The sequence below is a fragment of the Lycium barbarum genome, chromosome 9, assembly GCF_019175385.1.
Source record: "Lycium barbarum isolate Lr01 chromosome 9, ASM1917538v2, whole genome shotgun sequence".
Lineage (NCBI taxonomy): Eukaryota > Viridiplantae > Streptophyta > Magnoliopsida > Solanales > Solanaceae > Lycium > Lycium barbarum.
Window position 1 is genome coordinate 59,252,043 of NC_083345.1, and position 72,089 is coordinate 59,324,131.

The following is a 72,089-nucleotide window of genomic DNA, read 5'->3' on the forward strand; positions in this document are numbered from 1 at the left end:
AGTTGGGCACGGGCCCTAGTAACTCTCCGAGCCTAGCTGGTAGCTCCTGCTACCGATTTGCCCTTCTGGGCAGCTATCGCTTTCTTTGGAGGCATAGCTATAAACATAATAATCTGTTAGGAAGGGATCATCCTGATAATATAGCTCTATCGCACGATCTAGGATAAAAAGTAAAGATAACATCCTAAATGTCCTGTAGCTTCCTGTTTATAGATGTGGTGCACAACACACCGATAAACAAGACTCTACTAGACACGGTCTGTAGACACTCCGAGGATGAACTGCTCTGATACCACTTTTGTCACGACCCAGCCCCGTAGGCCATGACTAGTGCCCGAGCTGGACACCCATATGTGTACCTATTAGACATAGTCAGACTGACACTATAGACAACATGGGAATCGACATAGATTCAAAGGATCACAACGTCACATATCATGATAATCCGTATCCTGAGGAGTCACAACCAATCACAACGTAATAAAATACGCAAGCCGACAAGGCTGTCACTATATATCATTATATTACGCAAGCCGACAAGGCTGCCACTATATGTTAATATGCTACGCAAGCCGACGAGGCTGCCACTACAAATCGATAACATATGCAAGCCAGCAAGGCTGCCACAACAACCGGAAACGTTCACAACAAACTATACAGACACAGCTGATCATAACCTATATACAACCCACACACACATGTCTACAGACCTCTAAGAGTATCAACAGTGAAATATGACGGGACAGGGCCCCGCCATAACCCTGGACAAACATATATATATATATATATATATATATACATCAGAAGATCTGTACCACAATTCTGAGCTCCGGGACAATAGAGCTCTCCCAGATGGCTGACTGGAAATCCTAAGCTGGGGAATCACCGAATCGAGTGTCTGTACCTGCGGGCATGAAACGCAGCCCCCCGAAGAAAGAGGGTCCAGTACGAGATATGTACTGAGTATGTAAAACATGAAATACAGTAAAGAGGATCATAACTGAAATAGGGAGTACAGGAGACAAGTATAACGTCTAGAATATCAAAACACTTGCCTTTTGAAACATAAATCATGCATGTAAATATCATATATCATACCCGGCCCATTATGGGACTCGGTGAATAAAGTCATCATATACCATCCTGGCCGCCATAAACATATCATCATATCATATATATATATATATATATATATACCGTACCCGGCCCTCTTATGAGGGACTCGGTGAACAATGCAGTGAAACTGTGCACGATAACATACCCGGCCCGGGACTCGGTGAAAGATATATTGAGGCATGCACGAGCAGAGTAGTGAGCAACCATATGAAAACTAAATCAAAACTAGGACTCGATGGAATAATCAAGATGAACTATCATTTGAAAATTAAGACAATAATCATATCAAGTATCCTTCGAATGTCATAATGGATTATATCAAATAGCACTTCATAAATCATAGACACGTGCCAAGACATAATAAAATAAGTTCTGGGAATCAAGAACGTTAGCCATCCTAGTGGCTCTAAGAATAGGAGCTTCTTTGGAATCATATATACGTCGTCTGTTTGTTTCATAACTATCATGCCAACAAGAAGGAAGGGTTAGCTTTACATACCTGTTATAGGTTAACCGTAATCAAGTTCGCTTCGTCGCCCCCTTTAGCCTATTTGATATGACAGTAACGCTATCGTTAGTAAGCTATACTTTCTAGCTTATAAATCTACAACCAATCACTTATAGGAATCATTCTTTAATTCATAATTTCTTGATTAGGATTTTTATTAGTTAAGAACTAGTCGAAACAAGATCCGAGGATGTTCCAAAACAGCCCACATACGTTTCACATACGATATCTTATGCATTCCTTTCTTATCAATTTAGTGATTCACATTAGCGAAGACACAACAACGATTTCAGCCCTTATATGCAAGGAAATTATCTTAACCTTACAACAAGTCCTAAAGCAACCCGTCAATTACAATCAACACAACACAAGTCTTAACGACACTTAGTCCTCCAATCTCACAACATCAACAACACAATACATAATCTTAACCCTTAATCCCTCAATTCAACAAGAACAACCCATTAATTAAATACAACTCCATTCTTAATCATGAAATCCCTTTACCTTCATCATTTATTCCATGACAACAACAACAACACCAATTTAAAATTAACTTATCATTGCTAGTCTAAAATAGCCCCACATACGGCCCAAGCAAAGTTTCAACACCAACACACACAATTTTGGCATTCAATACCACATCCACCAATTCATACACAGATCAATCATTCCTAAACCATGAAAAAGGGAATGAAATCTTACCTTAAAAACAAAGCTCTTATCATCAATATATAACTTCTTCAAGAACAGCCATGGCTGTGAGTTGCCATAGCTGTTATGATCTCCATATTTTTCCTCCAATTGATCTTGAAATCCCTCAACTTAATTGTGTAGAAGGGGGAGGAAAGGAGCTGGCCGGGAGCTCCCTAGGTGGCTGCCATGGCCGTGACTTCTTTCTCTCTCAAAATCTTAGGAATTCCTCTCTCTAAATTCTCTTTTACAAAGTTGAAAATGCATTTTAGTTGCTAACTTAGTCATCAAATCTTAGTATTATATGGTGCCTACAAAGTGGACACGTGTCCACCCTTATGGCATGTGTCCACTTTTCATTCAAGACCAATCAAATTCCGCCATGTGTCGTGGGGCCCACTTAGTGGTCTAATTAGCTTAATTAATCATTAATCCCCACTTAATAATATAATCATGGCTAATTAATCCCTAATCTCCACTAATATTTCTACACCAATTAAATTTACAAGCAACCGTGCACTCATTAAAAATTGGGGATTAAAAGCCCTTGTCTCATATCCCAAAAATTAACCTCGTCCTTAAACTTATGTCGATTAGCTTACGAATAATTTGACGTATAAAAATACGGGGCATAACAACATTGTTCCCTTACCGCCCTTTGTTTCCAGGGTAAGTTACCACAGTACCACTAGATAATAATTTTGGTAAATATTGTTGCACTGGTTTTTTCCACCCCCTATTTCTTCTATGTCTTCCTTGTTGGATTTTCCCTTGTTTACTAGTTCCAGGCTCATTAACTACAACTGCAGCCTTTCCTTTGTTCTGTGACCCTGCCCCATTATCTGCCACCTCATTTTCCAACAGTTCTGGATGTAGCACCCAACATTCATCATTGGAATGACTTTGCAACAGGCCCTTTGTGCAATACTTTGGTAAGTAGTCATATTGAATATTAACTTTAATCGACCTAATATCCTTTGTAACATCATCTTCAATCTCCATCCACACATACTTAGGCAAGTCTGCAAGAAAATCTACATGCACTTTCACTCTTGCACAGTTTGGCCTGGTCTTATTGATAGTAGCAGCATCCAACTGGATTGGCTTACCCACAGCAGAAGCCAACGTAAACAAGGATTCCTTGACAGAAAAGGTAGGAAGAAGGTTTGGAAACGAAATCCAAGCCATAGCAATTGATGTTTGCTTGTCCACACTGAATCTAGAATCATATATTAATGACCATCTTTTGAATTCAACCAAAAGAAATGTTTTGATGATAGGTTAATAAAATCTTCCCTTAGATCACATCTTATCAAAACATGCCTATCTCTCAAAAAACCTACACAAACATTACCCTTTATTCCACACTGATGAGGAATAATAGATCGCAACTCTTCTAGTTCAGGCCATCCATACGAAAACTTACCAACAATGGCATAATGTAGGTTTTCAATCCTTTCCATTTGTAATACTTCTAAAGAGGACCATCTAACAATGTGTTTACCATCTATGATCTCAACCATCTTCATAGGAATGGATTCACACGTTTGCATGGAATTTTTACCAGTTTCATGCATTAGGGTTTGACGATAATTCTGTGTTGTGGACGGAGGGATTATTGTTTGTGGCTATTGAGCATTGTTGGACGAGGAGAGAGGAGGGAGGAGGGAGAGGGGAGGGAAATCTTGAGGAGGTAATGACTGATCAACCACCAAATGCGGCGACTGGCCAGTGGCCAGAGTGGCCATAGCACTATTAGGGTTTCAAACTAGGGTTTGCATGGGAGGAGAGAGAGAAGAGAGCGTCTTAAGTTCTAATACCACAATCTTATCACCCCTAGAGTTGATAGCTGTTACACCTCAGATAGTTGATAGGGTTTTCACGTCGTTTGTATCGTAATCTATCAAATGTGAGGCCAGAGGAGTGATGAAACCCCAACAATGCTATGGATCGTATTAAATAAATGCTAAGCATGTACCATAACATTTGGCGGTTAAAAGAATAAAAAATGTTATAACCTGTACTTTTGGGCTAAACTAGGAGTGCTTAATATACTAAGGAGGTCTTTGTTTAAGGTATTTGAATCATATAATATTCGTATGCTAAATTTTGAAGTCAAGAATGTTGTAAAACAAAAGTCGGCAAAAGATATTTCAAGTTACGTTCATATATTTGCTAAACTTTGGGTCTAATGTGACTGAGCTTTTATCCCAATGTACTTGGATTTATGAGGTGTTCCACCAACCAAATTGAAGTTCTATGAGAGTAGTTTTCAGTGCATTAAATCGTTCTTTGATGCGACGTCGGAGTAGAGAGATATTTGTGTTTTTATGAAACTGCACAGGCAGCCCCTTTTTGGACCCACTTAGGGGGGTGGCCGACCTACTTCATTTTAAAAAGGATTTGGCTGACCATTCTCGATCATGTTTTGACCCAATTGCATCCCCACACTACTCCTAACCCTTCTAAACATATTCCAAAGGTTCAAGGGTGATTCCAAAGTGATTACACTATATTACTACATCAAAATTTAGGTATAGTGAAGAACAACACTTCTATGATGTTTTGATGATGTTGAGGGTTGTTGTGAGCTAAGAGCATTCTTTATTAAATATTTTGGTGCAGTATAAGGTAAGTTAATCACTCCCATGGTTGCGCTTAAGCTTTTATGAGTGTTGGCTAGATTGTTTGGATGATAAGAGGTGCAAGGTAGCATGTGGAAGTTGACTGATGCATTACATGTGTTGTTGGGCTGAAATGGGCCAAGATAATGTTAAAAATTGTTAGTTCAAGTTATATATGTATTTCATGTATTGTTATGATTATGCTGAGGTAAGGAATTCGGGGGAGGTGCTGCCGAATTTTCCAAAAAGAAGCTAGTTGGTTGATATGTTACTAGTTGCCATAGAGTTAAACTTGATATTGGAATTCATGTTGTTGTCCTTTTGTTGTACTATTTTGTTGTTATGTATAAGGCTTCTTATGGCTGGAAATTAAACTAAATAACTTGGTTGTGATGATGTTGTTGCTATTATGCTCTTCTATGTGTTCGTTGTGAAGATGAGGGTACAAACTGAAAGAAAGAATAGCGACATGAATGCCTAAGAGTTTTTTGTAATATGGTAGATCTTTTTGGGTGACTATTGTTGTTGTTAGAGATTAATAAAAGATGTGAAAATTGTATGAATATGTTTCTTAAATTGCTGGCTATGTTGTCAAGTTGAAGTTGAGGAAAAGAAAGGGGTAGAATGTCTTGAACGAAATTCAATCCGAGCTTGCCGCTCGTTGTGATGATTAGTAGATTCATTGGTAAAACTTGTGTACTTAATTGTTGTGTAGAATAAGGTGTATAATGGATTGTTTTGATTGGAATTATTGAAGCAAGAAGGCAAAGGTATGTTAAGGCATATAATTTCTTTCTTTTGTCATGACTCAAACGAATGATATTCATAAAAAGACTCCATTCTCACTAGTTGCAGAAGCGTATATTCCTTGCCCTAGATGGATAACGAATTGAATATGATATTTTTCATGAACTCTCCATGAATAATTGTTGTTGGTATTTTCTGATTCTTATAAACATTGTATGAAGTACAAAGTATGTCACTTAATGTATTCATAGGTATACAGACCTTACATCACTCTGATGACCTTGTGGTATCTTTCGTGGTTCCGATAAGTTAAAGAAGTATTTATATGACTTATTTACATGCATGCATACAATATTATATTATGACGAGTCTGTGTGTGGCTCTAATATTATGACGAGTCTGTGTGTGGCTCTAATGACACTAATGAGTCTGTGTGTGGCTTCGATAATACCTACAAGTCTATATGTAGCTGTCATAACACTTATTAGTCCGTGTGTGGCTCCAATGATATTATGAGTCCACGTGTGGCACTGGTGATATATATATATATATATATATATATATATATATATATATATATATATATATATAGATACATATACATATTGCATTCATGCATATCAGGGTCCTCAGAGGCAATTCCGAGACGAGGTTGATTTTCTTACTGATTCTTTACATTGATCCCTTTACTTCTGTCGTTGTTCTTGCCTTACATACTTGGTGCTTTATTTGTTTTCTGATGTCCCTTTGCCTGGGGATGCTGTGTTTCATGCCTACAGGTCTTAATAGACAGGTTGACGATCCTTCCAGTAGGCTACTAGCTCAGCAGAAAGTGTTGTTGCACTCCACTTGCTTCGGAGTTGCCGTTTTGGGCCAGTATGAATATGTATACATGTTTATAGGTATGGCGGGATCCTGTCCTGACCTTATGTTTATGTACTCCTTAATGGCTTATAGGTAGAAGTCATGTATACATAGATGTTCATGTCAGCCTTGTAAGCCCATATATCTCATGCGTAGCATTCTGGGGTAGTGCTTGTAGAGTACTCCCTATATTTTATTCAGAGTGTCTCATCACAGCCCTCCCGTAGACATACACTGTGTACCCCGTACTAAGGAATACAATTATTATTTTTGATGGTATTTTAGGTAACGTGGATGAGAAGGTTCCTGGACTATTGGTACACCCATATGCTTGTTCATGGGTCCCCATCTATCTTAGATTTCGTTACTTTTTGTTTTCGAGTTGTCTCCCATATATAGATGTTATTATTGTAGGTAGCTGCTGAAGTCATCATTTGACTCATGGTGGTGTTTGCTAGATTTTACCACTAGTTATTTATATTAGACTTCGGCTAGTTACTCTATAAGTATGAGCATGTTTTTATGTAGTGCTAAATAACTTAATGAGATTTTCAATTATTTAAGGTTATGAGGTGCTTCCGATTTGGTTCCTTAGCATCAGATGCTTGTTGCGCTAGGGTAACTTTCGAGGCATGACAAAATCTAAGGTAGTTGAATGAACTGTTGAAAGATCTTCTAAAGAAGGCTTCATCAAGGCTAGAATCTATCTTCAGGGGGTGACGGTATTATTTGTTTAGAAGAAAGATAGCTCTCTGAGGATGTTTTTATTGATTATCGGTAGCTGAATAAGGTAACTATAAAGAATAAGCATTCACTTTCCAGGATCAATGATCTATTTGATAAGCTACAAGGTGCCAAATATTTCTCCAAGATTGATCTGAGATCAGTTTACCATTAGGTGTGAGCCATACATAAAGATATTTGGAAGACAACCTTCAGAACTTGATATGGCCACTTTGAGTTCCTCGTTATGTCATTCAGATTTAGTAACGTGCCATCGGTTTTTATGGATCTGATAGTCTCTTCCGGCAGTTTCTGGATATATCAATGATTGAATTTATTGATTATATTATGGGGTATTCGCGATCAGAAGATCAAGGTTGTGAAGGTTAGCTTAGAACCACGACTCCTAAAGAGGTTTAGATTTTCTTGGGATTAGTAGGCTATTACAGAAGATTTATGGAGGGCTTTAGCTTTATTTTAGCACCGTTAACGAAATTAACATAGAAGCAACAAAGTTTCATTGGTTGGATGCTTGTGAGCAAAGTTTTCAGAAGATAAAGAACAGATTGACATCAGCACCTTTCCTGACACTTCCAGAAGGTACAGAGGGTAATTTTGTCTACTATGACGCTTCAGGTAACTGTTTGGGCTATGTTCTAAGGCAGCACGGTCAGATGATCACATATGCTTCAAGGCATTTGATGAAGCATGAGAACAATCACCACACAATCTATAATTGGCAGCGATTGTATACGCGTTAAAGATTTGATGACACTTTTTGTATGGGATCTATGAGGATATATTTATAGATCATAAGAGACTCCAGTACATCTTCATGCCGAAGGAATTGAATCTGAGATAAAGAAGGTGGATCGAGTTGCTAAAGGATTATGATGTTGACATTTTAAATCATTCGGACAAGGCTAATATTGTAGCTAATGCTCTCGATCACCAATTCATAGGTTGTTTGATACATAGAGATGCAGATAACAGAGAGATGGACAGAGAAGTTTATCAATTAACATGTTCGGGGGTCCGACATCTGAAATCAGTGATGGGGATTTTGTGTTACGATCCAAATTGGAGGACCATGACGGGCACCTGACCAAACTAGTCAGGCACTACCTGACATGCATCTGTAACATCAACATAAACATAGGGGCCGATAGGGCCATCTTATGAATCCCGGTAAACTCATAATGAACATGCGTGCATCAACTAATCTGAAAGACTCATATGTATGAATATGGTGAACCTACTGTTTAAGCCGATAAGGCTATCATAACCCACAAGTCTGGACATAATATAACAATACATAACTGTCTACAAGCCTTTATTAGAAAAGATAACACAACGTGGCCAGGACAGCATAAGACCATGTTGACTCCTGGCATCTCCAAAACAAATTGAGTGTATCAACCTCATCCGCCTAGCTGACATCCTAATAGATGGATCACCAACCTGTATCTCAGAACATGCGGGCATGAAACGCATCCCCCCCCCCCCCCCCCAAACAATAGAGGAGTCAGTACGAATAATGTACAGAGTATGTATGGCATGAAACAGTATATACGTAAGAATCATGAAAGGAATCTGAGACGTGAGAGATTATCTATACATATCTGAATGTATCTATGTGACTATATAACTCTTTATAACTGAAAGTGCCTCTGAGGGTGTATGTCTTACACCTCGGAAAATCTTCCGTTGGTACGCAAGTGAATGATCTAGTGAAGAGTACGAGTAGCAGGTTAATGACGACTTAATGATGCTCTGGGAAAGGGTTATAACGTCCCTTAGATTGATAGTGAAGTGTTAAACAAGTTATAAGAAGGTTCCATAAGGATTGGAGACCAAACGAAGTGACGAGAACAAGTTCAGTGGACTGATGGGTTATACGGCTCATTATACAGACCGTATAATGTTTTACGGACCGTATAATGGACCGTAGAACCATCACAGTAAAGATTTCTCACTCCAAGTCAAGAAATCCAAATGGAGGAAAACTAGGGTTTTGCTCAAAGTGGAGTATTATCAACTAAGGATCGTTCCTACAACATCTAAGGTAAGATTCATGATATTTATATGTTGTTTAAGGTATTTGAGAGTTGAAATGCTTGGTCATTAGAACAGTATAGCAAACTGGGTCATGAATGATGAATAGTGACGTTTTGAGAAATAGTTTGAATTGAATCATGATTGTTGTTGTGTTGCGATATGAATGTGTTATAAACATCGTTAAGATCATGAAATATACATTGTATATGAATGGACGAGGTCGGGGGTTATGAACATGAATAGGAGTGAATTAGGATCAAATTGAGAAATCTAGATAATGTGGATAATGTGGATGATTAATGGCTATTGTATGATATTGTGAGAGTATTGTTGACGTTTGGGAGTTGAATTACGATATGAGAAAATGTTGTATAAATAAAGGAGATGCTGCCCGATTTTCTCTAGCTTTAGTTATGTGTGCTAGTTATCGATTCTAATGATAGTATGACCTTAATGAAGGTACCAACGTGAGCTTTGGAGGAGTACGTGCAAGTGTAGAATAGTTCAACGAAAAGGTATGTAAGGCTAACCCTTCTTTCATAAGTCATGGTTCTTTGGCCAATCATTTATCCTTCTATGAGCTCATGATGTGCTCCATATGATTCTATTATCAAAAGCTACTGAGCCTATGATCCTTGTGGTGTACTACGATTGTACTACGTTCCTCATATGACGTGTAAGCCTATAATATAGACGTAACAATAATGATGATGACAGAGAGGAAGATGAGAGTAAAATGATGCTAGAGATTCTTATGAGCTATTATATGTATGTGTGCCTATGAAGGGCTATGATGAAACCCTGAGCGTATAATGCCGGGTAGAATATATGTATATGAATATGTATAGAATATGTATATGATTACGTAACGCGTGCACACATCTGCAGATGGTACGGATAACCATGATGTCTTGGTAGGGCCAGGTAGATATAACCTTGAGCCTTGGTTGGCCAAGTATGTATGAAACACCGAACCCTCATGGTCGGGTACGCTATGTATATATGTATATATGTGTATATGATATGTATATGACATCATTAAGAGTACGAATATGTTATGTATATGAGATGTAAATGGTTGTGAGGAAAATTAAGTACGGATATGGACGTATGTATGCGGATACGTAATAGAACGGAATGTCCCTATGGAAAGCAAGTAAGTGCCATGATGATGATATTATTGTCTTCGCTCCTATACTACTTCATATGTTGTCTATTTTGTTTCTATATCGATGTTTATTATGCTTTACATACTCGGTACATTCTTCGTACTGATGTCCTTTTGTTTGTGGAAGCTGCGTCATGCCCGCAGGTGCGCAGGGAGATAGGCTTGATCCATAGCAGCTTTCTCAGAGATTACATAGCAGAGCTCCATTTCATTCGGAGCCATAGCTTTTGGGTACTTATTCTTTTGTGTACATAATTACGGGCACAGTGGGGTCCTGTCCCGCTCATGTGATATGTTATACTCATCTTAGAGGCTCGTAGACATGTGTATGTGGTTAGACATAGTTGGCCTTGTCGGCCTATATTTTTGTATGTCATTTTGTCAGCCTTGTCGGCCCATGTACATTGATGTGGCATAGCTGCCTATGATGATATAAAGATGTTGTTGTCCAAATGGGACTAGTTTGATGGATTAAAGGTAATGTGTGTCTAATGGTGTGGCTCACCTAAATGTAAGCACATGTGTAAGCTAAGGGGGTGCCCGGGTGGGCTAGCACCGGGTGCTCGTCGCGGCCCCCTAATCAGGTCGTGACAAAAGTGGTATCAGAGCAGTTCAGTCCTAGGGTGTGTCTACGAGGCGTGTCTAGTAGAGTCTTGGTTATGGGTGTGTTGCGCGCCACACTTATAAACAGGAAGCTGCGGACATTTTAGGAATGAATGACCTTCTTTCTTCATAAGAATCGTGCGATAGAGCTATGATGTAAGAAATTCTTGTTCCTTAACTGTGTGTTGTGTGTTTCAGAAATGCCTATAAAGAGAAAGGCTACAGCAGCCCAAAAGGGCAAGACGGTGGCAGAAAAGCGGGCTGAAAGAGCACCGCCACCGGTAGTAGAGGAAAGTGAGTCCCAGAGTGCGGCTCAGTCTCAGTCCTCCCAGACAGTGCCTATTACTGAGGAGCGTGAGGGAGCCTCAGCCCCAGCTCCAGCTCCCCCACCAAATGCTTCGGGCCAAGATGTGAAAGAGGCCATTAATTTGTTGCGGCCCAGACTCAGAGGCAAAGCTCAGGACAAGGTGATAGGGCTGTTAGTGCAAGGGCCCGTGATTTCATTACCTTAAACCCTCCGGAATTCTTTGGGTCAAAGCCGGAGGAGGATCCTCAGGATTTTATTGATGGTATGTTGAGGACGCATCGATTGATACATGCTTCGGACACCGAGTCGGTGGAGCTAGCGTCATATAGATTGAGGGATGTCTCGATCCAATGGTACACGGTTTGGATGGCTTCACGGGGAGCCAATGGACCTCCCCCGGTATGGCAAGAGTTTGTTATGCTTTTCTCCGTCATTATATGCCTCCAGAGGTTCGGCGAGCTAGGGCCGATAAATTCTTAAATTTGAGGCAGGGTAGCATGAGTGCTCTAGAGTACTGTTATATCCCGCATTTTGCGCATTTGGATAATTTAAGATAATTGCGGGGAGATGACAAGCAAGGCCTTATTTTTTTATTTTGTTTGGCATATAAGTTGTTATGAAAATTTTGAAGTGGGAATATTAAGAAAGGTCAAGGGCATAAAGGGAAATTCACAATATGACTCGTGGAATTATGGAGGAAGACGAAGGGCAAATTTGGAAATTGAAAAAATTAAAATTTGTCATGAAGTACAAAAAAAAAATGGGCTTATGTTTTGGGCCATGTTGGCCTTCCCACTTGGAGTGGGCTTAGCCCACTTTGGATCTTAATGGATAAATAAAAAGATGACTTAGTCATCTTATTTGCAACACCTTCTAGACATTTCAAGAAAACAAAAGAACAAGAGAAAGCTCCAAGGCCATTTCGGCCAAGTGCAAAAACCAACAAGAAAATTGACAAAAATTCCTTCAAAAATCATTTTCTACCAAGTGGAGGGTCCTTAACAAAGTAGAGTTGTTATTGAAGCAATAAAAACACAAATTCATAAGTTGGAAATTCAAGCAAGTTGGAGAATCAAAGAAGAAGGTAAGGGTTCATCCTTTTCTTATATGTTATGGATGTTGTGCATGTTGTAGTGTGTAAAAATGAGTGAAATTCATGAAGAACAAGAATATAGGTGTGTGGCCGTGCATGCCTATGTGTGTGTATGAATCATGTTTTAATTATTCTATCTAGTGTTTGGTTGTTATTGTTGTGGATGCTATGTTGATAATGGAAGTTGAATGATTTTGGAGAGGTTGTAGTTGTGTGTGCATGATGTTAGCCGTGTAGTTGTGGTGTGGTGTGGAGGAAGATGAGTTAATTTTATTTAGTATATTGATTGTTGTTGTGTGGATTCTATATTGCTAACAAAAGCCTAATGAGCTTAGTGAAGTATTAGTAGTTGGAGGCTTGTCTTGGAAGATTATGTAAATTGAATATTATGTTCTTACATGTATGGAAGGTAATGATATTACTATGGTGTTGTTGGAATGTATATTATAAGGTTGTTATTGTTTTATTTAAGTTGGAAGGTTTTGAAGGAAGTAGTAAATTGATTAAGTTGTTATAATGTATCTTGGATTGAATATGGAAATTGTTAGTATGGTTGTTGATATTATGTTGATAGTTTGGCCGGGTTGAATTCCTGGATTGTGGTTGATTAAAAATTGACTGAGTTGAACTTTGGGGATGGTGTATTTACAGGGGAAGTGCTGCCGAAATTTCGGTAGCCAAGTATTATCTTAAGATTTCAATTCTAAATGCTCTAATCAAGTTTGGTAAATGTGACCAATTTGTAGATTTTGGCAGATTTGCAACTTGAATTTGGAATAGCATAAGGAGCGGAAAGAGGTATGTAAGGCTTCACCCTTCCTTCTACGGCATGTCTTAGATGTAATAGGTCGGATACGAGCCTCGGGGACAACTCTATTCTCCGGAATCCGCACCTAAAGTTTCCCCTTTTTCATTCAGTAGAATTGAATTAAAATTCGTGTGAAATGTTGGAAAAACTTCCTAAACCTCTAGAACTTGCATAAATAAGACCCGACTACCTTGAAACCCTCACAAGTAACGCCATGACATGTAACATATGCAAATGGTGTACGCTACCTCATTCGGCCCGAGGTGGGCCCATTGTTCCCAGATTTTCCCTATTGCTCTGTTTGACTCATTTTGGAGTAGAATCCAAAAGAAGCTTTTGATCCTTGTTCCAATTATCAAACGATAAGTACTGTACTATTTTTAATGGAAATGTGTCTATGATGACCATGATAACGATGATGCTAAGGAAGAGAATACGTCTATGATAAGTATGACAAGAATGATTCCATGACTAAGAGTCTTAAGCTAAGGACCCAATATGAATATGAAGGTATCAAACTAGTTCTTGATTTCAATTCTATTCATTGGTTATGACACCATCCTCTAAAGATTCCAAAGCCGATGAATTGATTTCTATGACGTCCATGATTTCATTCAATGTTTCTTTCAACACTATTCTTCGTTGATAGTCTCGCCTTAAAATACTCGTTCCTTTAAGGTGAGACAAGGCGATCACGATTGTTCCATAATGTAATCGGAGGTCACCGACCTTATGTCACTTTGATGGTTACATGATTTTCTTTGGGCTCTCCTGCATGCTTATATGACATATGTATGTGAGATATGAATATGTACATGGGGGATGGGAAGGGAAACATGTTTCATTGCCACCTGGTCAGCTGGCTTATCATCCCGGACGCGGGATATATGGTCGAGCCGATGTATTTCGGTGCTATGTGGGCGAGCCGACATTATTCGGTGCTATGCTATGTCCTGCTATGCTATGACACGATATGATATGACATGATCTCATATGATTTGATACGATATGATATGCTATGATAAAACATGACATAATATAAGTTCTATTTTCTATGTCTATGAAAAAGAAATGTTTTCCAAAGACAGACAAGCATGCATGGTATCTGGCCTGAAAGGGCATTCCTATGTACAGGTTACTTTCTTATTTCATGGTATGTCCTATGATTCCATGATATTGTTATTCAAGCTCTATGGTTCGGCTTGCATTATTTTTCCATGCCTTACGTACTCGGTACACTATTCGTACTGACGTCCCTTCTTGTGGACGCTGCGTTTCATGCCGCGCAGGTCAGCAGGTAGACAGGCTTGACTCCTAGGAGCTTCATTAGCATTACTATAGCGGCGCTCCAGTTGTCTCGGAGCCTCAATTCCTTGGTACTATTTTGTGTATATATTGGGGCACGGCAGTACTCGGCCCTTCTTATGTATATGTGTACTATGTTTAGAGGCTCGTAGACAGATATGTACAGTTAGATGTTTTGTACTCTTGAGGGTCCTCGTCATTGTATAATGTACTAGCAAAGTTTATTAGTCTGTGTTTATAATTATGCTATTAATGTTGATGATAAGCAAAAAAAAAAAGGATATGGTATAGTGCATACGGCCCACTTAGTGATAAGAATACGATACGAGATAGGGGGTGCTCGGTACAAGTATTGGGTACCCGTCGCGGCCCTAGTTGAGTCGTGACAAGTACAGTCTCCGCTTCAATTCTGTTATATCCCGTATTTTGTGCATTCGGATAGTTCAAGATAATCGCGGTAAGTTAAGGGCAAGGATATACTTTTGATTTTGTTTAACGCACAAGTCGCTTATGAATATTATTGGTATGGAATATTAAGGAAAAAATCGGAATTAGGAATTTATTTGTTCATGAACTGCGAGATTATTTCAGGGCACGGGGTAGAGGCTCTTAACCCCATTCTTATTTTAATATGCAAGTTGTTTATTACTGGTATGGAATTGTTGAGGAAGGCTAGGGGTAAAAAGGGAAAATTTAAAAAAAGGGGTTCATGATAAGGCACATGGCCGTGTGGTCCCCACCCATGGCTTGGCCAATTGCCTTAAGCCATGAGGTGGGGCATGTGTCCACCTTTTATGGGCTATGTGTTTATATATATAGAGAGAGAAGTGATGACAACTAAGACTTATTCATCTTCACAAACTTAAGAAAGTTGGAGAAATTTGGAGAAGCTATATTCGGCCATGGCCTAGCCGAACAAGAACCTTGAAAACTGATCAAAGAAAATAATTTTCTTCTAGCATTTCAGCCAATTGGAGGATCCTCATTAACGTGGAGTAGTTGTTGGAGCAATCAAACCATTCCTTTTTGCAATTTACAAACCCTAGCCAAGTTGAGGAGTTAAAAGATAAAGGTAAGGATTAATCTTCTCTTACACGTGTTATGGATGGTTTGTACATGTTGTAGTGTATAAAAATGAATGAAATCCATGAAATCATGCATAGTGATGTTGGGCCGTGTGTGGATGGATTTTGTAGGACACGGTGAACTAAATTTTATTTAGTATTTAGGTTGTTATTGCTGTGCATCCTATGATGAAAATGAAGATTTAATGGTTCAAGGGGAAGCGGCAATCATTGTGGGCTGTTGTAGAAGCTAATGTGATTTTAATATAGTTTCTTGTATTGAGGAGAATGAAATTGTTAATGTGTAGATTGTTGGTATAGTTTATGAATTTGGAAGCAAGGAATATGTTGTTGTCGTTCTTATTGAGTTTGGAGGATTGCAAATTACATTGTATGTGGTTGATTTGCATATAAACGGAATGTCGTCGAATTATGTAGAAAGGGTTACTAACGTTGGAATACATTTCGAATTAATTGTTGAAGCTTTTAATATGTTTGTCGGTATTATTATTGATGATTTGGCCGAGTTAAATTCTCGGGGGTGGTTGAATTTATAGGGGAAATGCTGTCGAAATTTCTGTAAATAAAGTGCTATTTTAGGATTGGACTCTTAAGTACATATAGCTAATGTTTGGTATCTACTAACGTTGTTGTAGATTTTGGGAAGCCCGAGACTTAAGTTCGGATTAGCTTAGGAAACGGACAAGGTATATAAGGCTTACCCTTTCTTTCTTTTGGCATGTCCTAGAGCTAAGTAAGGTATGACACACATCTTGGGGTAACTCTATTCTTTAGTTCCGAGCTTGTTTACGATTCTTATTCGCTTCTTGACGCTAGCATACTTAGTATAGTCGAGCCTATGGTATGATTGAATAACGAGCAAAGAATAAAGAGTCCCAGTTCTTAAAAGGGTTATATAAGGATTAATGTCCCTAACTTTCATAGGCGGTCTTGAATTGCTTTGAAATGTTCATAGAGGTTTCTGTCATGAATAACGTCCATAACTTTCTTATGCTAACTCGGATTGAGTCGAAACGTGTTTATGTTCCTTCAAGTGTCGATTAGTGTACTTACCTATCGAGTCTTAAAAATTTATTTCTATGCATATAGTTTCTCACTACTCTGCTCGTGCATGCCTCAATATGTTATATCCCGCATTTTTGTGTGATCAGATAATTCAACATAATCGCGGGAAGATAACAAGCGGGGCCTTATTTTTATTTTGTTTGGCATACGAGTTGCTTATGAAAATCTTGAAGTGGAAATATTAAGAAAGGCGAAGCGTAAATTTGGGATTTGGAAAAAATTTTAATTTTTCATGAAGTGCAAAATAAAACAAAAAAAAATGGGCTTAAGTTGATTTGGGCCATGTTGGCCGTCCCCTCCCCTTGATGGGCCAAGCCTATGTAGGAATTAAATGAATGGTTTAAAAGATGACTTAATAGTCATCTTATTCACATAACTCTCTAGAAATTTCAAGAGAACAAAGAACAAGAGAAAAGGGATAAAAACTCCATAGGCCTTTCGGCCAAGACCAATCCAACAAGAACCTTGAGGAAAATTTTCTTCAAAAATTATTTTCTACTAATTAGAGGGTCCTTAGCAAACAGGAGTAGTCATTGGCGCAAGAAACCACATATTCTTGTGAGTTGCAAGTCCTAGCCAAGAAGGAAGATAAGAGGAGAAGGTAAGAATTCATCCTCTTTTACATGTTATGAATGTTTATGCATGTTGTAGTGTATAAAAATGGGTGAAATTCATGAAGAATATGGATATAGGTGTCACGACCCAACTAGGGGCCGCGACGAGTACCCGATACTTATACCGAGCACCCCTTATCTATCATTTTACCTCTAGTACTGAGTGGGCCGCATGAACTATACCATATTTTTTTTTTGTCACTGAACATTAACATTAGCAGCATAATCATAGACATAGGCTAATAAACTTTGCTAGCACACTATACAGCGACAAGAACCACAAAAGTACAAAACATCTGACTATACATATCTGTCTACAAACCTCTAGACATAGTACACATATACATAGGAAGGGCCGAGTGCTGCCGTACCCGAATATATACACAAAATAGTACCAACGAACTGAGGCTCCGGGACAACTGGAGCGCTACCAATTACTGCTGATAGAACTTCTAGGAATCAGGTCCGTCTACCTGCTGACCTGCGCGGCATAAAGCGCAGCGTCCACAAGAAGGGACGTCAGTACGAATAGTGTACCGAGTATGTAAGGCATGGAAGATAATACAAGCAAAAGCATAAGGTATGATTAACAATATCATAGGATCATAGGACATATAGTGATACAAGAAAGTAACTTGTACATAGGAATACCCTTTCAGGCCGGATACCATGCATGCTTGTCTTTAACTTTAAAAAAAACATTTCTTTTTCATAGACATAGAAAATAGAACTTATATCATGTCATGTCTTATCATATCATATCATATCGTATCGTATCATATCATGTCAGGTCATAGCATTTCAGGTCATAGCGTATCAGGTCATAGCGTATCAGGTTATAGCATAGCACCGAACAATGTCGGCTCGCCCACATAGCACCGAAGTACATCGGCTCGCCCATATATCCCGCGTCCGGGCATCCCGCGTCCGGGATGATAAGCCAGCTGACCAGGTGGCAATGAAACATGTTTCCCTTCCCATTTCCCCATGTATCCCTTCCCCCACCCCATGTTCATATACGTATCTTATATACTTATGTCATATAAGCATGCAGGAGAGCCCAAGGAAAAATCATGTAGCCATCGGAGTGACGTAAGGTCGGTGACCTCCGATTACATTATGGAACAATCGTGATCGCTTTGTCTCACCTTGAAGGAACGAGTATTTTAAGGCGAGACTACCAACGGGGAATAGTGTTGAAAGAAACATAGAATGAAATCATGGATGTCATAGAAATCAATTCATCTGCTTTGGAACCTTTGGAGGATGGTGTCATAACCAAGGAATAGAATTAAAAATCAAGAACTAGTTTAATACTTTCATATTCATATTGGGTCCTTAGCTTAAGACTCTTAGTCATGGAATCGTTCTAGTCATACTTACCATAGACGTATTCTCTTCCTTAGCCTAATTGTTATCATGGTCATCATAGACATATTTCCATTAGAATGGTACTGTACTTATCGTTTGATAATCGGAACAAGGATCAAAAGTTTCCTTTGGATTCTACTCCAAAATAAGTCAAACAGAGCAATAGGGAAAATCCGGGGACAATGGGCTCACCTCGGGCCGAATGAGGTAGCGTACACAATTTGCATATATTACATGTCATGGCGTTACTTGTGAGGGTTTCAAGGTAGCCGGGTCTTATTTTTGCAAGTTCTAGAGGTTTAGGAAGTTTTTCCAAGATTTCACACGATTTCTAGTTCAATTCTACTGAATGAAAAAGGGGAAACTTTAGGTGCGGATTCCGGAGAATAGGGTTGTCCCCGAGGTTCATGTCCAACCTAGTATGTTTGAGACATGCCAAGAAAGAAAGAGTGAAGCCTTACATACCTCTTTCCGCTCCTTATGCTATTCCAAATTCAAGTTGCAAATCCGTCAAAATCTACAAATTGGTCACAATTACCAAACTTTGATTACAACATTTAGAATTGAATTCTTAAAGTGACACTTGGCTACCGAAATTTCGGCAGCACTTCCCCTGTAAATACATCACTCCCAAAAATCACCTTGGACAATTATCATCAACAACAATCCGGGAATTCAACCCGGCCAAACTATCAATCATAATGTCAACAACCATACCAACAATTCCCATATTCAATCCAAGATACATTATAACAACTTAATCAATTTATCACTTCCTTCAAAACCTTCCAACTCCAATAAAAACAATAACAACCTTATAATATATATATTCCAACAACACCATACTAATATCATTATCCTCCATACATGTAAGAACATAATTTTCAATTTACATAATCTTCCAAGACAAGCCTCCAACTACTAATACTTCTCTAAGCTCATTAGGCTTTTATTTGCGACATAAAGTTCACAACACAACAACCAACATACTAAATAAAACTTGCTCACCATTCCTTCATAATTCAACACATATACACGGCTATACATACAATATACACCACACGGCCACCATCATGCATACACAACTACAACCTCTCCAAAATCATTCAACTTCCATTATCAACATAACATTCACAACAATAACAACTAAACACTAAATAAAATAATTAGCTCATAATTTCTACACACACATATACACATACACGGCCACCACCCCCACTTCCATATTCCTCATGAATTTCACTCATTTTTGTATACAACAACATGCAAAAATATCCATAACATGTAAAGAGAATGAATTCTTACCTCCTTCTTTGATTCTCCAACTTGCTTGAATTTCCAACTTATGAATATATGTTTTTCTTGTTCCAATGAATACTACACCTTGCTAATGGCCCTTCATGGGATTGTTTGGCTAGAAGAGAATGATTTTTGATGGAAAATCTTCCAAGGTTTTGGTGGAATTTCTTGTGGCCGAATGGCCCTTAATGTTTCTCCTTGTTTTTCTTGTTCTTCCACTTCTTGAGATTTCTAGAAGATTACATGATAAAGATGACTTAGTCATCTTTTATTCTTGTAAATTAAACCCCCTCATGGGCTTAGCCCATGCCATGGCCGGTTGGGCCCTCTTTTGCCTTTTAAAATTCCAAGCCCAATTATTTTTCATGACAAGTAGTAATTCATAAAACTATTTTCCAAAATTCCGATTTTACCCCTAGACTCTTTTAATAATTCCGCTTCTAAATTCTTCATAAGCAACTCATATGCCAACCAAAACAAAAATAAAGCCTTGCCTGTTGTCTTCCCGCGATTGCCTTGAATTTTCCGATTGCACAAAAATGCGGGATATAACATCCTCCCCCCCTTTAGAACATTCGTCCTCGAATGTTAAACTGGCCTCATAGTGTATTATAATACTTCGGGGAGGTCTCCTTCGTAGATATCTCACATGTCGCTTAACATATCCATTTTAGGAGCTTAGGTTGCCTTTATGTCGTAGGTCAACTGAGTTAGCTCCGAACGTTGGCCCTGCGTTAATGTTACATCCCGTAATTTTCATACATTGGACGTTTTAAAATAAACGCGACAAGTTAAGACAAGATTAGTTTAGGGTACAAAGTGGAGATTTTAACTTCCAATTTTGTTTCAAGTTACAAATCATATACAAATTTCGTTTGGCATGGAAGAATTAATAGAAAAGTGGGATTAAACTAATGATAAATGGAGTACTAAGTGGGATTGGGAACAAAAATCTGCCCATCTTTTCTTAGCCATGTTCAGCCGTGCATATTGTGAAATGGTCAAAGATTATTGACCCAAAAACTTGAGTGGGACACATGTCCAAATCATGGAAGGAATATATATGGCAAAATTCTGATTCATACACCACTAAGCAACTCATTCCTTCATTTTACAAAGTTAGAAAACTTAGTCATAGAAAGAGAGGGTCTCGGCTACAAGTTGGCCGAGAATGAGCTGCTCCAAATTGCTCCAAAAATCAATTTTCCAAGCAATTAAACTCCATTATAGGTGCATAATAACGTGTAGCATTCATTGGGGTAGCAAGAACAAGTGTTAAATTTCAAGAACAGAGTTTGAGGGGCTAGCCGATTGAAGGAATTAGTTACAAGGTAAGAATGATTATTGTTCTTGTGTTCCATAACGATTTGAATGTATAGTTCATGCATGTTGTTGTTGGATTGTTGTTGTGGTTGAAGTAGTGAGTGAGCCGTGAGTGTTGATGAAGCCATGGTTGGTTTCATTTTGTATGTATTGTTGGTGAATTGAATGGGTGTCAACATATGTAAAGGAACAAAGATTGTAGAAGTTGGTTTATGATGTTGTATGTTGGTATTGGACTGTTTTGTGAGGGAGTTAGTGAACTGTTTTTACTTGATATTTTGATTGTTATTATCATGAATTTCATGATGGAAATGAAGGTGTTTAATGGTTGGAGTTGAAACTAAAATCGTTTGTGAGTTGTTGTATGGATTATAGAAATGACGATGTAGTTTAGTTGTGTATGAATTGATGTTGTATTTGTCATGTGGATAGCTGGTCATAACCTACTGAAAATATATGAAAAGAAGGCATGAAATAATGTGTAAGAATCATAGGTGGTTTGCTTAGTATGTTCGTAAATGTTTGCAAGAATTCTGAACATTGTTTAGGGACTGTTTTGGACATGTTATTGGACTGTTTTGGACATGTTGTGGTAATGGACTGTTTTCTAAAAAGTTTAAATGAGCCATGTGTTGTAGGCTTTAATGGAATCATGTTTAATCTCCTTGTACATGTATTGAAAATGGATTGAATGTGTTGTGGTTTGGATGAATGGATGAAAATCATGAAGTTGTTATAGTTGTGTTGAAGCCGTGTAAAGGGGCTGTTTTAGGGGAAATTATGGACTGTTTTGTGCCATGTTTTGATTGTTGTTGTTATGAACATTGTGGTATATTGTATGTATGTTGAATATGTGAATTTAGGTGTTAAAGAAACAAATCAAATTGAAGTACGCAAGCAGTCCAAAACAGTGGACTGTTTTAAGGTTAGAAGCAAATTAGTGAATGTTGAATATTGATTGTTGCTATGAACGTGTAGTGAAAGTGAAGCTTAATGATTCAAGTTGAAATTGAAATGGTTTGTGGGCTGTTATAAGAATAAATATGATGCTGAAACAGTTCCGATAATCGCATAAGTAATGTTGTAAACGTGTTGTTGTCGTTGTAATTGAAGTTGGAAAATTGCGAAATAGAAATTGTAGTGTTGTGTGTGCTGTTTGGCCGTGAGTATGGGACAGTTTTGAATGATGTATGGACTGTCCAAAGTCCCTTAAATCATGTTTATACAAGTTTGGATTGATACATGAAAGAATGACTAGCAATATTAGCTTGTAGCACTAGTTGGTTTGAATGCGAACGAAACGTCGTCTAAATGTTAGAAAGGGATTGTGAGTGTCAAAATACGTATCGAATTCCCTCGTAAACTAATCATAGCTTGTGATATCTTGATATAGGATAAGTACCATTGGGCAGCAAGTACAAGTTATTATACGACTAAACGCTAAAGGTATGTAAGGCCTATTCCTTTCTTTTCTTGGCATGTCCTAGACGTAAGTATGAAATGATATGAACCTTGGGGTAAATTCTACTCTCTAGTTCCAAGCATGATTTGTGATCCTTTTCATTCTGTAATGTTATTGTCATGAGTTTATTATATGATTGACTAATGAATGATGCATAGAAGTTCCTACTCCTGAATATTTGCACAACTAGAGACATACTTGATCTCAAAGTTACACCATGATTAAAGTACGCATGTACATAAAATCTGAGATGTTCCTTGCTATAGTTAGTAATGAGATTTCAAAAAAAAAAAAAAAGAACCGAAGATGAATTGCATATGTGTGGTATCGCCGCTGGATTCTTGGCCGCGGTATTTGTATGTGTGATGTTCCCGCTGGATACTTGACCGCGGTATGTGTGATATTGACCGCTGGATACTTGGCCGCGGTAGGTGTATATGTGTGATATTGACCGCTGGATACTTGGCCGCGGTAGTGTATATGTGTATATGTTTATGTTTATGAGGCTATGATTTTACTTACCGAGTCCCTTACAAAAGGGGCGGGACACGATACATATGTACTTACATATGATATGACTACCTTGTTATGATTACTAGAACTTATGATGAATTATGTGACAAGTAAGTCTTGGGATTTTTGGTCTTTGTACTGAATCTTATGCTACTCACTTCAGATATGTTTCTATTTACTATATTTCATGCTTTACATACTCAGTACATACTCCATACTGACCCCCTTTCTTCGGGGGGCTGCGTTCATGCCCGCAAGTACAGACGCTTATTTTGGAGATCCGTCAGCTTAGGGTACCTATTCAGCTATTTTGGACCGCTCCTTTGTTCCGGAGCTAGCTTGTGGTATAACTCCCTTGTGTTGTATTCATATGTGTTAAATTGGGTACGGCGGGGCCCTGTTCCGCCATATGATATAGTCATTACTCTTAGAGGTTTGTGGACATTTTTGTGGGTATGTATGTAGTTGTTGATGCGTTGTATGACTATGACTTATGTTTGGGGCGTACCCATTCGTAATGGCAGGCTTGTCGGCTTGCATATATATGTATGTTTGGTATGTTGCATATCGTGGCAGCCTTGTCGGCTTGCGTAGAAAGATATATGTTGTTGTTTAAAAATTGTAACTCCTCAGGAGACAGGTGCCAATGACATAAAAAAAAATGACAGCTGTAAAACAACACCATACCATTTTATACAAATAGGTTCATGACATACTAGTTATAAATGATTACAGTTAACCGGCAATATGAGTGTCCAAGTCGGGCACTAGTCACGGCCTACGGGGTTGGGTCGTGACAGTTAATAAGTCCCCTTTATTGGATCATGAATCGTCATAGTCCATTTTAGGTCTAACATGTCCTCCCTCCCTTCATTAAGAGGGTCTGCACACGCCTATGCCTTTTAAATAATCATCGCCTTCCGCGATCTTTTACAATTGTAATTCCTTCTTCGCGGAGTTTGTCGCGTCTATTCCCTTGCCAGATATATTCCCGTCTATCACCGCATTAGGGCTTTCTAGCCTTAACTAGCATGGGTTCGGCATCGGTCTCACCCTGCGACATCCGTACTTATATGCTTTATCACGTCTTTTGAATTTTATTCAACTAGCAAATTCCATGTATCGCGACGCTGTTTGTTAGGGTTCTATAGTCACAGATAAGATGTCATGTACTTATATACATTTCCACCACTATTTTACGTACAACCACTTCCAAACACTAATCAAACTTTCTTTAGTCCTGAAGCTCTGTCATGCTTTCTCCCCTTCTGCTAGTCTAGCATGTCTCAGCCTACACGACTTCTATAGGGTTTCTAACCACTTCACACACTCTAATTTACTTTAGGCTACCTGATTTCACGTTCGTCTCTTGTTCCCACATTTATGAAATTTTCAGCATATTTCCCAGGGGGTCACCCATCTTGATATTGCTCTCACCCTAGCACACTTAACCTTGAAACTTTGGTGCATTTTAATACGTGAATGCTGGTATAATTATATCGACTGCCCCGCACGACCTTTGTCACATCATTTAAGATAAATCGGGGTTCTAACAACTCCCAAAACGTCCTCACGGCGGGTCCCGCTCCTATCTTCACTTTCCTGACCATACAATTTCCATATTGCCTCTGTTTAAATCTTCGCTATTTACTCCCATCCATACATATGACTATCTTTTATCCGGGGTTTCTAATTTCGCACTGGTGGCGGAGACATCTCAGTCGCCATTACTCATAACCGCTAAGTCTTTGGCCCCTTTTGAGTTTCTGTCTGCTGTCATTAATTAGTATTTTTGTAGAGATTACATATACATAGAAAGTTTCAAAGAAAATCTCATATACCTGTAGCCGATCAATCTCGAGCCTGGTCCGGGGAGCTGCCACGTGAAGTATGCTCCTCATCCTCGTCTGTCTGTTCCCCGCTCGTTTGACTCTCGTCATTTCACGCATCCGAATCGGAAGAGTATAGATAACCAGGCGATTCCTGGTTCACTGATGACAAGGACAAAGGACAGGAGTAATCCATAGCACTCTCCGAGGTGGCCTGACTGACATAGTGCTCCATCACAGGATCAGCTGGCATATCCCCGGAAGTCTCCTACTCCGGTGTCCCAGAAGAAAGCTCCGATGGGTCTGTGTCATAACTATCCTCCTCCCTGGAGGTAAGAAGCTCTGGAGGAGTCATCGTCGGATCCTTCGAGGGATCTGTATCATAGCCACCATCCATGGAATCCCCTGCTCTAAGGGTCAGAAACTCTGGAGGAATTGTTGCTGGGTCCTCTGATGGATCTGTATCATAGCTGTCCTCCGCCGGATCCTCTGCTCTGGGAGTCAGGAACTCTGGAGGAATTGTGGCTGGGTCCTCCGACGGATCTGTCTCAATCGAGTAGCCGAGGCTCCCCTTACTCGGCTCTGGAGATACTCTAGGGGCCTTCTTGGTGCCCCCACTATCCGAAGCTGCTCTCTTCATCGACATTACTGAAACCATAACATAGGATCAGGAAAAGAATAAAGAAGCCTAGTACCATAGCTCTATCGCACGATCTAGAATACAAAGAAGGTCATATTTCCTAAATGCCCTGCAGCCTCCTGTTTATAAGTGTGGCGCGCTACACACCCATAAACAGGACTCTACTGGACACGGCTCGTAGACAAACCCCTAGGACCGAACGACTCTGATACCACTTCTATCATGACCCAACTAGGGGCCGCGACGAGTACCCGATACTTATACCGAGCACCCCTTATCTATCATTTTACCTCTAGTACTGAGTGGGCCGCATGAACTATACCATATATTTTTTTTTTGTCACTGAACATTAACATTAGCAGCATAATCATAGACATAGGCTAATAAAATTTGCTAGCACACTATACAGCGACAAGAACCACAAAAGTACAAAACATCTGACTATACATATCTGTCTACGAGCCTCTAGACATAGTACACATATACATAGGAAGGGCCGAGTGCTGCCGTGCCCGAATATATACACAAAACAGTACCAAGGAACTGAGGCTCCGGGACAACTGGAGCGCTGCCAATTACTGCTGATAGAACGTCTAGGAATCAGGTCCGTCTACCTGCTGACCTGCGCGACATAAAACGCAGCGTCCACAAGAAGGGACGCCAGTACGAATAGTGTACCGAGTATGTAAGGCATGGAAGATAATACAAGCAAAAACATAAGGTATGATTAACAATATCATAGGATCATATGACATATAGTGATACAAGAAAGTAACCTGTACATAGGAATACCCTTTCAGGCCGGATACCATGCATGCTTGTCTTTCCTTTTAAAAAAAACATTTCTTTTTCATAGTCATAGAAAATAGAACTTATATCATGTCATGTCTTATCATATCATATCATATCGTATCGTATCATATCATGTCAGGTCATAGCATTTCAGGTCATAGCATATTAGGTCATAGCGTATCAGGTCATAGCGTATCAGGTCATAGCATAGCACCGAACAATGGCGGCTCGCCCACATAGCACCGAAATACATCGGCTAGCCCATATATCACGCGTCCGGGATGATAAGCCAGCTGACCAGGTGGCAATGAAACATGTTTCCCTTCCCATTTCCCCATGTATCCCTTCCCCCACCCCATGTTCATATACGTATCTTATATACTTATGTCATATAAGCATGCAGGAGAGCCCAAGGAAAAATCATGTAGCCATCGGAGTGATGTAAGGTCGGTGACCTCCGATTACATTATGGAACAATCGTGATCTCTTTGACTCACCTTGAAGGAACGAGTATTTTAACGCGAGACTACCAACGGGGAATAATGTTGAAAGAAACATAGAATGAAATCATGGATGTCATAGAAATCAATTCATCTGCTTTGGAACCTTTGGAGGATGGTGTCATAACCAAGGAATAGAATTAAAAATCAAGAACTAGTTTAATACTTTCATATTCATATTGGGTCCTTAGCTTAAGACTCTTAGTCATGGAATCGTTCTTGTCATACTTACCATAGACGTATTCTCTTCCTTAGCATCATTGTTATCATGGTCATCATAGAAATATTTCCATTAGAATGGTACAGTACTTATCGTTTGATAATCGGAACAAGGATCAAAAGTTTCCTTTGGATTCTACTCCAAAATAAGTTAAACGGATCAATAGGGAAAATCCGGGGACAATGGGCTCACCTTGGGCCGAATGAGGTAGCGTACATAATTTGCATATATTACATGTCATGGCGTTACTTGTGAGGGTTTCAAGGTAGTCGGGTCTTATTTCTGTAAGTTCTAGAGGTTTAGGAAGTTTTTCCAAGATTTCACACGATTTCTAGTTCAATTCTACTGAATGAAAAAGGGGAAACATTAGGTGCGGATTCGGGAGAATAGGGTTGTCCCCGAGGTTCATATCCAACCTAGTATGTTTGAGACATGCCAAGAAAGAAAGAGTGAAGCCTTACATACCTCTTTCCGCTCCTTATGCTATTCCAAATTCAAGTTGCAAATCCGCCAAAATCTACAAATTGGTCACAATTACCAAACTTTGATTAGAGCATTTAGAATTGAATTCTTAAAGTGACACTTGGCTACCGAAATTTTGGCAGCACTTCCCCTGTAAATACATCACTCCCAAAAATCACCTTGGACAATTATCATCAACAACAATCCGGGAATTCAACCCGGCCAAACTATCAATCATAATGTCAACAACCATACCAACAATTCCCATATTCAATCCAAGATACATTATAACAACTTAATCAATTTATCACTTCCTTCAAAACCTTTCAACTCCAATAAAAACAATAACAACCTTATAATATATATATTCCAACAACACCATACTAATATCATTATCCTCCATACATGTAAGAACATAATTTTCAATTTACATAATCTTCCAAGACAAGCCTCCAACTACTAATACTTCTCTAAGCTCATTAGGCTTTTATTTGCGACATAAAGTTCACAACACAACAACCAACATACTAAATAAAACTTGCTCACCATTCCTTCATAATTCAACACATATACACGGCTATACATACAATATACACCACACGGCCACCATCATGCATACACAACTACAACCTCTCCAAAATCATTCAACTTCCATTATCAACATAACATTCACAACAATAACAACTAAACACTAAATAAAATAATTAGCTCATAATTTCTACACACACATATACACATACACGACCACCACCCCCACTTCCATATTCCTCATGAATTTCACTCATTTTTGTATACAACAACATGCAAAAATATCCATAACATGTAAAGAGAATGAATTCTTACCTCCTTCTTTGATTCTCCAACTTGCTTGAATTTCCAACTTATGAATATATGTTTTTCTTGCTCCAATGAATACTCCACCTTGCTAAGGGCCCTTCAAGGGATTGTTTGGCTAGAAGAGAATGATGTTTGATGGAAAATCTTCCAAAGTTTTGGTGGAATTTGTTGTGGCCGAATGGCCCTAAATGTTTCTCCTTGTTTTTCTTGTTCTTCCACTTCTTGAGATTTCTAGAAGATTACATGATAAAGATGACTTAGTCATCTTTTATTCTTGTAAATTAAACCCCCTCATGGGCTTAGCCCATGCCATGGCCGGTTGGGCCCTCTTTAGCCTTTTAAAATTCCAAGCCCAATTATTTTTCATGACAAGTAGTAATTCATAAAACTATTTTCCAAAATTCCGATTTTACCCCTAGACTCTTTTAATAATTCCGCTTCTAAATTCTTCATAAGCAACTCATATGCTAACCAAAACAAAAATAAAGCCTTGCCTGTTGTCTTCCCGCGATTGCCTTGAATTTTCCGATTGCACAAAAATGCGGGATATAACAATAGGGGTGGTGGCCGAGAGTTGTATAGCATGTGTATAGCTGTGTATATTTGTTGTATTGTGAAGGGATGGTGAGCAATTTTTATTATTAATTTGGTTGTTAGTGTGTGGATTTTATGTTGCAAATAAGTGCTTAATGAACCTAGTGAAGTTGTAGTAGTTGGAGACTTGTTTTAGAAGTTATATGAATTGAATATAATGTTTGTGTATGTATGGAAGATAAGGTTGTTAGTATGATGTTGTTAGTGTGTAAATTGTTAGGTTGTTGTGATTAAATTTGAAAGAAGGAATTAGGTTGATATTGTTCTTGTTGAATTGGAAGGCGTTGGGTGAAGTAGTGTGTTGATTAGGTCATTTGAATGTTATGCAAATTGAATTGAATGTAAATGAAATGTCATTGAATTGTAAGACAAGACTGCTAATGTTAGAATGAGTCTTGGGTTAATTGTTGACGTTGTTGGCAAGATTGTTGGTATTATTGTTGATAGTTTGGCCGGGTTGCATTCCCGGATTGTTGTTTGGTTAAGAATTGGCCAAGATAGATTCTTGGGGATGGCGTATTTATAGGGGAAATGCTGCCGAAATTTCGGTAGACAAAGTGTTAGTTGAGGATAAGAATCCTAGATATCTATAACTAATGTTTGAATTCATTAACATTGTTATAGATTTTGGAAGCCCAAGAGTTAAGTTGGATTGACTAAGAAAGCGTGCAAGGTATGTAAGGCTCGTCTCTTTTCTTCTAAAGGCATGATCCCCACGTCATAATGTCTTAAATGTTTTTACATCTTCTTTGCTTACAAAAGCTAGAAGTCTATGACTCCAAGGTATAAGTCTTTTCCTAATAGTTCATAATTGTTTTTTTTAAAATGTCCATATTTTCCAAAAACCAAGTTTTAAGAGATTGAAAACTTTTATGACTAAAATGATGAATATGATTTTATAATGACAACGATGACGTCAAATATGAGAAAATGTCTATGCCAAATATGTTGACGATATGTTCCTACCATGAATATGACAATATGAAAATGTTAAGTTATTTCTTGATTTCTCAACTCTATTATGAATAATGACTATCTTAAAGGTTCCAAGTATATGAAACGATACCTTATGATCCTGTTCTATGTTTTCTCATGATGACACGCTTCATTGATAGTCTCGCCTTATATAAATTGTCCCTTCAAGGTGAGACACGACGCCCATGGCTATTCCATAATATGATCAGAGGTTACCGACCTTACGTCACTCCGATGGATACAGGACTTTCTTTGGGCTCTCATGCATGCTGCTATATGATATATGTATATGATATGTATATGTATATGTGGGACATATGTGGGGAAGGGAGATATGTTGCGCTATAAGACGCATTGCCACCTGGTCAGCTGGCGTAACTCATCCCGGACGCGGGATGCCCGGATGCGGGCCATGTTATGTCCCGTGTTTTCGTATAATTGGAAATCGAGAAATAATTACGACTTGGGTGTTAGAAGGACATAATTCGATTTTAGTAAATGTGACTATGTTGGTTATGGAATCATTAATGTCAAGACCTCGGGGAAGGCCGAGGATAAATTTGGGATTTTGGAAATTAGTTTCGGGAATTACAAAACGGGACTTTTCAAGAATTAGGCCAAAGAAATTATAACTCAAATGAAGCCCAACAATTGAAGGGGGCCGGCCATAGCAAGTGGCCCAAGCCCACTTTTAAAGGGTCATGTGCTATGCACATGACCCCTAAATGGATATATATGTGATATACTTAAGAATTATCAAGAAAACTAGAACAAAATCAAGAACACCAACAAGAAAGGGCTTTCGGCCATAGCTAGGAAAAAAAGAGAAAGAAAATTCCCAAGTTCTATTGTTGATCCAAAATTCCTAATTTTTGCATATTTGTGAAGTACTCAAGGCCCTCTTCAACGGGGTATAATTAGTTTGGCGCAAGAACGACGTTTACGACAAGTCGGGTTTTCAAAGAAAAGGTAAGAATTTTGCCCCTTTAATGTTATAGAATTGATGTGAATATGTTAAGGATTGAGACTAGACGAGAATCCTGTAACTTGGATGTAAATAGAAAGCCGTGGGTGTGTGTGTATAGTGTGTATTGGCCGTGAGCCATAGGGAGGAAAAATGATGTGAATTGATCTTGTTTAAGTTGGTATAATGCGTTGTTGTGACCCTTACGTCGTAAATGATTGATTGATGAATGAAATTGGCGTTGGAAAATGATTTTGGATATTATCGGAAAGTGTATACCTTTGGTATAATTGTGTATATCATTGTATATTTAGGGTGCTAAATACTTTAAATATGAGTTATAGTTGATGTTAATGAATTCGGAATGAAACGACGCAAGTTAGAACCTTCGTTATAAGTTTTGATGTACTTGAAGGAATTAGGGAAAGTAATGAATTTTGGACGATTTTGTATATAGTTTGGAATATGTTTGGGATGTGTTTGAATAATCGCGAATGAGTAAATGAATATAATGACGTGGATATAGATTTGGAGTTTTGGAAGTTTGAATGAAAAGTTGCCAACTTAGGTAATAAGGTAGGACTTTGAAGGTAGAGTGGTTTGATTGTGATTTGTGTTGTTTGTTGATGTGTGGGCTGCTGTTGTTGTTGTATTTCGAGCCGAGCTAAGTCTCGGGGATGTTAGATTTATAGGGGAAGTGCTGCCGAAATTTCGGTAGGCAAAAAATTAAGTTAATGGCATTTTTCAGCCTAAGAATCTCAATTGGTAACTTTGACCATTTGCAGATTTTAGACGGAACGGGACTTGACTTTTGGTAGAGTATACGACGTCTGTAAGGTATGTAAAGCTTCCCACTCCTTCATTTGGCATATCTTAGTGTGTTAGACAAATATGAGAACTTCCGGAGCATTTCTGCTCCTCGAAACCCGATCCACAAAAAAGTTACTATTCATTCAATTCGATTGAAGCCTAAGGGCTCTATTTTGGCTAGAATGCCACCACTCGTCCGAAACCTATCGAAATGTGGTCGGGTAACCTAGAAACGACCATGTATGACCTTTGGCATATAAATGTTCGTAAAGATAAGTTCGCCACCTCACTTTGACTCGAGGTGGGCCCGCTACCCTGAAACGCCCTATTTGTCTTATTGGGCTATCTTTGTGAATAAAGTTGGATACGATACATTCGATTTTGAAACTCCCTCCTATGAGATGTATTTTGAATATTATGATACGCTAAGTTACGTTTTGAGCTATACGTACTATTTGGAAATGTTTTGTGAAATGAAACCTTATATCGACTAAGTATTCGACTATTTTGTATTATGAAATGACTTATGGGATTACTCTGCTTTGAAAGACTATTTTGAAGTATGATTTGCATTTGTTTGCTCACGACTCCGCTCGTGCCTTATTATGACTTCGTTCACCGGTTCCCGGGCCGGTTTTGATTCGTGCGCCTTATGATAATTCGGCCGTATGCTGTGTTACGGTTCCCGAGGCTTCACCATAGGGTCGGGTTCCGTTTGGAGTTATGCTGTGATATGGCTCGTGATGCGATACGCTCACCTATGATTATGCTTGTGTTCGGGGATGTACGGAGATTTGAAACCTTCTGGTGTTATGCTGTGTGTGGCGCCAGCGTCGGAGTGGTGACCACGTTCCTAAGCGTTTGCATGATTTCATTTGCATTATGTATACGTATATGATTTCGATATAGATTTTGACCTACCCATTTGTACTCCACTTTGACATTTGATTTGCTATCGGTTTTGATCCATATTTCTGTACTCCGTGTTTTACATACTCAGTACATATTTCGTACTGACCCCCTTTCTTCGGGGGCTGCGTTTTATGCCCGCAGGTGCAGATATCGGTGATCCTCCGCAGTAGGCTTCACTTCTTGCTATTCCGGAGTACTCCTATTTGATCCGGAGTCCACTTTTGGTACAGACTCTTTTTGCTTTGTATATATTCGGTATATTTGACTATTTGGGTACGGCGGGGCCCTGTCTCGCCATATGTCTTTGTTTTGAGTTCGTAGAGGCCTGTAGTCATATATGTGGGGCGAGGGTCCTATGTATGTTTGTCTGATTTTGTTTTCTGGTCTTAAAGCGGTCCGTTTGCTATGATGGCCCCAAATGGCCCTTATGCTTATGTTTGCACTTTTGGCCGGCGATGTCTACTCCGCCGCTTCGTTTTATTTGATATGATATTTTGATTTGGCACGACCGCTTAAGACATATTTTGATATAAGTTATGTTCGATATGATTTCGAAAAATTATGAAATAAGTTTGGATTTGAAAATAAATGTGCGATTCGGTCTGGGTACCCAGGTAGGGTGCCAGTCGCGGCCCACGGGGCTGGGTCGTGACAGGCCATATGTGGGGGAGCCGATGTATTTCGGCGCTATGATATGATATGATATGATGATACGTTTACTTTCTATATATGGACATGAGATGTTTTTCAAAGGAAAGATAAGCATGCATGGCATCCGGCCTAAAAGGCTTTCATATGTACAGGTTACTTTCTTATCTCACTATATGCTCTATGATTCCATGACATTGTTATTCATCCCTTATGTTTCTTGTTATGATATATTTTATGCCTTACATACTCGGTACATTACTCGTACTGACGTCCCTTCTTGTGGACGTTGCGTTTCATGTCGCGCAGGTAATCAGGTAGACGGGCTTAACTCCTAGGAGCGTCATCAGCAGTATATTGGAAGTGCTCCAGTTGTTCCGGAGCTCCAGTTTATTGGTACTATTTTTGTGTACATGTTCAGGCACGGCAGCACCCGGCCCATCTTGTCACTATATGTATTTTGTTTAGAGGCTCGTAGACAGATATGTACAGTTAGATGCTTCAGAACCTTGTTTTGTTCCGTCACTGTATGATATGTTAGTAAAGTTTATTAATATACGTTGAAAACAATGTTATTAATGATAGTATTAATTAAAAAAAATGATAATTATCTATACAGCCTACTTAGTAATAAGAATACAATACGAACTAAGGGGTGCTCAGTACAAGTATTGGGCACCCGTCACGTCCCCTAGTTGGTTCGTGACACAATATATCCTTCAATGAGTTCCGGTCCAGGACACGTTCTCGTGCGTACTCCATTGCATTGTTCACCGAGTCCCTCAATAGAGGGCCGGGACTCGTATATGTATATACACTCTGGAGTATGATGTGTTATGGCGTTATGATGTGTTATGGCGTTATGATGCGTTATGGCGTTATGATGCGTGAGAGAGTTATTCCCTATTCTGGAGTATGATGTGTTATGGCGCCAATGATGGGGTGGTGCTGTTCACCGAGTCCCATAATGGGCCGGATATGCCATATGACATTGACATGCATGATTTGTGTTTTAAAAGTAAGCGTTTTGGTATTGTGAATAGTGTACTTCTTTATGTACTTTTTATTCCGTTTGTGGTTCTGTTTGCTGTATTTCATGCTTTATATACTCAGTACATATTTCGTATTGACCCCTCTTTCTTCGGGGGCATCGTTTCATGCCACGCAGGTGCATACAGATGAGTAGAAGACATTGTTAGAAGATGTCCCAGCGGGATTGGCGAGCTCCATTTTCTTCCGGAGTGTTGCCGAGTCAGAGTATCCATGTCATGATATAATGATTTATGTTAGAGACTTTGCAGGCAGAGTCACGTATGTAGCCTTGCCAGTCTAGTAAGCGGCTATTTAAGCCGATGTATTCACTATGCATCACTTTACAGATTTAACTTGATGACGATTTTCCTTGAGTAGAGAAAGACGAAAAGAATGTTTCTGAAAGCCTTTACTATGTATTTCATTTTGTGATTTAAGAGTCCAATGAGATTATGAGTGTAACAAGAACTAGTGGGTCCGCTCGGCCCTAAATAAGGGTCGGGTGCCCATCATGCCCCATCAGGTTTGGGGTGTGACAAAGTGGTATCAGAGCAGTTCGTCCTAGGGGTTGTCTGCAAATTCGTGTCCAATAGAGTCTTGTTTATGGTGTGAAGCGCTCCACATTTATAAACAGGAGGCTACGGGGCATCTAGGGTGGTTACTGTTCTTTGACATCTAAGGTTGTGCGATAGAGCCAGGTCATAGGAAGTGAGTTTCCTCATACTAACCTTTGATCTCAGCAGAAGCACAGTATCGACGGGAGAAAGTAAGCGATGATATAAGAAGTCACAGAGGTGAGTTTTGATATATTTGTTCGTTTCCCTGAAATTGGGAGCCCTGGGTGGCTGAGATACGTCGTATGCATATATATATGCCCCATGAGGCAGTACTGGTAATTGCTGCATGCAGGTTTGGGATAGTAAGAAGTGTAGAGGAGACTCTGTTAGAATTTTTCAAAATCAGGTCATTTAGTTAGATACACCTAACATGAAGAAGCATGGGAAGGAAATATCGTAAATAGACAAATGAGTTTTGCGGTAGATTATTGTATAAGCATGGCGAGCGAAAATCCAAAGAGGCTGATAACCGAGTGCTTATAAGTAACGACGACGGAGGTGCGTTCGCCACCATTGGGAATCTGGAAATCTAGGACGGAAACTAGTCATACACACAGGAGGAAGATGAATATTGAGGATTGGAAAGGGCAACATAGTAATTGTGTAGTCGGAAGAGTAAAAGACCCTCTCTAGTTTGGAGGGAGACACGTTACAAGAATGTTTCGGAAATTGTCAAGACCCCAACTTGCTCCAGATTATGCGATGAAGGTCATGCGGTAAGGTGGATGTAATCATACTAGCACTAACGTACCGAATTCCATCAGAGTTTCGAGGTTAAGCGTGTTGAGGTGAGAGAAATATTAGGATGGGTGACCCCCTGGGAAGTATACAAAAGGTTCCATAAATTCAGACATAAGAGACAAATAAGGAGTTACAGTAGCCTAAAAGAGATTAGAGTATGCGAAGTGGTTAGAAACCTTAAAGGGGTCGCATAAGCCGAGGTGGACTAGACTGGTGAAGAGAAACGCGTGGGATCAAGAAACGGAATTTGATAAGATATATATTTATAAAGGAGTAAATGCGTAGTCATATCAATTTGATTGCCCCAAATATGGAAAAGCTTTCCTAAAAGATGATTTAAGAATGGAACGGATTTGCACGGTTAAAAGAATATTTCAAGAACCTCAGGGCCGATACTACAAGAAGAGAAGGGTGCTCGAGGAGGAAGAAACCCAAGGAGGGTTAAGGATGAAAGTAGGAAAGGTATACTAATCGGTTGGTCGGAGGAAGAGGAGAGCATTTAGAAGTAAAGTAACTAGAAATCTTTAACCATAAGGGGTAAGAAGGATACTTTAATGAGTTGGCAGTAGGAAACAGATTATTCGTCAAGGAAAGAACGAGGATGGTGAGTCGGTACAGTTGACTAGAAAATTAGTGATATGAGGCAAAAACTTTCGTAAAGACCAAGAGGTTTGATTATAAAGGAAATGGAATGAAATGAAAAGAATGTGCATGAAAGAAAAGATAACTTGACCGCCACAGCAGAAAGACGGAGGAACGTTCGATAAACAAGGATGGAGAGAGAGTAAGTTGTAAGAATCCCGCGCCAAGAAAAAGAAGTCGCAGGACATTCAGATAACTTGGATGCGCAGCTACAACACAAACGCGTAATTAAGGAAAAATTATGAGTAAGTGAGCTAAATGGGCGAAAGGGTTAGTAGTGGATGGAAAGGTATGAAAATATTGATGAGAATGATGATGTAGACATAAATGGAAGAAAAACTCAAGATAAGAAGGATTACAGGTGTGTTATAAGAAAGGTCGACAACAGAAAAACAAGGAGTAAGGTGTAATCAAAGACTTCAGGAAGGACGTGGTGAATCTCGATGTTCCCATTAACTTGTGTGCCTGGAAAAAAAACCGCTAGTCATAAAAAATAGAGGTGTGGAAAGACGAGAAAGGAAGCATCGGAATTGGATACCCTTATGAGTACTCCAATTGAACACAAGAGTGTAACTAACAAAAAGGGATAAATAAAGCAGACCATACGACGATGGAACCCTAGCCCGAAGAAGGTCATGAAGGACGGTAGGTAATTGTCGAAGACGAGGGATACTCGAAAGCTATTGAGGTAAAAAAAAAACCTCCCTAATAAGAGGGGTACGGGAAAGTTCAACATAGAGGTTTCGCAATGACAGGACCGATAGCAAGCATAAGGGGAGAGGGAGTCAACTCGAAAGAGAAATCAGGGAAAGGCGACATAGCAAAGTAGTGGCAGAGAACCGGGAGCACGAATGATATTTCGGCTGGATGTAAAAAGATTAAAACTACGGAGAAAGGAATGATTAAATATAATGACTGTTGGGGAAGGGATCAGCATACTAGGGATGAGAGGAAACGAGTAAGATAAGTATTGGAAACGAAGAACGGATCGTATAGAAGTAATATATTGTGAAGGACAAAGCGATACTGAGTTAAGAATAGGGCCCCGTGTGTGGGGAATAACAAAGTAATTATAAAATAGAGTGAGTATGGGTATAGAAAAAAAGAAAACATGCGAAGTACACAAGCTTAAGAAGTAGTTGTATTATGAGAAAGAAAGGTGCGTCTCCTTCGGATACCCTACACTAAGACAGAACAAGTAAAGTCTGTAAAGGAACAAGCCGGAAAGAAGAATGTGGCTATGAGTTACGAGTTCACTACATGACGATAAAGCGATAAAGAGAGGCTATCGCCAGTAGCAAGTAAAGATATGATTATGAGTGTTTTTAAAACCAGTGCTGAGCACGATACAAGAATAAAAGAGTAGGACATACAAGGGGTATTGGTTGCTCATGAGACTTAGATCCCTGATAAGGAAAATGGTTCGAGTTACCGAAAGATTATGATGTTGACATTTTATATCATCCTGGGAAAACCAACGTTGTAACAGATGCACTCAGCCATAAGTCTATGGGCAGCTTGACGGGCGTACAACCAAAAAGAAAAGAAATCGTTCGTGAAATTTATCAGCTAGCCAGTCTTGGGGTCTGTTTGGCTGATCCTGGAGATACTGGGGTTTCTGTCCGAAAAGTTGCTGAGTCCTATATTATGGAAGAAGTGAAGCGACGCTAATACGAGGACCCTGTTCTAGCACAATATGGGGACACCGCCCTTGAAAGGAAGAAGACTCCATTCGAGATTACACCTGATGGAGTGCTACTACATAAAGGCAGATTGTGTGTACCTGCGGTTGCAGGGCGGCGGCGAAAGGTTATGGGAAAAGCACATTATGCCCGTTATTCTGTTCATCCGGGATCAGCAAAGATGTACCATGACCTCTGGTGCTTATATCGGTGGGATGGTATGAAGAGGGACATCGCAGAGTTTGTTGCTCAGTGCCCAAATTGCCAACAGGTTAAGATCGAGCACCAGAAGCCTGGTGGGTTATTACAAGAGATGGAGATTCCGACTTGGAAGTGGGAAGTAATCAATATGGATTTCACTTACAGGTTTACCGTGCACTCCTCGGAAGTATGACTCCATATGGGTTATTGTTGATAGACTTACGAAATCAACCCATTTTTTTCCGGTCAGAACTACTTATTCAACTTAAGACTATGCCCTGTTATATATTAAGGAGATAGTAAGACTTTACAGAGTCCCCACATCTATTATACCCGACAGAGGTGCTCAGTTTACGGCTAACTTCTGGAGATCACTTCAAGAAGGATTGGGGACCCAGGTAAGTCTTATTACCGCATTCCACCCGTAGTCTGACGGACAGGCCGAGCGTACTATTCAAACACTAGAAGTTATGTTACGGGCCTGTGTTATTAACTTCAAGGATAACTGGGATGATTATTCGCCACTTATTGAGTTTGCTTATAATAATAGCTACCATTCCAGCATCCAGATGGCACCGTCTGTGTCACGACCCAACCCTGTGGGCCGTGACTAGTGCCCTAACTGGACACCCATACAGACTTACTAACAAGATCGACATTTTAATAACTTATTCACATTTAGCATATGTTAATTTATACGGATACTGAGAACAGACATCATCTTAAGCGGTCACCTGTAGCAGAAATATCATACAAAAGCCGGCAGGCTGGCGGAATACACATCGCCCGAATATACATACATATACAAACATATGGGCCGTTTTGGCCATAATAGCAAACAGGACCGCTTAAGGCACAAGTCACAGACATAATCGAACAAACACGACCCATGACCCACATATATGTCTACAGGCCTCTACAAACAACAACAGAAACATATGACGGGACAGGGCCCCGCCGTACCCCAAATAGTCATATCTACATAAACATGTACAGCAAAAGATATGTACCAAAAATATGGGCTCCGGATCAAAGGAGTACTCCAAATAGCAGAATAAGTATCGTACACTGGCGGGTCACCAGAACGAACGTCTGCACCTGCGGGCATGAAACGCAGCCCCCAAAGAAAGGGGGTCAGTACGAAATAGGTACTGAGTAGGTAAAGCAGGAAATACAGTAATCCAAATCATAACTGAAGTGAGAAGTACGGAAAATGATTACAGAATTAGTATATCAAAACATGTGCTGAAAACATAATTAATGCAAATAAAAATCATGCATAGGGCTCAGGAACGTGGTCGCCACTCCGACGTTGGCGCCACAACACATCATACTCAAGAAGGTTTCAAATCTCCGTACAATCCCCGAACATATTGTATCATCATAACATATCACAACATCAGAACACATCGTATGCCATAACATATCATAACTCCGTATATAAGCGGTATCCGGCCCTATGGCGATGGTCTCGGGAACCGTAACACATCATACTGCCGAATATAACATAGTGCGCACGATAACAAAACCGGCCCGGGACCCGGCGAACGATGTAATAGTAGTATACACGAGCGGAATAGTGACAAACCATATGCATATAAATGAATAAATTTTAAAACAAGATGGACAAATATATTTACCGACATTTGAAGGCTCAGAAACAAGTTTCGGGTCAATCGGAATTAGTATAAGAAAGTTGCGAGCTTTTTCATATTAGGTAACTTTCGAATAACATTATGGATCGAATCAAATGGAGACTTTAGGACCATATTTACGTATCAAAATATTCATCAAAGACTTTAGTCATCTCGATTTTCTTTCGAACAACATTCGGAAACATAACAACTAGAATCTTCGAACATCATAAATACGTATCAAGCCATATGGAATAGCTTATGGAAGTCAAAGATATTAGCCATCCTTGTGGCTCTACGAATAGGATTTTCTTTAGAAGCATACATATACGTTATTTGTTCATTTCATAAAGGTCATGCCAAAAGAAGGAAAGGTAGGCTTTACATACCTCGATCACTCGCTAAACAAATCCCGACTCAAGTCTCGGGCTCTCCAAGATCTACAATAACGCCATTAATTACCAAACGTTAGCTACAAGTACTTAAAAATCCAATTCTAACTAGTACTTGTCTACAAAAATTTCGACAGCATCTCCCCTGTAAATTCAACATCCTCGAGAATTTAACTCGGCCAAATTCATCAACAACCATACCAACAACCATACTAGTAACATCAAGAATCAATTTAAAGAGCATTCTAACATTAGTAACCTTCTTCTCTACGTAGCTTATCATATTCAGTTCAACTACGTACATTCAATCCAATATCAACGCTCACATATTCATTACTAATCCAAGATCATTCAACTACAATTAAAGAACATTTCAAACAATATATACAATATTCAAACAATTCCACCAACACCATACTCCACCCGAAATCCCCACAAACGCAACAAAACTACAACGTCGCATTTTCTTGTTCCAAATTCACAAACTACAACAACAATGCACACTTTAGCAACTCCATTTCCACAATCACATAAAACCATATTAAAATCACATAATTTCCTACAACAACCTACAACCAATTTCCATGCCAACTTGAACCATTAGTCTTTCATTCGCATCATAGAGTTCACAACCACAACTAACATACTACATAAAATTAATTCATCTTCCTCCACCCAATAACACCACACGGCCATCCACACACAACACACCCACATGGCCCACACACAACACATAACATTTCTATCATTTTCATTCAATTCTACTCACTACAACATATATAAATCTTCCATAACATGTAAAAGAATAGAAATTCTTACCTTCTTCATCAATTTTCCACTTGAATAGAATTTTTGAACTTGTCACAAAAGTAAATTTCTTGCTCTAATAATTATACCACGTTGGAGAGGGTCTTGAAATTAGTAAGAATTCAAGAAGAGATGAATTTTGGATCAAAGATGGAAGGCTTCCAATTTTTTTCTTTTTTTTCTATGTTGGCCGAATGGCCTTCTTGCTCTCACTCTTTTTTTTTTCTTGAAAGTTCTAAAGAATGGAAGAACAAGTAGTGGCCCTCTCTATTTATTTGGCTTGGATTAAATTTTTCATGGGCCTTGGGCCATTTGCTCTATGGCCGGCCACCTCTTGGCCAATTTCAAGCCCAAATTTTTTTTTTCAAGCCCATTATTTCATGACAAATTTTTGTAACTCATGAAAACTATTTTCCAAATTTCCAATTTTGCCCTTAGCCTTCCTCAATATTTCCGCATCAATATTTTTCCATGAACAACTTATATATTAAGTAGGATCAAAATATTGCCTTATCTCTTACTAGTCACAATTATTTCAAATTTTCTAAATGTGCAAAATACGGGATATAACAGTATGAGGCTCGGTATGATAGGAAGTGCAGGGCACCGATTGGCTGGTTCGATGTTGGCGAAACTAATTTAATTGGCCCATATATGATTCAGCAAGCAATTGATAAAATGAAACTCATTCGGAAACGGTTATTGGCCGCTCAAGGTCGACAGAAATCTTATGCAGACAATCGACATCGACACTTGGAGTTCCAGATTGACGATTGGGTATTTCTGAAAGTGTCACCCATGAAGGGTGTGATGAGATTCGGCAGGAAGGGAAAGCTTAGCCGAGGTATATTGGACCTTATCGGATTGTTCGTAAGGTTGGCAAGGTCACCTATGAATTAAATTTACCATCTGATCTAGAAGCAGTGCACCCAGTCTTCCACGTGTCTATGCTTCGCAAATGCATTGGTGACCCTTCCAGAGTATTTCCCGTAGAGGATATCCAAGTGACAGAGGAGCTACTCTACGAGGATCAGCCTATAGCCATACTGGATTGTCAGGTAAGAAATCTGTGCACTAAAGACGTGGCTTCCGTTAAGGTATTGTGGCGAAACAATAACCGGGAGGAGATGACCTGGGAAGCCGAAGAAGAGATGAAGGAGAAGTATCCTTACTTGTTTCCTATGCCTACATGCAATTTAAATTTCTAAATTGGTTATGTTAATTGATAAATGAACTATGAGTGACAGCTGAAAAAAAAAGTCCCTCGAAGTGTTTGTAAGACTCTATAAGACTGGTTCAACATTTGAGGACGAATGTTCTAAAGGGGGGGAGGATGTTATATCCTGTATTTTGTGCATTCGGAAAGTTCAAGATAATCGCGGTAAGTTAACGGCACGGCTATACTTTCGATTTTGTTTAACGCAAAAGTCGCTTATGAATATTATTGGTATGGAATATTAAGGACAAATTCAGAATTAGGAATTTATTTGTTCATGACCTACGAGATTATTTCGGGGCACGGGGTAGAGGCTCTTAACCCCGATCTTATTTTAATACGCAAGTTATTTATTAGTGGTATGGAATTGTTGAGGAAGGCTAGGGGTAAAAAGGGAAAAAATAAAAAAATGGGGTTCATGATAAGGCACATGGTCGTGTGATCCCCACCCATGGCTTGGCCAATATCCTTAAGCCATGAGGTGGGGCATGTGTCCACCTTGTATGGGCTATTTGTTTATATGTATAGAGAGAGAGAAATGATGACAACTAAGACGTATTCATCTTCACAAACTTAAGAAAGTTGGAGAAATTTGGAGAAGCCATATTCGGCCATGGCCTAGCCGAACAACAACCTTGAAAACTGATCAAAGAAAATAATTTTCTTCTAGCATTTCAGCCAATTGGAGGATCCTCATTAACGTGGAGTAGTTGTTGGAGCAATCAAACCATTCCGTTTTGCAATTTACAAACCCTAGCCAAGTTGAGGAGTTAAAAGATAAAGGTAAGGATTAATCTTCTCTTACACGTGTTATGGATGGTTTGTACATGTTGGGCCGTGTGTGGACGGCCTTTTTAGGACATGGTGAACTAAATTTTATTTAGTATTTAGGTTGTTGTTGTTGTTGTGAATCCTATGATAAAAATGAAGATTTAATGGTTCAAGGGGAAGCAGCAATCATTGTGGGCTATTGTAGAAGCTAATGTGATTTTAATATTGTTTCTTGTATTGAGGAGAATGAAGTTGTTAATGTGTAGATTGTTGGTATAGTTTATGAATTTGGAAGCAAGGAATATGTTGTTGTCGTTCTTATTGAGTTTGGAGGATTGCAAATTACATTGTATGTGGTTGATTTGCAAATAAACGGAATGCCGTCGAATTATGTAGAAAGGGTTACTAACGTTGGAATGTGTTTCGAATTAATTGTTGATGCTCTTAATATGGTTGTCAGTATTATTATTGATGATTTGGCCGAGTTAAATTCTCGGGGTTGGTTGAATTTATAGGGGAAATGCTGTCGAAATTTCTGTAAATAAAGTGCAATTTTAGGATTGGACTCTTAAGTACCTATAGCTAATGTTTGGTATCTACTAACGTTGTTGTAGATTTTGGGAAGCCCGAGACTTAAGTTCGGATTAGCTTAGGAAGCGGACAAGGTATGTAAGGCTTACCCTTTCTTTCTTTTGGCATGTCCTAGAGCTAAGTAAGGTATGCCACGCATCTTGGGGTAACTCTATTATTTAGTTCCGAGCTTGTTTACGATTCTTATTTGCTTCTTGACACTAGCATACTTAGTATAGTCGAGCCTATGGTATGATTGAATAACGAGCAAAGCATAATGAGTCCCTGTTCTTAAAAGGGTTATATAAGGATTAATGTCCCTAACTTTCATAGGCTTTGAAATGTTCATAGAGGTTTCTGTCATGAATAACGTCCGTAACTTTCTTATGCTAACTCGGATTGACTCGAAACGTGTTTATGTTTCTTCAAGTGTCGATTAGTGTACTTACCTATCGATTCATAAAAATTTATTTATATGCATATAGTTTCTCACTACTCTGCTCGTCGTGCATGCCTCAATATATCCTTCACTGAGTCCCGGGCCAGGAAACGTTCTCGTGCGTACTCCACTGCATTGTTCACCGAGTCTCTTAATAGAGGGCCGGGACACGTATATGTATATACACTCTTGAGTATGATGTGTTATGGCATTATGATATGCTATGGCGTTATGATGCGTTATGGCATTATGATGTGTTACAGAGTTATTCGCTATTCTGGAGTATGATGTGTTATGGCGCCAATGACGGGGTGGCGACCATGTTCTGTTCACCGAGTCCCACAATGGGCTGGATATGGCATATGACATTGACATGCATGATTTGTGTTTTAAAGGTAAGCGTTTTGGTATTCTGAATAGTGTACTTCTTTCTGTACTTTTTATTCCGTTTGTGGTTCTGTTTGCTGTATTTCATGCTTTATATACTCGGTACATATTTCGTACTAACCCCCCTTTCTTCGGAGGCTGCGTTTCATGCCACGCAGGTGCATACAGATGAGTAGAAGACATTGTTAGAAGATGTCCCAGCGGGATTGGCGAGCTCCATTTTCTTCCGGAGTGTTGCCGAGTCAGAGTATCCATGTCATGATATAATGATTTATGTTAGAGACTTTGCAGGCAGAGTCACGTATGTAGCCTGCCAGTCTAGTAAGCGGCTATTTAAGCCGATGTATTCAGTATGCATCACTTTACAAATTTAACTTGATGACGATTTTACTTGAGTAGAGAAAGACGAAAAGAATGTTTCTGAAAGCCTTTACTATGTATTTCATTTTGTGATTTAAGAGTCCAATGAGATTGTGAGTGTAACAAGAACTAGTGGGTCCGCTCGGCCCTAAATAAGGGTCGGGTGCCCATCATGCCCCATCAGGTTTGGGGTGTGACAAATTCCTTGGCCAGGTATGCTTCGGCCATGGTAGCAGATATGGGTTACCGGGTACACCGATTTGTGAAGGGCCTAGGGCCACATTTGATGGATAGATGCTTGACGGCGTCCCTTCATGATGGCATAGATATTGCACGCATTCAGGCTCATGCTCAGAACCTAGAAGAAAGTTTGCACCAGGAAAGAAGTGAACGTGAGCAAGATAGGGGAAATAGCAAGAGGGCCATATCCTAAGGTCCGTTGAGCGAGGTTAGTGGTGGGCACAGGCAACAGTTCCCCAGACATTCAGGCTATTCTATGACCAGTGCAAGTCCACGGTTTTCAGGACAGAGCCTTGATAGATCTGCTCGTTCAGGGCCGAGTACGAGTTATTCAGGACCTCAGTTCAGAGATGATTCAGGCCAGTCAAGGCCACCTGTACCACGATGTTCCCAGTGTGGGAAGTCGCATTGGGGTCGATGCCGATTGGGCTCAGATGGTTGCTATTCATGTGGTCGACCAGGCCATATCATGCGTGATTGCCCCTCAGTACATGGTAGACGTAGGACCCAGCCATCAGGGTCGGCAGCCGGATCTTCAGCATCTGTAAGCCCTACGGGGCTAGGTTCACATGCGCCAGTCAGCCATGGTAGAGGCAGAGGGAGAGCTCCCACTTCTAGCGGTCCTCAGCACCATATTTATGCTTTGGCCGGACGCCAAGATCTTGAGTCTTCTCCTGACGTGGTCACAGGTATATTATCGGTATTCTCTCATGACGTATATGCTTTGATTGATCCGGGCTCCACATTTTCCTATGTTACTCCATATATTGCGGGTCTATTTGAGGTCGATCCAGAGTCGATCAGACCTTTCGAGGTGTCTACACCCGTGGGTGAATCGGTAATAGCTAGCCGAATATATAGAGATTGTGTAGTTGTGATATGTGATCGCCGTACTATAGTTGACTTGCATGAACTAAAGATGGTAGATTTTGATGTCATTATGGGTGTGGATTGGTTGGCTTCTTGTTATGCCAATGTTGATTGTATAATGAAAATGGTTCGTTTCCAATTTCCGGGAGAACCAGTTTTAGAATGGAAAGGAAATACGGCATCACCAAAAGGTAGGTTTATCTCCTACCTAAAGGCGAGAAAAATGATTACGAAAGGGTGCATTTATCATCTAGTGCGAGTTCAAGATGTAGAAGCTGAGTCACCGACTCTACAGTCAGTTCCGGTAGTGAATGAATTTCTGGATGTGTTCCCGGAAGAGCTTCCAGGCCTTCCTCCTGAGCGGGAGATTGATTTTGCCATCGATGTGTTGCCAGGCATTAAACCCATATCTATCCGTTCCTATAGAATGGCACCCGCAGAATTGAAAGAGTTAAAGGAGCAATTGAAACACTTGCTTGATAAAGGCTTCATTAGGCCTAGTTCATCCCCTTGGGGAGCACCCGTATTGTTCGTCCGAAAGAAAGATGGCTCTTTGAGAATGTGCATTGATTATCGACAATTGAATAAGGTGACGATTAAGAATAAATATCCTCTCCCGAGGATTGATGACTTATTTGATCAATTGCAAGGTGCAAAATGGTTTTCAAAGATAGATTTGAGGTCCGGGTATCATCAAGTGAGAGTTAGGGTGAAAGATATCCCTAAGACAGCCTTCCAAACAAGATATGGCCATTTTGAATTCCGGGTAATGTCATTTGGGCTAACTACTGCACCGGCGGTGTTTATGGATTTGATGAATAATGTGTTCAGACCCTTCCTGGATTTATTTGTGATAGTGTTCATCGATGACGTCTTGGTGTATTCTAGATCCGAGGCAGAACATGCGGATCATTTGCGTACTGTCCTTGGAGTTCTTTGGACTCGAGAGTTATTTGCAAAGTTTTCCAAATGCGAGTTCTGGTTGAGCTCAGTGGCATTTCTAGGGCATATTGTTGCAGCCGATGGTATTCGAGTGGATAGCCAAAAGATTGAGGCTGTGAAGTCTTGGCCACGGCCCATAACTCCTACAGAGGTACGTAGCTTTCTGGGCTTAGCAGGTTATTACAGGAAATTCGTTGAGGGTTTTTCTTCTATTTCTGCCCCACTCACAAAGTTGACCTAGAAGTCAGCTAAGTTTCAATGGATAGATGCTTGCGAATGCAGTTTCCAAGAGTTGAAAGACAGATTGACGTCCGCCCCAGTCTTGACACTTCCAGAGGGATTGGAGGGATATGTTGTTTATTGCGATGCTTCAGGTGTTGGGCTAGGTTGTGTATTGATGCAACATGGTAAGGTGATTGCGTACGCTTCAAGGCAACTGCGAAAACATGAACAAAATTATCCAACCCATGACTTAGAATTGGACGCGGTGGTTCATGCATTAAAGATATGGAGACATTATTTATATGGTGTCCAGTATATCTTCAAGCAGAAAGAGTTGAATTTGCGGCAATGACGATGGCTAGAGTTGCTTAAAGATTACGTTGTTGATATCTTGTATGTCACGACCCAGCCCCGTGAGCCGCGACTGGCACCCTACCTGGGTACCCAGACCGAATCACACATTCGTTTTCAAATCCAAACTTATTTCATAATTTTCGAAATCATATCGAACATAATTTATATAAAATATGTCTTAAGCGGTCGTGACAAATCAAAATATCATATCAAATACAAACTGAGCGGCGGAATAGACATCGCCGGTCAAAAGTGCAAATATAAGCATAGGGGCCATTTGGGGCCATCATAACAAACGGACCGCTTTAAGACCAGAAAACAAAATCAGACCAACATATACAGGACCCTCACCCCACATATATGACTACAGGCCTCTACGAGTTCGAAACAGAAATATATGGCGAGACAGGGCCCCGCCGTACCCAAATAGTCAAACATACCAAATATATACAAAGCAAAAGGAGTCTGTACCAAAAGTGGACTCCGGATCAAATAGGAGTACTCCGGAATAGCAAGAAGTGAAGCCTACTGCGGAGGATCACCGATGTCTGCACCTGCGGGCATAAAATGCAGCCCCCCGAAGAAAGGGGGTCAGTACGAAATATGTACTGAGTATGTAAAGCACGGAGTACAGAAATATGGACCAAAACCGACAGCAAATCAAATGTCAAAGTGGAGTACAAATGGGTATGTCAAAATCTGTATCGAAGTCATATACGTATACATAATGCAATTGAAATCATGCAAACGCTTAGGAACGTGGTCGCCACTCCGACGCTGGCGCCACACACAGCATAACACCAGAAGGTTTCAAATCTCCGTACATCCCCGAACACAAACATAATCATAGGTGAGCGTATCGCATCACGAGCCATATCACAGCATAACTCCAAACGGAACCCGGCGCTATGGCGAAGCCTCGGGAACCGTAGCACAGCATACAGCCGAATTATCATAAGGCGCACGAATCAAAACCGGCCCGGGAACCGGTGAACAAAGTCATAATAAGGCCCGAGCGGAGTCGTGAGCAAACAAATGCAAATCATACTTCAAAATAGTCTTTCAAAGCAGAGTAATCCCATAAGTCATTTCATAATACAAAATAGTCGAATACTTAGTCGATATAATGTTTCATTTCACAAAACATTTCCAAATAGTACGTATAGCTCAAAACGTAACTTAGCGTATCATAATATTCAAAATATATCTCATAGGAGGGAGTTTCAAAATCGAAAGTATCGTATCCAACTTTATTCACAAAGATAGCCCAATAAGACAAATAGGGCGTTTCAGGGTAGCGGGCCCACCTCGAGTCAAAGTGAGGTGGCGAACTTATTTTTACGAACATTTATATGCCAAAGGTCATACATGGTCGTTTCTAGGTTACCCGACCACATTTCGATAGGTTTCGAACGAGTGGTGGCATTCTAGCCAAAATAGAGCCCTTAGGCTTCAATCGAATTGAATGAATAGTAACTTTTCTGTGGATCGGGTTTCGAGGAGCAGAAATGCTCCGGAAGTTGTCATATTCGTCTAACACACTTAGATATGCCAAATGAAGGAGTGGGAAGCTTTACATACCTTACAGACGTCGTATGCTCTTCCAAAAGTCCAGTCTCGTTTCGTCAAAAATCTTCAAATGGTCAAAGTTACCAATTGAGATTCTTAGGCTTAAAAATGCCTTTAACTTCATTTTTGCCTACCGAAATTTCGGCAGCATTTCCCCTATAAATATAACATCCCCGAGGCGTAGCTCCGCTCAAAATACATCAACCACAACAGCCCACACATCAACAAACAACACAAGCAACAATCAAACCATTCTAGCTTCAAAGATCTACTTTATTACCTAAGTTGGCAACTTCCATTCAAACTTTCAAAACTCCAATTCTACATCTACATAATTGTATTCATTTCCACATTCAAACTTATACAATCACAACCTAACTACAATCCAAGCCATACCCGAAATTGCACCAAAATCCATTATTTTTCCATAATTCTTCAAAACAATCAAAAATTCACGACGAACATTCTAACTCACGTCGTTTCATTCCGAATTCATTAACATCATTATAAGTTCATATCTAAAGTCTCTAGCACCCTAAATATACAATGATATACATAATGATACCGAAGATATACGCTTTCCGATAATATCCAAAATCATTTTCCAACGCCAATTTCATTCATCAATCAATCATTTACGACGTAAGGGTCACAACAACGCATTATACCAACTTAAACAAAATCAATTCACATCATTTTTCCTCCCTATGTCTCACGGCCAATACACACTACACACACACACCCCACGACTTTCTATTTACATCCAAGTTACGGGATTCTCGTCTAGTCTCAATCCTTAACATATTCACATCAATTCTATAACATTAAAGGGGCAAAATTCTTACCTTTTCTTGAAAACCCGACTTGTCGTAAACGTCGTTCTTGCGCCAAACTAATGATACCCCGTTGAAGAGGGCCTTGAGTACTTCACAACTATGAAGAGATTAGGATTTTTGGATCACAAACAAGGCTTGGAAATTTTTCTTTCTCTTTTCTTTTTGGTTCGGCCGAAGCCCTCTTGTTGTTGGTGTTCTTGATTTTGTTCTCTTTTCTTGAAAATTACCAAGTATAAGTGATATATATCCTCTTAAGGGTCATGTGCTATGCACATGACCTCCACATAATGGGTTTGGGCCTACCCAAGGCCGGCCACCCTTCAAATTTATTGGGCCTCTTTTTATGTTACATTTTCTTGGCCCAATTCATGAAACGCCTCGTTTTGTAATTTCCGAAACTAATTTCCGAAATTCCAAATTTATCCTCGGCCTTCCCCGATGTCTTAGCATTAAAGATTCCACAACCAACATGGTCATATCCACTAAAATTAAATTATGTCCTTCTAACACCCAAGTCGTAATTATTTCTCGATTTCCAATTATGCGAAAACGCGGGACATAACATTCTCCCCCCCTTAAGAACATTCGTCCCCGAATGTTAAATAAATCTTATGAAGACTCACAAGCATAACGGGAAAACCATTTTTATATATAACACACATGGCCCCTCCGTTTATTGGTACAACAAATACATAAGTCTAGATTACAGGAGGCGTAGGGAATAAATGGGGGAATCTCTTCTTCATCTCATCCTCCGCCTCCCAAGTCATCTCTTCCCGGTTGTTATTGCGCCACAGAACCTTGACAGAAGGCACCTCCTTAGTGCGCAATCTCCTCACCTGGCGATCCAGAATAGATACCGGCTGCTCGTCATAAGATAGTTGCTCTGTCACCTGAAGATCATCTACTGGGAATATCCTAGAAGGGTCACCAATACACTTCTGCAGCATAGACACATGAAACACCGGGTGCACGGACTCCAAATCGGATGGCAAGTCTAGCTCGTAGGCGACTGCGCCTATCCTCCGAACAATCTGGTATGGCCCGATGTACCGCGGACTCAACTTACCCTTCTTGCCAAATCTCATAACGCCCTTCATGGGCGACACCTTCAGGAATACCCAGTCGCCAATCTGGAACTCTAACGGTCGACGTCGTCTATCAGCCTAAGCTTTCTGTCGACTCTGAGCAGCCAATAGTCGCTCCCGAATAAGCTTCACCTTATCTACAGCCTCCTGTATCATATCTGGCCCAATCAACTTAGTCTCGCCCACGTCAAACCAGCCAATAGGAGACCTGCATCTCCTGCCATAAAGGGCCTCGTACGGCGCCATCTGAATGCTGGAGTGATAACTGTTATTGTAGGCAAACTCTATAAGCGGCAAATGATCATCCCAGCTGCCCCTGAAATCAATAACGCAGGCTCGCAACATATCCTCGAGCGTCTGAATAGTGCGCTCGGCCTGCCCGTCGGTCTGAGGGTGGAAAGCTGTACTGAGGCTCACCTGAGTCCCTAATCCCTCCTGAAATGACCTCCAGAAATTAGCTGAAAACTGGGCACCCCGGTCAGTAATGATAGATACAGGGACTCCGTGAAGTCTGACTATCTCTCTGATATATAGTCTTGCATAACCCTCAGCCGAATAAGTAGTCCGGACCGGAAGGAAATGGGCTGATTTCGTCAGCCTGTCCACAATAACCCAAATAGAGTCGTACCTGCGTAGAGTACGCGGCAACCCAACAATGAAGTCCATATTAATCATCTCCCATTTCCAGGATGGAATCTCCATCTCCTGTAACAATCCACCGGGCTTCTGGTGCTCGATCTTGACTTGCTGGCAGTTCGGGCACTGACTAACAAACTCAGCAACGTCTTTTTTCATGCCGTCCCACCAATACAAACACCTGAGATCCCGATACATCTTAGTGGAACCAGGATGAACAAAATACCGGGCATAGTGTGCCTCGCCCATAATCTGCCGCCGTAAGCCCGCAACGTCCGGTACACAGAATCTGCCGTCGTACAATAATACTCCTTCAGGCGAGATTTCAAACTGAGTTTTCGTTTTATTAAGGGCCAAATCTCTGTATTGGATCAAAAGAGGATCCTCAAACTGGCGCTGCTTTACCTCCTGAATAATAGATGACTCAGCAACTGGGTGAACAGAAATCCAGAATCTCCAGAATCGGCCAAACGAACTCCGAGGCTGGTCAGCTGATGAATATCGCGAACCAAATCCCTCTTATCAGATGGAACATCAGCCAGACTGCCTACGGACTTGCAGCTAAGCGCATCAGCTACCACGTTGGCTTTCCCTGGGTGGTACAGAATATCGACGTCGTAATCCTTTAGTAACTCAAGCCATCTCCGCTGTCGCAAATTTAGCTCCTTCTGCTTAAAAATATACTGGAGACTCTTATGGTCCGTATAGATATCCACATGGACCCCATATAAATAATGCCACCAAATCTTCAAGGCATGAATCACCGCGGCCAACTCAAGATCATGAGTGGGATAGTTCTTCTCGTGCGGTCTGAGCTGCCGGGAAGCATAGGCTATGACTCGACCGTGCTGCATCAATACACATCCTATCCCAATACCAGAGGCGTCACAATAGACAACATACCCGTCAGATCCCTCTGGAAGAGCCAGAACTGGTGCTGTAATCAATCTCTCCTTCAGCATCTGAAAGCTGCGCTCGCAGGCATCCGACCACTGGAATTTGGTGCTTTCTGGGTAAGCCTCGTCAGCGGTGCTGAAATAGAAGAGAAATCCTCCACGAACCTACGGTAATACCCAGCCAATCCAAGAAAACTGCCCACCTCTGCCGGTGTAGTAGGCCTGGGCCAATTCTGCACAGCCTCAATCTTTTGCGTGTCGACCCGAATACCGTCTGCGCCGACAATATGGCCCAAGAATGCCACAGAAGTCAACCAGAACTCACACTTAGAGAATTTAGCATATAACTTCTGCTGACGGAGGATGCCGAGTACCGTCCTCAAATGATCTGAATGCTCCTCGGCTGATCGCGAGTAAATCAGAATATCATCAATAAACACAATAACAAACATATCCAGGAAAGGCCGAAATACCCGGTTCATCAGATCCATAAATACTGTTGGAGCATTAGTCAGCCCGAAAGACATAACTCTGAACTCATAATGCCCGTACCGAGTCCTGAAAGCAGTCTTCGGGATATCTGACTCCCGTACTCGCACCTGATGATAACCAGAACGCAGATCTATCTTTGAAAAATGTCTAGCACCCTACAGCTGGTCAAACAAATCATCAATCCGGGGGAGGGGATATTTATTCTTAATAGTCACCTTATTCAGCTGCCGGTAGTCGATACACATCCGCAATGACCCATCTTTCTTTCTGACAAACAGTACCGGCGCTCCCCAGGGTGATGTGCTGGGTCTAATAAAGCCCTTATCCAGCAAATCTTTCAGCTGCTCTTTCAACTCCTTCAACTCAGCTGGTGCCATTCTGTACGGAGGAATAGATATAGGCTGCGTATCCGGCATCAACTCAATAGTAAAATCAATCTCCCGCTCAGGCGGAAGGCCAGGAAGCTCGTCAGGAAAAACATCTGGAAACTCACTGACGACCGGAACAGACTGAAGGGTAGGTATCTCCGCTGCAGTATCGTGCACACGAACCAAATTATAGATATAACCCTTCTGGATCATCTTCTTAGCCTTGAGGTATGAAATAAACTTACCCCTCGGCGATGCAGTAGATCCGAACCACTCTATGACTGGTTCCCCGGGAAACTGAAAACGGACTACCTTTCTCTGGCAGTCGACATTAGCATAACAGGAAGACAACCAGTCCATACCCATAATGACGTCAAACTCGAGCATGTCTAACTCTACCAAATCAGCCTTAGTGCTACGATCATAAATGGTCACAGAACAATCCCTATAGATCTGTCTCGCTACAATAAAATCCCCAACTGGCATAGCTACCTCCAATGGCTCTATAGGCTCAGACACTATCCCAATCTTACTAGCAACGAGCGGGGAAATATATGATAAAGTAGAGCCAGGGTCAATCAAAGCATATACAGATCTGGAGAAAACCAGTAATGTACCTGTGACAACGTTTGGCGAAGCCTCCTGATCCTGGCGGCTGGCCAAAGCATATATGCGGTTCGAGGGACCGCAAGAACCTGAAGCGCCACAGCGGCCTCTGCCAGCCGGATCAGACCAGCGACGGTCCTCCATACCTATCGCATAGGCCTGAAGTCGGGTAATGTCCATGTCTGCCTGTAATGACACTGCCATACAGCTATCCACCAAATACCGGTCCAATCCCATGACATATCTGTGCATCCGATCGGACATATCTGCTACCACGGCCGATGCATATCGGGCCAGAGAGTCAAACTCAAGGTTATACTCGCGAACACTCCGACCCCTCTGCTGCAGACGTAAGAATCGATCAGCCCGTGCCCGCCGTAACTCTGGTGGCAAAAAGTGGCAGTTGAATGCTGTCACAAACTGATCCCAAGTGGCTGGAAGGGCACCCTCTCCCCTAGACAGCTCCCAAGTCTCGTACCAGTGGGTAGCCACATCTCGAAGCCTGTGCGAAGCCAGCTCAACCGACTCGGTCTCTGAAGCCCTGACCAAGTCTAGTGAGCGTCGCATCCCCCGAATAAAGTCATGGGGGTCCTCATCGGGCTTAGACCCGAAGAACTCTGGAGGGCCACATAACAGAAACTCCCGAACTCTCAGGCTGTCCCGCCTGTCATCGTCATCATCATCCCTCAGCCCGCGCCTGCGAGCCTGTCCTGCTACCAGTGTAGTCAACAGCTGTACAACCTCCCTCAGGGTCCTATCCTCCGCCCCTGGCTGAGGAGCTGGAGTCTCAGGTGCGGGTACACGGACCTCTGAAGCTGCTGAAGGTCCTACTCCAGGCTGTACTAGTGGGGGTGTAGCAGACCCCTCAGAATGAGGTACATCCTCAGGCAAATCATAAACACGAGCCCGGGTAGCTCGCTGTGCCTGACTAGTCTCTCCAATCCTCGCCTTGCCCTTCTGGGCCGCCGTTGCCTTCTTCGGAGGCATCACTGCAAACACAAAGGCGAGTCAGATCAAAGTCATCCTAATAGCACAGCTCTATCGCACGATCTAAGATCCCAAAGAAAGTAACATCCTAAATGCCCTGTAGCTTCCCGTTTATGGATGTGGTGCACAACACATCGATAAACAAGACTCTACGAGACACGGCCTGTAGACATTCCGAGGACAAACCGCTCTGATACCACTTTTGTCACGACCCAGCCCCGTGGGCCGCGACTGGCACCCTACCTGGGTACCCAGACCGAATCACACATTCGTTTTCAACTCCAAACTTATTTCATAATTTTTCGAAATCATATCGAACATAATTTATATCAAATATGTCTTAAGCGGTCGTGACAAATCAAAATATCATATCAAATACAAACTGAGCGGCGGAATAGACATCGCCGGTCAAAAGTGCAAATATAAGCATAGGGGCCATTTGGGGCCATCATAACAAACGGACCGCTTTAAGACCAGAAAACAAAATCAGACCAACATATACAGGACCCTCACCCCACATATATGACTACAGGCCTCTACGAGTTCGAAACAGAAACATATGGCGAGACAGGGCCCCGCCGTACCCAAATAGTCAAACATACCAAATATATACAAAGCAAAAGGAGTCTGTACCAAAAGTGGACTCCGGATCAAATAGGAGTACTCCGGAATAGCAAGAAGTGAAGCCTACTGCGGAGGATCACCGATGTCTACACCTGCGGGCATAAAATGCAGCCCCCCGAAGAAAGGGTGTCAGTACGAAATATGTACTGAGTATGTAAAGCACGGAGTACAGAAATATGGACCAAAACCGACAGCAAATCAAATGTCAAAGTGGAGTACAAATGGGTATGTCAAAATCTGTATCGAAGTCATATACGTATACATAATGCAATTGAAATCATGCAAACGCTTAGGAACGTGGTCGCCACTCCGACGCTGGCGCCACACACAGCATAACACCAGAAGGTTTCAAATCTCCGTACATCCCCGAACACAAACATAATCATAGGTGAGCGTATCGCATCACGAGCCATATCACAGCATAACTCCAAACGGAACCCGGTCCTATGGCGAAGCCTCGGGAACCGTAACACAGCATACGGCCGAATTATCATAAGGCGCACGAATCAAAACCGGCCCGGGAACCGGTGAACAAAGTCATAATAAGGCACGAGCGGAGTCGTGAGCAAACAAATGCAAATCATACTTCAAAATAGTCTTTCAAAGCAGAGTAATCCCATAAGTCATTTCATAATACAAAATAGTCGAATACTTAGTCGATATAAGGTTTCATTTCACAAAACATTTCCAAATAGTACGTATAGCTCAAAACGTAACTTAGCGTATCATAATATTCAAAATATACCTCATTGGAGGGAGTTTCAAAATCGAAAGTATCGTATCCAACTTTATTCACAAAGATAGCCCAATAAGACAAATAGGGCGTTTCAGGGTAGCGGGCCCACCTCGAGTCAAAGTGAGGTGGCGAACTTATTTTTACGAACATTTATATGCCAAAGGTCATACATGGTCGTTTCTAGGTTACCCGACCACATTTCGATAGGTTTCGAACGAGTGGTGGTATTCTAGCCAAAATAGAGCCCTTAGGCTTCAATCGAATTGAATGAATAGTAACTTTTCTGTGGTTCGGGTTTCGAGGAGCAGAAATGCTCCGGAAGTTCTCATATTCGTCTAACACACTAAGATATGCCAAATGAAGGAGTGGGAAGCTTTACATACCTTACAGACGTCGTATGCTCTTCCAAAAGTCCAGTCTCGTTTCGTCAAAAATCTGCAAATGGTCAAAGTTACCAATTGAGATTCTTAGGCTTAAAAATGCCTTTAACTTCATTTTTGCCTACCGAAATTTCGGCAGCATTTCCCCTATAAATATAACATCCCCGAGGCGTAGCTCGGCTCAATACATCAACCACAACAGCCCACACATCAACAAACAACACAAGCAACAATCAAACCATTCTAGCTTCAAAGATCTACTTTATTACCTAAGTTGGCAACTTCCATTCAAACTTTCAAAACTCCAATTCTACATCTACATAATTGTATTCATTTCCGCATTCAAACTTATACAATCACAACCTAACTACAATCCAAGCCATACCCGAAATTGCACCAAAATCCATTATTTTTCCATAATTCTTCAAAACAATCAAAAATTCACGACGAACATTCTAACTCACGTCGTTTCATTCCGAATTCATTAACATCATTATAAGTTCATATCTAAAGTCTCTAGCACCCTAAATATACAATGATATACATAATGATACCGAAGGTATACGCTTTCCGATAATATCCAAAATCATTTTCCAACGCCAATTTCATTCATCAATCAATCATTTACGACGTAAGGGTCACAACAACGCATTATACCAACTTAAACAAAATCAATTCACATCATTTTTCCTCCCTATGGCTCACGGCCAATACACACTACACACACACACCCACGACTTTCTATTTACATCCAAGTTACGGGATTCTCGTCTAGTCTCAATCCTTAACATATTCACATCAATTCTATAACATTAAAGGGGCAAAATTCTTACCTTTTCTTGAAAACCCGACTTGTCGTAACGTCGTTCTTGCGCCAAACTAATTATACCCCGTTGAAGAGGGCCTTGAGTACTTCACAACTATGAAGAGATTAGGATTTTTGGATCACAAACAAGGCTTGGAAATTTTTCTTTCTCTTTTCTTTTTGGTTCGGCCGAAGCCCTCTTGTTGTTGGTGTTCTTGATTTTGTTCTCTTTTCTTGAAAATTACCAAGTATAAGTGATATATATCCTCTTAAGGGTCATGTGCTAGCACATGACCTTCACATAATGGGTTTGGGCCTACCCAAGGCCGGCCACCCTTCATATTATTGGGCCTCTTTTTATGTTACATTTTCTTGGCCCAATTCATGAAACGCCTCGTTTTGTAATTTCCGAAACTAATTTCCGAAATTCCAAATTTATCCTCGGCCTTCCCCGATGTCTTAGCATTAAAGATTCCACAACCAACATGGTCATATCCACTAAAATTAAATTATGTCCTTCTAACACCCAAGTCGTAATTATTTCTCGATTTCCAATTATGCGAAAATGCGGGACATAACATTGTATCACCCCGGAAAGGAGAACGTTGTAGCTGATGCTCTTAGCTGCAGATCTATGGGAAGTTTATGTGATGTACGACCGGAGAAGAGAGGAATGACTCGTGCGCTTCAGCAATTAGCTAGCCAAGGAGTCCGAGTGGTGGACTCAAGTAGCGAGGGAACCATTAGTCAGAATTCAGCAGTCTCGTCGCTACTAACAGAAGTGAAGGAGCGGCAATATGAGGATGCCATGCTGATGCAGTACAAAGATACACTTCCTCAGAAAGAGGAGTCACAATTTGATATTTCAGGAGACGGAGTTCTTCGATGTCGAGGCAGATTATGTGTTCCCGATGTGGTGGGGCTACGCCACCTAATATTGAGAGAATCTCATTGTTCCCGTTATTCTGTCCACCCCGGAGTGACGAAAATGTATCATGATCTCAAGTCCGTATATTGGTGGAATGGTATGAAGAAGGATGTAGCGGAATTTGTAGCTCAGTGTCCCAATTGTCAGCAAGTGAAAATCGAACACCAAAAGCCGGGTGGATTGTTGCAAGCTATAGAAATCCCAACTTGGAAGTGGGAAGTGATTAATATGGATTTCATCACAGGTTTACCCCGTTCTCGACGTAAGTATGATTCTATATGGGTGATTGTCGATAGACTCACAAAGTCAGCTCATTTCTTACCAGTCAGAACGACGTATGTGGCTGAAGATTATGCAAAACTGCATGTAAAAGAGATAGTGAGACTCCATGGTGTACCAGTATCCATTATCTCGGATAGAGGGACTCAATTTATAGCTAATTTTTGGACGTCTTTCCAAGAGGGTCTAGGTACCCAAGTGAGCCTTAGCACGACATTTCATCCGCAGACCGATGGGCAAGCTGAACGCACCATCCAGACTCTTGAAGATATGTTGCGAGCATGTATGATATATTATGGAGGAAATTGGGATGATCATTTGCCACTCATTGAGTTTTCTTACAATAATAGTTATCATTCTAGCATTCAAATGGCACCGTATGAGGCTTTATATGGGCGAAAGTGCAGATCCCCAATTGGGTGGTTTGAAACTAGAGAAACTATATTTATAGGGCCAAACTTGGTCCAGCAAGCCATAGAGAAGGTTAAGCTCATACAAGATCGGTTGTTAGCGGCTCAAAGTCGTCAGAAATCCTATGCGGATAATCGTCGAAGGGACTTAGAGTTCCAAGTGAAAGATTGGGTATTTCTAAAAGTGTCGCCAATGAAGAGCGTTATGAGATTTGGCAAAAAGGGGAAGCTTAGTCCTCGATATATTGGGCCTTATGAGATTGTGCGAAAGATAGGCAAAGTGGCCTATGAGTTAGATCTACCTCCAGATTTGGAGTCAGTCCATCCAGTTTTCCATGTCTCAATGCTTCGGAAATGCGTTGGAGATCCTACTAGGATCGTCCTAGTAAATGATGTTCAAGTAACGGAAAAGTTAACTTATGAAGAAGTACCCATTGCCATACTAGATAGGCAAGTAAGGAGGCTTAGAAACAAAGAGGTGGCCTCAGTTAAGGTTTTATGGAGAAGCGGCGAACGAGAAGAAATGACATGGGAAGCAGAAGAAAGTATGCGATCCAAATACCCACATTTATTTCATCCTTTGGACGAGGGCCAAGATGAGGCGCCAAAATCATAAGGTATGTATGCTTTCTTTTATGTTTTTGGTCACGTGAGGCCAAATTTTAATGCTATTATGTTGTGTCCCGGTGAGGCATCGATATTATGGATTGTTGTGACAGGTTGGTAGTGCCATACTATAGGGGAAACTCTGGCGAAATTTTTGTAAAATCCCCGAGCACTTAACATTCGAGGACGAATGTTCCTAAGGGGGGAAGAATGTTACACCTCGGAAAATCTTCCGTTGGTACGCAAGTGAATGATCTACTGAAGAGTACGAGTAGCGGGTTAATGACGACTTAATGATGCTCTGGGAAAGGGTTATAACGTCCCTTAGATTGATAGTGAAGTGTTAAACAAGTTATAACAAGGTTCCATGAGGATTGGAGACCAAACGATGTGACGAGGACAAGTTCAGTGGACTGATGGGTTATACGGCTCATTATACGGACCGTATAATGGACCGTAGAACCATCACAATAAATATTGCTCACTGGTGACATTATACAGTCAGTTATACGACCGTATAAATTTATACGGTCCGTATAATGGTCACAGTGAAGGGTGCAGGAAAGGCTCATTTCACGGTCAATTATACGGACCATATAATGATTATACGGACTGTATAATGAACCCGACAGATCAGTGATGGGTTATTAAATAAGGGGCGAAGTTCATGAAATCATTTCCACATTTCATCCTTCTCTATAAAACATCTCTCTACATTTATTACCCAATTTTTCAAGGATTACTAATGATCAACAACATAAATCAAGTGAGTCAAGAGTAAGGAAACCCATTAAAGACCATCCAAGTCAAGAAATCCAAATAGAGGAAAACTAGGGTTTGCTCAAAGTGGAGTATTATCAACTAAGGCTAGTTCCTACAACATCTAAGGTAAGATTCATGATATTTATATGTTGTTTAAGGTATTTGAGAGTTGAAATGCTTGGTCATTAGAAGAGTATAGCAAAATGGGTCATGAATGATGAATAGTACGTTTTGAGAAATAGTTTGAATTGAATCATGATTGTTGTTGTGTTGCGATATGAATGTGTTATAAATGCCGTTAAGTTCATGAAATAGACATTGTATATGAATGGACGAGGTCCGGGGTTATGACCATGAATAGGGGTGAATTAGGAGCAAATTGAGAAATCTAGATAATGTGGATGATTAATGGCTATTGTATGATATTGTGAGAGTATTGTTGACGTTTGGGAGTTGAATTACGATATGGGAAAATGCTGTATAAATAAAGGAGATGCTGCCCGATTTTCTCTAGCTTTAGTCATGTGTGCTAATTATCGATTCTAATGATAGTATGACCTTAATGAAGGTAGAAACGTGAGCATCGGAGGAGTATGTGCAAGTGTAGAATAGTTCAACGAAAAGGTATGTAAGGCTAACCCTTCTTGCATAAGGCATGGTTCTTTGGCTAATCATTTATCCTGCTATGAGCTCATGATGTGCTCCATATGATTCTATTATCAAAAGCTACTGAGCCTATGATCCTTGCGGTGTACTACGTTCCTCATATGACGAGTAATCCTATAATATGGACGTAACAATAATGATGATGATAGAGAGGAAGATGAGAGTAAAATGATGCTAGAGATGCTTCTGAGCTATTATATGTATGTGTGCCTATGAAGGGCTATGATGAAACCCCGAGCGTATAATGTCGGGTAGAATATAGGTATATGAATATGTAAAGAATATTTATATGATTACGTAACGCGCGCACACATCTGCAGATGGTACGGATAACCCTGATTCCTTGGTAGGGCCAGGTAGATATAACCTTGAGCCTTGGTTGGCCAAGTATGTATGAACCACCGAACCCTCATGGTTGGGCACGCTATGTATATATGTATATATGTGTATATGCTATGTATATGACATCATTAAGAGTACGAATATGTTATGTATATGAGATGTAAATGATTGTGAGGAAAATTAAGTACGGATATGGACGTATGTATGCGGATACGTAATAGAACGGAATGTCCCTATGGAAAGCAAGTAAGTGCCATGATGATGATATTATTGTCTCCCCTTCTATACTACTTCATATGTTGTCGATTATGTTTCTATATCGATGTTGATCATGCTTTACATACTCGGTACATTCTTCGTACCGACGTCATTTTGTTTGTGGACGCTGCGTCATGCCCGCAGGTGCGCAGGGAGATAGGCTTGATCCATAGCAGCTTTCTCAGAGATTACATAGAAAAGCTCCATTTCATTCGGAGCCATAGCTTTTGGGTACTTATTCTTTTGTGTACATAATTACAGGCACAGCGGGGTCCTGTCCCGCTCATGTGATATGTTATACTCTTCTTAGAGGCTCGTAGACATGTGTATGTGGTTAGACGTAGTTGGCCTTATCGGCCTATATTTTTGTATGTCTTTTTGTCGGCCTTGTCGGCCCATGTACATTGATGTGGCATAGCTGCCTATGATGATATAAAGATGTTGTTGTCCAAATGGGACTAGTTTGATGGATGAAAGGTAATGTATGTCTAATGGTGTGGCTCACCTAAATGTAAGCACATGTGTAAGCTAAGGGGGTGCCCGGGTGGGCTAGCACCGGGTGCTCGTCGCAGCCCCCTAGTCGGGTCGTGACAGTATGATATGCATGCTTCCTTTCAAAAATCATATACATAGGTCATAGTATAACTGTTAGTGTTATGGAACGTACAGCCCGATCCATAATGTTAATGATGCGGAACGTGCAGTCCGATCCATATATCATATCGGCCCCTCTGTGGGCATCATCATCATTATCATTGTGTACTAACTGATCAGGTGGTAATGCGTATAGAATGCCTATCCCCTTCCCCATACCCCACATATATATAATATATGCATATATAACGCCTTCTTGTCAAGGGTCAATGTGCATATGTATAAATGAATGTAATGCATAAGTAAGCTGAATAAATAGAACTCTCGCAGTGACATAAACTCGTACTACCTTCGATAAACATCTTTGAGCTAACACCATCAGTATACGTAATCTCATGACCCATGGACAGAAGGAAATAAAAAGGGGTACATGAACATCAAAGACTAGAATGCTTGTAATAATTCTAAGAATAGAGTAATATGAAGGTTCGTTCATTCGTTCATTCATTCATATCATAAGGATCATGCTAGAATGAAAGAAAGGATAGCCTTAACATGCCTTGTTGTTTAACTAAACATCTAACACATAATTCCCAAGCCTGCAACTCTATAAATAAGGCAATTATATACCATAATCGGACCATATGTATGCTTGAAAACTTCTTCTAGACTAGCAAGTGATTTAATGAAATTTGGGCAGTATTTCCCCTATTTATCTCACATTCTCCATATTCAACACAACCAACACAACCACAATCATATTAAATTCCCGCCACAACATAACTTATAAAATTACCAAGCAGTCCTTACAACAACAACAACAACATCAAAATACGATCTCTCGCTATTAATTCCGTATTTCTCATCCCACTATATAGCTATGACCTGGAAAAACTTTAATTATATATAGTAGAGGAGAATTCTTCCCTTATTTGCCAATAACTCCTCTTCTTCCTCCTTACTTCACTTTGAAGAAAGTTCAAATTCAACCACGCTACAAACAGAATAACGAGATCTAAGCGGTGTGCGAAACCAGAATGTTGTTCTCAGTAGCTACTGCCTCATCGGACCATAGCATCTATTCGTGAGAATGATAATTCTCTATCTTCTCAGAATGGAAAATACATATTTACTACCTATACATTTGCAGCTCATGAAATCAACATAGTAGCAAGTAGTTCTACTATGACTTTTCCTTATCCATTAATCATAATCCTTTGGTCTTACTCTTTTTGTCTTCCTAAAAGAAAAATCAGAAAATTTACATTTTTATTGCCTTAAATAACATGTCCCCTACTTAATTAATAAGAGCCCTTGTTAGTGTACCATGGGTCCCCCTATTAATCTTTACATTACCATGAAGCATTTATCTACTAAGATGCCACCTAAATGATTATGTAACTTAGTCGCTAGTTCTACGTCACACATGTGGATGATGCCACATTATCCATAATACACCATTATTTATTAGTCTTCCACTAAAATCTCATATTTAAACAATTACATACATATTTAATTTCTTGATATCAATTCACTTAAATAGAAATCATTTTTAATACACTTCATATACTCATTCTCATGATCATGTGACATAGCACTAGTCCATAGCCCCTTTTGGTACACACAAAATATTATTTCCAATCACCGTCATTCCACTTTCAAGCCTTAAGTAATTCAGGGACTTCATCCTAACCACCTATAACCTTGGGGGTAACCTCGTTTTCCCCTATTATGTCGTTTAACTTGCAGGCTTTCTAACACACGAAAACACGGGATGTAACATCCTCCCCCCCCCCCCCCCCTCTTAGTAACATTCATCCTCGAATGTAGAGGTGTATGGGGAGGGTAAACGTATTAGGAATCTTACGAAAATTTTGACAGAGCCTTCCCTGTAATCGGGCACTTCTCACGACTTGCAAACAACCAAAACCCAACCTACGTGTTTCGCCGGGCCATACAAGTATCATATATATACATGTCCCTACACAGTCAACATATATCAACTGTAAATATCATAAGACCTTCCGTTTCTATCCATGGATGAAAGCTTGTACTAAATGAGATCACTTAGGCAAGGACACATTACCTCTTTAGCCTCACTTCGTGGTCTGTCGATCTTCACACATGGAGACGTTTGCACATAATACTCTAGGATATTCATTTGCTATCTTCCAACTTGTACCCTATTTTTCTGACATTCGTCTACTCTATAGGAAAACTATGTTCGTCTATGTCGATAAGATTCATATTTACGGATGTTCTACAACCCAGTAATGATAATTCAAATGCAACTAGCACGTTTCACCTTAAGTCAAGAACTATAGATCCATAATGATTGCCTAATGTTGTTAATATGATTTACCGTAAGTAACGATCTTGAATTCATTAGTGAGACTCTAGAACGTATCCGTTAAACCAGACAACAATTGACTCTAACCACATGATTGGTTCTCCAGATATTCCAATTTTTCATTAACAATCATGCCATCCATATAATTCATCTTAAGGATGGGTTATGTTCCCATCTGGAGACCATCCATATGATTTATTGTCTTGACATCATGGTACATCTCAGTTGATCCTAGGTGACTATGATAACAAGAATAAGGTATCCCTACCATGATTTAATGTAGTGGTCCCACTACGTCTACAATATATAATTGGCTTAGCATCTCAGAACCTCATCTTTTTCTCCATCTCACATATTGTTACCTCATTCCATCATACTTCTTTCTTTAACTCACAAATCAAGGGAGGATCTTCTTATTGCCGCCCTCTCTTTTACAAATGATGGTGTCGTATTTCTAAATGAAAACACTTGCCGTATTCTGATTTCAACAATCGGACTCCTAAATAGTCAATTGGCGTAACTTGGATAACTTCTGCTTCTCGGACTAATTCAATTTTCAAGATCCCTGATTCTCCTGAGTTATTCATTCATTGTCCACTTCCTTCCATTTTTGCTACCTGCATAGTATATCTCTTTTACACTCTTCATAGAATTTGTTTACTAACACGCGTTTGTCGTGAATCATTATTCGAAATCCATCGCTACTCTGAATATGTCTACAATATATTAACTACTTTCGTTAGTCACTCCCTTGGCATCTGTTGAATATTCTTTCAAGAAGTAAAAGTGAATCACCATCCTGGTATAATTCTTCTTGACACCTGAACTCGTTAGTCGTTTTCCATGCTTACTAGCTCTAGATACCTTTTATCCTCATCAATTACTTTTCCCCATAATCTTATAGTGATCGTCTCTGTACCCGCTTACTAAATCAACCATGTAAATCTTTTGTTACTTGTCGATATCATTTCATCGTTTAGCCTTTTGAAGGTATGTAATAGTTAGGAAACTTTTTCTTATCCTCAAATTCCTCTTCGGGTGCCTATTCTCACTTATCTTATGCCTGGAAAAAAGCCATAATACTCACATGATCTTTCATCTTAAACGGGTTTTAAATCCTCTGTTAATCATGTCCCGTAATGAATCTCTTGAGAGCATTCCTCTGAGGTAAATACTCGTACCACATCCCCATTTAACACTTATATAGGGAATCTTCCCTATACCACATCTATCATTATGTTGAGGTTAATACCTCTTTTCTATCATATGCCCATTGTTATATCCCATACTTTCGCATGTTCGGGAAAATTCGAAATAATCTTGATTTGTAAGGAATAAGGTTATATGTTGGTTTGAATTAATATATGTGTGTGTGTTGTCTATGAGAAATATTATTGTGGAGGTGTTGAAGAAGGCCAACCGCAAAATTGAGATTTCAGAAATTACAAAACGAGATTTTTAATGATTGGGCTCACCAAAATGAAAACAATTTTGGGCCCAAATGTTAAGGGGTGGCCGGCCAAGATGGCTTAGGCCCAAGCCCATGGGAAATTCTCCATGTGACAATTAATTGGATAAGGATTAACATTATATATGTGAAGCCTATCCTTAGAAGATTCAAGAAAAACAAAAGCAAGAACAAGAAAGAAAAAAAAAAGGGCATTCGGCCTAGAGAAAGAGAGAAAGAAAAGAAAAGAAAAAAATTCTCTAGCTTCAAATCATGATTCAAAAATCTTGTTCCTCTTGAATTCTTAACAAGTGCAAGACGCTCTACAACGTGGTGTAATTAGTTGGCGAAGAAGGCAACGTTAGTGGCAAGTGAAAGTTGGAAGAAAAGGTAAGGATTCTATGTTCTTATTATGTTATGGAAGCTTTTATATGTGTTGTGACGTATAGAAAGGAATGAAAGCATGAAATTGTAAATATATATAGATGTGGCCGTGTGTGTGTGTTGATGTATTGATATAATGAGTTGAATTTTTGTGGTGTATTCTAGTTGCGGTTATGGTAGAAATTATATTGGAAATGAAAGTTGAAAGAATTTGGTGGAAGTTGGAAATATAGGAATATGGCCGTGAGATGTAGGGATTGAAATGGAAATGGATTTGTTGTGTTTAGTATGTTAATTATGTTGTTGTAGTCTTGTGATGAAAATGAGAAAATTGTTGTTAAGAGATTGTCGTAAAGTGGGTGATTTTATTATGGTTTATGTAATTATGAGAATGAAGTTGTAAGATGCAAATTGTTGTGGTTGTAAATGAGATTGGAAGGTAAGAATAGGTTATGGATGTTTATGTTAAAGATTGGAAGTTTAGGTGGATTATGGTTTTGGGTGGAAAGTTGTATATTTTGTATATCTTGTGAATATTTTGTGGAAATGTTATGAAATGTTTCTGAATTGTGTTGCAATGATCTTGATTAGTAATGAATACGAGAATGTCGATATTGATGTGAAAATACGAAGTTGGAATGAACGTTATGACATTATATTGGAAAGATGACTAGTTATGTTATATTGTGTTTTATATGGTAATTGTTGATGTTGTTGGATTGTTGGGTTGTTGTTGTTGATATATTAGGCCGAGCTAAGTCTCGGGGATGCAATATGTGTAGGGGAGATGCTGCCCAAATTTTTGTAGAAAAGAATAAGCTAAAGATTCAAGTTCTAAAGGCTTGAAATTTATAATTGGTAAACATGACCATTTGTAGATTTTGGGCGAAACGGGAATCGAATTTTAGCGAGCATAAGGCGCAACTAAGGTATGTAAAGCTCACTCTTTCCTTCTTTTGGCATGTCCTATGTATACTAGGTCAAGACTTGAGCCTCGGGAACAATTCTGTCCATCGAAACCCGAGTTTGATTTTGAATACTATTCGTTCAATGTAATTGAACTATAATTCTTATGTTTTTTTGGAAAAGTGTCTAAACATCCATAACTTCCACAAGCGTATTCGGATTGCTTTGAAACTTTCTTGGATGACTCCATAAAGTCCAATGTTGTAATTTATATCCGCCACCTCGACTTGACCCGAGGTGGGCCCACAAGTTCCGAAACTTCCTTCGCTTGTCTCACTTGAGCTATTCTTGTATGATATAAAAGTAAGTATTCTGATATTCTGGATAAGCTACTTACCTTCTGTATTTTTCCTGATATACGACTCTTGTGTGATGCATTATTCTGGCATGTGTGACTTATATTTGGAAAGTAATAAAGTTAGCACTTGTGTTATTGTGCGTACTGTGTGGTATTGACCGCTGGACCCCTGACCGCGGTGTGTGCGACATTGACCGCTGGACCCCTGACCGCGGTATGCCGCACTATGTGATGTTGACCGCTGGACCCCTGACCGCGGTATCTGTGACATTGACCGCTGGACCCCTGACCGCGGTATGTCGGGTTTGGGATGCTAACCGCTAGACACTTGGTCTCGGTATGTGTGATAGTGACCGCTGGACTTTTGGCCGCGGTAATTGTGTGTTGATATTCTGTGTGTATGAGACGGAAATGTTCCTCAAAGGAAAGCAAAGTATTTTGGCATTTTGATTGCAGTATTTGTCTCCCGGAACCTTATGTATGATTTGTACGTCAGATGCAACACTTTGGTATTCTGGCTATTGTGCTCACCTTCTGTACACTTTACTTCGGTTATGTCTTCATTTTTTGTACTTCATGCTTTGCATACTCAGTACATCTTTCGTACTGACCCCCTTTCTTCGGGGGCTGCGTTTCATGCCCGCAGGTACAGATTCACGTTTTGGTGACCCACCGGCGTAGGATTTCCCTTTTGCTGTTCGGAGTGCTCCCTTTGTTCCGGAGCCGACGTTTTGGGTACATACTCTTCTGATGTATATGTTTATGTTTATTCAGGGTACGGCGGGGCCCTGTCCCGCCATCTGATTCTGTTGTTCCGTACTAGAGGTCTGTAGACATAAACGTGGGTAATGTACAGTTTTGTTTGGACGTGTCGTGTGAAATGTGTTTGGGAGGCCCATCCGCCGTGGCAGCCATATCGGCTGCGTGTATGTATGTGGGCCTTGAAGAAGCTAAACATGAATTGGGAAGAAGTGACCAAACTTAGGTTGTTTCAGCTCAATGAGATTGATGAGTTCCGCTATCAGGCATATGAAAGTGCAGCACTATACAATGAAAGAATGTAGCAGTATCATGACAAGAAAATCCTGAAGCGGGAATTCTACAAGGGTGACCCCGTCTTGCTGTTTAATTCTAGATTGAAGCTGCTTCCGGGAAAATTGAAATCACGGGGGTCAGGTCCCTTTGAAGTGTTAAGTGTCTCACCCCATGGAGCTATTGAATTGAAGTCCGAAGACGGAGCTCGAACATTTAAGGTTAATGGGCAGAGGATGAAGCACTACCATGGTACGATTGACGGAGATAGAGTTGTGGACCGATATCAGTTGAAGCACCTTGGGACGAATGCTGAAGCGGCGAGTCTAGACAAAGAGTAATCTGATAACACCGTCGTGCCGCGACGTTAAATTAAGCGCTTTTTGGGAGGTAACCCAAGTTTAAAATTCTTTAATTTTGTTTTTGTATGTTTTAGATTTTTTTTTACAGGTGACGAGAGTGCAGGAACTGAAACTCAAAAAAACCAGCGAAAGTACACCAGAGCCCAAAGATGGGCCGTCGACGTGTCGACGGACTGTCAATGTACAATGACGGTATGCAGAGCTGAACTTCTGAGGATTAGAATCTGCTCATCTGCAGGTAAGTACATCGACTAGCATGTCGACGGACCGTCGACATGTTCGACGATGCCGTCGAATTGCTCATCAACAGGTAAGCTCTTTTCTTTAATTTTCATTTCATCTTTACGCTTTGATGAGTCGTCGCCATAGAATTCGAAAAAAAAAATATAACAGGCCAACGGTAGGACTTTTAAAACAAAATAACGGGCAATACGAAAAGATGCCATATTCCTCCCTCTTCAAATTCCTAACTTCCCTCTATAACTCCCTCCATAACTCCCATAAATTTCTCCATTAAATCAACACCCACTCTACTGAGAAACCCTAAAACCATAACACCTACTGATTTTTTGAAGTACTGCCCTAGGGTTACGAATTTGCTAAGTTATATTTCTTATTTTTTGGTCAAGTTTTGTTCAAGGTCTCTTTCTATATCAGGTATGTACATGAATTTTGGCCTTTGCTTGGTTTTACTGTTGGTATTTGTTCGAAAATTGCTAAAAGAGATGCCTAGGGTTCCTAAATTAATTGTAGAATTGGATTTTGGGACCTAGGCTCTATTTGATGATATTGAAATGAGTTGGGTGTGTTGTTAACTAGAATGGGGTGATATCTGTGATGTTGAATACTGAGGGTAGAAATCATGACTTAGGGTTTGTATTTGTAGAGTGGAATATATGTTTGACTTGGCAAAAGTGTGAAATTGTGGATGGGGGAAGGGAATTTGGTATGATTACTGTTAAATGGACTCGTACGGACGACACATCGTGCCCCTATTTAGTCGGCGGGCATTTTGATCAACTTGATGGTTCATTATGCCCGCCAATGGTCCGAAATGGAAAATCCAATTCCATGTTGAAACTTGATGCTTATGGAACAAAGTCTGAGTAACTCCAACGGGTCGTAGGGTATTTCGATTAAAAACCTTGGTTTGATATCGTTATACCCACCAAACAAAACCCGGATAATTCCCTAAAGTCAAAAATTAGGGTCATGTCTGAGTAACCCGAAAACCCTAAAACCGCAAATATGCCTAATAATGAAAACTTGGTTCTCTGATTGATTGAAGTGGAAAACGCAAAGCTGAAACAAATGTTTGAGGTCTGTTGACTATTGGCTGTTGTTGCAAGGCTGTAAACATATCGACGGTACCGTCAACAGGTCGACGAACCGTCTTTGTACAAAGACAACCAAACACAAAGAGCAACGGGTCGATGAAGGCCCAGTGGCCAACCCACACTTAGAGATGAGGGGTTGGATCATGAGCCCAAAGTTATGCCCGTGAAGAAAACCAGGGCTGCTCCTCCCCCGTGGAACAGGCAGGCCACAGTACCAACTCTTACACCTCCCAGTTCCTCCTAGTCTTTCGAGAAGGAATCATCTACATCTGGGTCCGGTGATGGATCCGAGAAGGAGGGATCAGAGGCTGTATCTGGAGATGCCTCACCTGCCGCACGAGCACATTCTAGATCCTAGACCTGTCAGAGCTCACAGCATGGTGATGATGAGGCGGATACTGATACTGATGCTAAGGCAGCCAGGGCTCGGGAACTTAGAAGGAAGGGGGTTGATGATCGCTTAGAACAATTTACTATTGAGGGTGCTAGAGAGCTGTATGAGTACGACATTGAGTTAAAAGCTGACGACACCCAACATTAGAAACGAACAATAAATAAAGAGCGGCGGATCAGTTTTGAGGGTTTCGAGATCTTACCCAGAGCCAGAGAGCTTATTCGTCACTATCAGTTAGAGTTCATACAGGAGCCGCCTGGGGACTATTGCCCTATTTTGGTTCGTGAGATATATGCCGCATATGGGGCATTGATCAAGAAAGTCAGAAAGAGGCGACAGAAGTTGAAGGAGCTACCACCGCGAAGTGAGGTTGAGATCAGAGGGGTGAGTGTTGATATATCTGCCTAGCCTATTAACAGAGTATATTTCGGTGATAACTGCACCGCCCTGAGGAAGACGATTGACCTTGAAGATAAGTTACAGAGGTGCAAGGAATAGTCCGTCAGCGACTGGGTATCTATAGTGGTGGGTCGCCCGACCATGAGAGCCGAGTGTACTAATTTCAAGAATCGGATAAAGAAGAAGTGGTTGACTCTAGAGTGTATGTTTTGGTGGAGCGTGGTGTAGTTGCGACTGCTCCCCACTCAGGCCGATAATGCTCTTACGGTTGATAGGTAGGTTGTTGTAGCCGCATTGATGTCCAGATACCCAATTAATTTCGGGACATTTGCTAGTGTGGAGTTACAGTTGAGGGCTTCCCAGCCCAACACTTCCCTGATACTTCCATGCCTGATTACAAAGCTTGTTCGGAGGTAACAGGTGCGATTTGTAGATGATATCGACCACCGGATTACAGCTTCGTCGGTTTATTCGATAGAAAAGAGCAAGAATGAAGTCGTTGAGGAAAGTTAAAGGGAAACGGATGGATTCCCAGTGGCACTTGGAGGGGTACCCCTACCGCAGGAGTTGATTCATTCCGCAGCCGCGGGTGACTCTACAC